The 72,089-nt window shown below is 43.5% G+C and overlaps 2 protein-coding genes across 12 annotated transcripts; one reads left to right on the top strand and one right to left on the bottom strand.

The window, feature by feature from the left end:
* The first annotated feature begins 26,679 nt into the window (after positions 1 to 26,679).
* Positions 26,680 to 52,238, top strand: LOC109903516 (mucin-17). 11 transcript variants are annotated; one of them, XM_031788723.1, is made up of 7 exons: positions 26,680 to 26,807; positions 26,918 to 26,976; positions 27,059 to 28,016; positions 28,512 to 28,921; positions 39,178 to 40,032; positions 50,295 to 50,880; positions 51,042 to 52,238. In XM_031788723.1, the coding sequence occupies exons 1-6, from the start codon at positions 26,785 to 26,787 to the stop codon at positions 50,849 to 50,851; spliced, it is 2,862 nt and encodes a 953-aa protein (XP_031644583.1). In that variant the 5' UTR covers positions 26,680 to 26,784; the 3' UTR covers positions 50,852 to 50,880; positions 51,042 to 52,238. The 11 variants fall into 11 exon arrangements, with proteins under 11 accessions (XP_031644583.1, XP_031644582.1, XP_031644579.1 ...); XM_031788722.1 differs by having other exon boundaries at positions 27,059 to 28,203; positions 28,528 to 28,921; XM_031788719.1 differs by having other exon boundaries at positions 27,059 to 28,511; positions 28,683 to 28,921.
* Positions 52,239 to 64,366: 12,128 nt separating this feature from the next.
* LOC109903112 (trophoblast glycoprotein) lies at positions 64,367 to 69,040 on the bottom strand. The gene is made up of 2 exons (XM_020499736.2): positions 67,099 to 69,040; positions 64,367 to 66,428 (listed from the first exon to the last, which is right to left on the bottom strand). The coding sequence occupies exons 1-2, from the start codon at positions 67,359 to 67,361 to the stop codon at positions 65,549 to 65,551; spliced, it is 1,143 nt and encodes a 380-aa protein (XP_020355325.1). The 5' UTR covers positions 67,362 to 69,040; the 3' UTR covers positions 64,367 to 65,548.
* Between the last annotated feature and the right edge of the window lie 3,049 nt (positions 69,041 to 72,089).

Genomic DNA, 72,089 nt, shown 5'->3' with positions numbered 1-72,089 from the left:
CGGACATCTTGGCTCGTTCAGTGTGATAGGGTCTAGGTCTGCTGTATAAGTACCACTATGTGTGGTCGTCGTAGGCTCCGATAAAGTTCTGGCAGTGTCATAAGTTTTTAGTCTATATCGTATAGTGTCGCTGGTGTTATGAGACGATCCCGGTGACTGACCAATAGGAACACGGCAGGCACTTGAGTATGCACACAATAATATTATTGTGAGTAGAGTGCTGAGGAGGAGGAGTCTACCATGTCCGGAAGCGACTTCACCATTCACTTTCTGTATTCAGGGTTCACTCAAACATAATTTTAAGCTTGGTTTTACTATTGACAGTTACAGCTGATTTCTAGATTGTATATATCGATTCGCTCTCCTTAAATATAAGTCATCTGATTTATTCGTTTCAGGCTCTGAAATTATTATAATTACTTTTTACACCTTTTCGTGATATCCAATTGGTAGTTACAGGCTTGTCCCATCGCGGCAATTCCCGTATGGACTCGGGAGAGGCGAAGGTCGAGAGCCAAGCATCCCCCAAAACACAATCCCGCAAAGTCACACTGCTCGCTCAACCCGCAAGCCAGCCGCACCAATGTATTGGAGGAAACACCGTACAGCTGGTGACCGATGTCAGCTTGCATGTGCCCAGCCTGCCACAAGCAGTTACTAGAGCGCAATGTGACAAGGACATCCTGGCCGGCCAAACCCTCCCCTTACCCGGACGATGCTGCACCAATTGTGCGCCACCTCATGGGTCTCCCGGCTACAGCCGGCTGCGACACATCCTGGGATCTAACCCAGGTCTGTAGTGACGCTTCTAGAACTGCGATGTGGTGCCTTAAACCGCTGCGCAACTCGGGGGGCTCGTCTCTGAATTGTTTACTCAAACTTTTTGCCGCCAGCTCCTGATATCAGGGCACAAAAACTACAATCTGGCTCCTGAAGTAGACTTGGCCCAAGCTTGTTTTCCCCATTCTTTTCCAGGTTAAACTAGCTGACTAGCTGAGCTATGCTAGTTTTCGTCTTCATTGCCAAAGTTCATAAATACTGCACCCTCAACTTCAAAACTAATTTGCTAGTAATACAATCATGTAACTCAGAAATTTGCTGAAAATACTATTTTGTTGAATAGTCATGACTGGTTTGAGATATCTGTTGTAAGACAACAGTGGCGAAGGATATCATTGCTATTTAAGGCAGACCAATTTAAATTTTGAGATCCACTGCCGTCATTGGTGTAGGATTAGCTGGACATTTTTGACTGGCCTTGGAACTGTGACAACAGCCAGCTTCTCCTCACTTGGCTCGATGGGATATGTTGTGATTTTGTCAACACAACCAGATACTGTATATACACAGTCTTGTACCCAGTGGCGACCCATCATTCAGGGTAGGTGGGCCAGAACCCCACCTGTGCTTTTTTGTATGCATGTTTTGTTTGTTATTTTGCCATTAATACATATTACATATACTTTTCCTAACAAATGAACAAATAAATCATTGAGTTAATAAGTCTGCATACAAACATGGTCTCCTTTTTACTTTCTTGAGTAAGGCAGCTCCAAAATGCAGGTATTTCAGCCTAGCTCAGTGATTTCTGTGGTGGTGGGGCAGCCAGAGGAAAATACAGAGCTTAGGTGTTAGGTAATATTCTCTAGTTGCGCCGTGATTGGCTCAGTGTTCTGTCTCTCATGGGGACACTACGTCATTGCAAAATGTACAGGGAGAGCTAGAAAGTTCAAGACCCTTGGGTGCTGCCATAGATTTACATTAGAAGTGCCCAGCCAAGAAAGCTCAAGGTCATTGGCCACAGATAAAATTACGTCAAATCACATTATATCTACCGTAGCTTTGATTGGACTGATCATGTCAACATCAAACTTATAAAATCTTAGCTAGCAGTCATCATCATGCATCAAGTTGACAATCTACCAGCAAATCCTTTTTAATCCTTGTCATATGAAGATACATAATAGGTACAATGTATTGGTGCTCATCAGCCATTGAACATAAACATTACACAACAAGTTAGAAATTGCAATTTGAGTGGTTTGGAAGGAATCAGTGACTAACCGCAAAATCAATCACTAGCCTGCTATTCGGTGGAGAGGGTGTGTGGTCCAAGTCTTGGTTTAAGGGTCTCTTTGCCAAGCTTAAAAGGATAAACATTCACATGCAACATCACGGGCAAGAAATGGTTGAATGAATTGGCCGTGCTGTCAATCCAGCATGACTTCTGCCTATCCAGCATGACTTCTGCCTCATTCAAAACTGGAAACTCTGATCTGGGAAATCAATGAGTTCAAGACAACTTGCAACTCTGAAAAAAATGAGCTCAGACTGGGAAAATAGGTTTTGAACTGTCATCCAACTCGGAATTCCAAGTCGGAAACTCGGGTGTCTTTCTAGAACTCCAACCTGAAGATCACCGACGTCATGATTCGACCTTGTTTTATTTCCCCACCATAAATCCAGAGAATGCCAGACTTTAATGACGAAATTTGCCCACAAGAAAGGACCACCACACCAGGTGAGCACAGGGTAAGTGGAAAAATGTCTTGCATGCTGCTGCATAAATTATGTAATTTGCCAGGGAGATATGTATACTGTAGCTAAGAAAGTAATACTAAGTGAATATTGTGTAGTAAGCTGTTAGTAGCCCATGTGCCTCACCCGAATCATTTGGTCCCTTCCCCCATCGCGAGACGTCCGGGAATGGTTGTGAAACAGACCAAACAGACCAGGCAGGGTTTTGGTATTTGAGAAGTCAATTAGAGAAGGGAAAAATGATTCCTTAGTTGTTAATTTTCTCAAAATATAAAGACACAACCTAGATTTGAGCCAATGTCTTAAGTAGTTATTTTGTGAATTTTTATTAGGATCCCCATTAGCTAAGGCCGTAACGTTAGTTAATCTTCCTGGGGTCCAACACCAATTAATAAGACATTACAAACAATTACAAATTAAAAATTAAAACATTTTACAAGTAGACAATACAGATCATTAAAATACCTGACAGGAAACACATTAGAGAGAATACAGTAGACGGCACGGGTCAAAATGATTGGTTGATGACCCTGCGTCATGATGACGTGTACATGTCTGAATATGGGCCTCTGGCCCGTCCCCCCCCTGTTCATGTGGTCACGTGTTAGAGGGTGTGTGTTATTTTATATCTATATGGTATGCTTTGAAGTAGTCATGGTGATTGATGTCTAGGGGGGCTGGTTGAACTGGGGAGGGTGGGGGTTGAGTGGTTGAACTTTTGGAACGTGTATGTCCCTCACCCCCCCCTTATGTTTGTTATCTGATGAAGCAGGAATGTCCTGGGGGTATAGGGCTGTGGCATCTGCATTATAAATGTCCAGAACAAGCCATTTTTTAAATAAAGACCTGAATATTAAACATCTAAAATATGTCTACAAGGCCAATTCTCAGAGTGCTTTGCAGCTCATGTCATGAATCCAACGACAAAAGCCTGGAGGATGTTTTGCGTGAGGCTCCAGAATGTTTTAAAGGATTTTTGTGTACGAGTGAGGGACATATTCTTACATATTCCACCCTGAGGAATCTACGGTTAAGATATTCACAGACAGGTTGTCCCAACCCTTTGCGTTGGAAGAACAAGTCTGTGGACGAAGTGATTTAATGGCCCTAAGAGTCGCTTCAATGGCGTATACCCCGGACTCCAGAGTGACAATTTTAGCATGTGATCAATTTGATAGTGCAAATGCATCGAAAACAGTCAGTTCATATGTATCTTCCAAAGCATGCAAGGATGTACATTTTTTTCAAATAATGTTCAGTTTTAAATGGCGCGATTACCATATTTTCCGAACACTGATGAATAAGCTGGACAGTCTTTTCGAAAATCGTGAACAATTACGAAGATGGCCGAGGTTATCGTTGAGACATATCCAGGACCAACAAGGTCGAAGGCGGCTCTTTCCCTGTAGTGAAAGCGGGCAGAGCATCGATGGAGCGGGCAAAAGACTTTGCGATGGGGAATTGGAAACGGATAATGGTCATGGCTAACAGGACCCTATATCTGTAAGAAATAGTAAAAAATGTTGAATTATAACGTGTGTTAAAATGTAGGTGTTAAATATTTTGAATTAAATCATTGGTTTTGAAAATGTATCGCACCCATTTAACTAAGGGGAAGCAGTCTTTTCTCTCACGCTAGGGTCTGGCGCAGACAACTGTAAGATCTGAAAAAACATGTATTATTTTATAGTCTTTTCCTACAATGGTGTGTTATGAACATTACGGTTTATTAAAGTTTGTAATAATGTACAACGGCAGGCCTCCAAGGTTTTTGACATAAAACACGTGTGATGCATGTTTAAATATTATTCAAATGTGTTACTTAATTCAAACATGTCTTAAAGGTTGTACGAAATATTTTGGAATTCAATAAAAGGAATTTAAAAAACTGTATCTCACCCGTAACTATGGCAAAGAGTATTTCACATCATCCCCCAGCTCTGTCTCGAAGAAAAAGACATGGGAAATCGGAGTGCGTGCATGAGTGGGCGTGTGACGGAGCAGCAGGAGTGTGTGTGTGTGTGCGTTTCAAAAACAAAAGGGTTTGTGTGTGTGTTCAACAAGGGTTCCCAGCGCTCTATCTGTAGAGAATCGTTTGAAACCAAGGTTTGCACTATCGGCCATATGGCATGTCAAGATATCGGCCGACCGCCCGGGGTTAAACACTGATATCTAATCAATGCACCAGGACCCCAACCAAACCATATGCAGACAGAATGGCTCTATGAATTCACAGCCTTTTGGTCTCTAAACCAAAACATACAGGGGGGGTTGCATATAGGATATCTCTCGGAACTCATTCCGTACTTTAACAAATTGGGGCCAGAACGGGGAGCATCTATTTTAACACGGTTAGCACTGCTTTAGCGCAAACCCAAAGGCCCGAATATTTAGCTGCCCGGACATATTAAAAAAATATATTCTGAATAAGTGAATCTCTCCTAATGGATATTTCTGGAGGTGAGTAAATGAAAAATATATTTTAAGATTTGTTTGAATATTATTGTAATATTAAACCCGAGTTATTTGTGTATTTCAGGCCAAAGGCCAATATACGTTAAAAAGTGTATATATATATATATAGCGTATAACGGTTAATATTGTCTAACGTTGGTTAGGATCCCAAACATTTACTCAGCTTTTACACGGTTTACCGGATCTGGAACAACATGAGGGCTCACAGTCTCAAAAGTCAGGCAGTCAGTCGCCATCAGCCTTTTTTCGTTGTAAGTCCTTATAATTAAACACATACCCAAGAATATTTATATATAAAAATAAAAAAATGGTGTGTACTATTTTAAAAACTATTTTATGTATTTACAGCCGACATACAGCCAGGAATGATAAAGGATTCGTTATGGACATCTGACACGGGTGACTTGGATGCAATTCTACCGTTCTGTACGAGCAATTTTTCAAACTCACCGCGAATCCAGGGAACGTCGACCCCCTCCCGACATATTCCAGACCCCAACAGGCAACGAACAACTGTGGCCCAAGTACATTGCTCAGATTCAACGCCACCCGAAAACTACTGTTGGGCAGGGAACTTGCTGCTTCACGAGCCGGCGCTCCAGGGACACGGTATGAGACCATTATACATTTTGTTATTAGTTATACGTCTTTTTATTAGTTATAGCTCTGTTGATAGCATATGTTAAAACAAGGACAAATAATGTTTTTTCAGACTGCCCGGAGACAGGCCCTGCAGAATCTGTATCCTCAATTCGTCAGAACAAGCGCCAAAAAAGAAGAGGTATTTTAAATATGTATTGTTAATATATATTATTATACCTGAAATGTATTTGACATTTTATGTATCTAACATATTTTTTATATTTAATAATGCAATTTTGTATGTATTATTTTCATTCAGACTCCGCCCCGGCGAAAAACGGCACAGACGGACACATACATCTAGAGCTGGGGGATTCCGGCGCACCGAACATTCCCGATGAAACAACCAAGAGACCTGTTTTTAATGACATGTCAGATGTTGACGACCAGCTATTCTGTGATGCGGCCAACATTATCGACCCAGTCAATTCTACGGCATCAGTACAGGCCGTAGAACAAGAAAGGTTTTTCACATTATTTTCCAGGGCTTTGAAATCGAGGAATGTTTTGCTATACAAACGACTGGGGGATTTAATTGAGAGACAGTACAGAGACGATATGTTATTCTGGCATAGAACAATTCCACGCATGTTAAACAGCAACCCCATTAAAAAACGCAAATACAGACGCTAAATTCATTCATGTAACACCAACCATTCCAGAAAGACCCAAAAAACGCACATCCTTAATTATCCAAATGGCAGAACTACAGCAAGTAGTTTTTTCGGACCAATACGAAATTTCACATTTTTCATTCTTGAGTCAAGACATTGCCTTGGTGCAATGGCGACGTAACAAGAAGTGGGTTCTACCCCCGGGTAATGTAAATGTGTTTCTTGCAGCATTTACCACAGCCTATGGCCGACTTGAACTGTACAAGCTCATGGAGCAGCTTCAGAGGCGGGTTCTTTACCATGACACAGACTCTGTGGTCAATGTAAGCAAACCGGGGGATTGGAGCCCCCCACTCAGCAACTACCTGGGTGGCTTAACGAGTGAACTCGCAGAGGGGGACCATATCACCGAATGGTCATCCTGTGGTCCCAAAAGCTATGCTTTTAGGACTCTAAAGAATCACGTGGTGTTGAAAGCCAAAGGCGTGACTCAAAACTATGAAAATGCCCAGCGTGTAAAACTAGGAATCAATCACACGCTTGGTCGAGGGGTTCCTAAATGACAGGAATAGTGACTTGGAGATTTTGGAGCTCCTACAAAAAAGATTGTTAGGGATAAAAAAGGGCTTCCATCTGAGGAAGGCCCCACTTACTAAAAGATTCAGGGTTGTCTATGACAAGAGACTGCTTTTGCCTGACTGGACCACATTGTCCCTTTGGCTACTGACTTATGCTACAAGCTACAGGGTGTCTTAAAGCTTAAGATATAATGACTGCTGTAGAAGGTTTTGACCCCCGGTTGCAACTACCATTTTCGGCCTTAATCGCAGGCCCATCCAATAGCGGTAAAACTTGTTTTGTAAAAAGTATTTTAGAGAATTCTGAACATGTATTATCTCAGAAACCTGACAATATTGTGTAGTGTTATTCTTGTTATCAACCTCTGTATGATGAATTGTTGAAGACAATAAAAATCAAGTTTGTTGAAGGAATACCTGATTCCCTGTCTGATGATGAACTTTTACCTCCTCATAAAAACAATCTGCTGGTTTTGGACGATATGCTATTTGCAGGTAGCGAACATCCCGAAATTGCCCGAGCGTTTACCCAATATACTCATCATAGAAACCTGTCCGTGCTTTACTTGGTGCAGAATGTGTTTCACCAAGGTAAAAATAGCCGCACCATCAGTTTGAACGCCAATTACATGGTTTTGTTCAAAAATCCTAGAGACAAACTACAAATTAACACTCTAGCTCAGCAGATGTACCCGGGAAGGAAATCCTACTTCATGGAGAGCTATGAGGACGCTACCAAAGCGCCATTTTCTTATTTAATCGTGGATTTAAAAGCAAATACTCCAGAACACCTGAGGCTACGAACAGGTCTGTTCCCGTGGGAGTGGCCGGCTGCGTACATTCCTAAAAAGTAACCGCTATGTCTCTGCATTTAAAAAGAAACCTGCCCCTCTTCAGAAGCCTAGTTGGGGCTACAGCTAATGAACGGAAGGCCATCTTGGGTCACTGTTCTTCAGATCTCATATTATCCCTATGTGAGATTGCTTTGAATCTTCTCAAAGGACGCATTCCACTCACCCTGACACAATTGAAAAAATTAAAGAGACAAAAGACCGCGATCAAGCTCTTTGCCAATAAAAGGGTCAGTCTTCAAAAGAAACGACATAGCATACAACAGTCTGGCGGTTTTATTCTACCTTTACTAAGTATAGCCGTACCCTTCATCACCAGCCTTATTGCAGCCCGACGTGGTGGTTGAACACATAGGGTGATGGCCAATAAAATGTATCTGGTGCCACAACAAGAGTTGGATAGACTTAAAAAACAAGTGCAGGGTCCCGAAAATATCAGACAAACAGCGGGAAATGATTTGGATACGGCCATGAAGGATATTTTGAATCAAAAAGGATTGAACCCCTATGATAAGGTCCAAAAATACACAAACCTCTTGCAAAGGTATTTGTCCTTGGTGAAACAAGGGGAGAGAGAGACAGGCCATTTAACTATTTCCTTACAGGACCCTTTAAAAGATGACGAGCCTAGCGAGAGCCACGCCCCTGTAATGCCTGTACCTGCGAGCTTACCGTCTGAAGATCAAATGCCTGTTGAAGATAAAGTTATGCATGACTTGTTAACCCATGTTCCGGCACGTAACAGGAAAAATGTTAGTTACATTATGAACAAGCTAAAAGACTCAAATGGGGCAGCTACTTGGAACGACAAAGGAGAGTTTATCCTTCAGGTTTCGGTTGTCAAGGGTTCACATATACTTGACTTGCTTAAAAGTACCACATCTGCCCACAAGGTTGCTGATGACAGAAGACCTTCAGGGTGGCTTCAGTTTCTTAAGGCCCTGGCCATCCTCAACATACCCCTTTCGGGTGTACCCAACTATAAGATTTGTCAACAGATTCACTCTTTAAAACACAAACCTTCAACGAGATACAGCACCCCTAAAGATGCCCTAAAACCCTCGCATCCTTATGAAATGAATGATGATAACCCATTTACCCCCCTGAACGCCTCCGGACCTTTCCCTAATCCCGATCTCTCTGGGTGGTTAGACTTTTGAATGACTTTTGAATGACTATGATTAAATTCAATAAATTTTATTTAAAAAAAATAAGCAATTTAACATTTGTGGCATTCTTGAAACATTTGGCGTGAGCATATGCCTTGATTACACGGTCTTAAAGGATACACATTTGAACACTTTTGATATTTTCTAACAAAACAAGCTACAACGTTATCATTACTTCTTAAATCATCCTTATAAAGAGACATAACATCTTCAAAAGAAACTCCCCGGGCTCTTTGGCATAGGTAGAATACACAGTGTTGACCGCATGTAGTTGAAAGGTTATCTTGCACCTGTTTGATGTTGTAGTATATCTTTGAGCAGTTTTTGGTCAGAAATTCTTTAATAGATTTGGGGAAATGTGAAAAACCGGGGGGAAAGCCATAGGAATCAAAAAAAGTTGAGATTTTTCTTCCTCCTTCCTCTTCTAATGTCACAGCTAGCCAATGTTCACCCGGCATGTGTTTAGGATGTGTATTGACAATAAACATGGCAGGCTGCACCATCCATTTCTCCATAGGTAATTCATCACAAAATTGTTTTCCAATCAGTCGTCTCATGAGCCCTTCCAACTCTTGGGTATTCATGTCTTTGCTCAACGATCCTCAATAATAATCTACTAAAACCTGTCTTCGGCTATTCACCTCCAAGATTGAATCAGAGCATGCATAAACAATCATGCTAACGGTACAGGCTAAAGGTGTACGGAAACGCATTTCCAGCCTGAGGTTACCTTGGGACACCACCGAAAGATTTCCTGAGGTGTCATCATCAGGGGATAAATTGAAAGCATACATTGTGTAACCCTCTGCAAAATCATTTCTGTCAATAGGTAAAGAGAGATCTTTTAGATGCCTCCCGGTAGCCAGGAATAGATTGTAAAATTCTCGCACAGATATGTTGTTATTAAATTGCGGTTGGAAAGCCTTAGCAGGGACCTGATGTCCGTCCTGACACAGAGCTACATACTCTGCATTGAAGTGTTGAAAATTAAATGGGTTTTTATTTAAGCTGCCCGTATTGGAGGCGTGATCAACCAAACCTATAACCACATATCGCGGTAAAGGGCCTAGAAATAGGTTTTCTTGACTGCAGATTCTGCTGCCCACAGGTATGCTAAAGGTTTTCATGGTAATTCTTTGGAGAGGGTAAAGGGCATTTCCTTTCAGCAAAGCCTGTGAGTGACCCAGACGAACTGCTGGAGATACCAACACTTTTTAAATAAAAAGCGTGGCCCCCAACACTTTTAAGCTAAAGTCCCCGTCCGTTGCAGACATTAGGCAAAACTCATCCTTGGCCCCGGTTAATTTTAGTCTTAAATCAACCGCATTTAAGAGTAAATGTTCTTGAAAGAAAATGTCAGAGTGTATAGGGCCTAGCAGATGAAACTCTCGAGATTCTGCACAGTAGCGAGCCCGTGCCTCCAGTCCTTTATTTGCACCGGTGGATGGGTCTGTCGATTCCATAGAGCCTCCTGCAGTATCCTTGCTAAAAAGCCCTGCGCTGAATTGGGTCTTGAGAGTGTCTTCAGAGTAGTTGAGTAAGCATTCCATGATGGCCCGGTATGGGTATGTGGCACTGCTTTGACTGATTAGACGTTCCCCCAAAGTCACATCCACTTGGGAGAAGATGGTGGCCACTGGGTAATTAATGAGACTCACTTTGGCATCGTTTGCAATATCAGTACCATCTCTTTTGGTCACTTTTAGACGCAAATGCACCAAGGTGTTATTGAGGTCCAGATAGTTGTCACCGTGGCCGGGTATGAAAAACTTTATGGGGCCGTTGTCTGTAATGGCAGAGAGTGGGGCTATCTCCACATAACTGGACCTCTCTACTGAATGTTGGGTTAAGGGGGCCGTGAAAAGATCGAGCTCTGTCTTTATAGCTTCAGAGGACATGCGGTGTAAAAGAGCCATGGTGCTTGTTCTTTTAGAAAATACTTCAGAGTATTCTTTTTACCGTTTTTGGTCCAGACCTCCTCACTTTACCCAATCTTTGACAAACTGAGTTTCTTTTAACCGTTACCCTCCGTTTTTTAGGCGCAAGCCTGCGCCTTATACCCGGAGGTCTCTTTTTCGGTCTTCGAGACAACATCATCAACCCTGAGCCTTCTTGACTCTCGACATCTGGTGACGCCCTTCTGGTCATAGCATTGGCTACAACCTCACTTGCTATATTTTTTGCTGCTGATTTTAAATGAGGTTTGGCTATGCTGAAGCCTCTCTTCATAAACGGTAAAACCATCCTAAAGAGGTTACGGAATATACCTCCTATCCCCGAACCATACATGGTGGGTGAACCATAATAGCCGGGTAACCCATTACCCACTTGATCAACATAGTATGAGACATACCGGTTAGGGTCGAGATGTCGGTGTTCCATAATTTGAATTTAGATGTATTATGTGTATAAAATATATAATACTAATATTATATATGTAGAGAGGTTTTGGCGGGTCTAAAGTGGAGTTTTACAATCGTTTTACCATATGTAAATTCAATGTTTTCGTTCTGATCCGTTTTAAGCTCAACAAGAATGTTTTCAATATATTTCTTGCTTACAGGTACGTAGTCTGGCTTGTCGTAGGTGACAGTGACTATGTCCCCATCCTTTCCGTCTATATGAACCGTTCTCAGGAGTGGCACACAGCTGTCTCCGACCCTTTGATAGGATATGATGTCGGTATACACAAATATGTTGTAAAATCCTGCATGTATATCCGCGGGGAATGGGAATAATTTATCTCTCACATACGTCCATTTATTGGGACCCATCCCCAACATGTATGCTAAATTACCGCCGGTCTTTATCCCCCCGAAAGCATCTCCTGAGATTTGTACCCTTTTATGTATAGGGTTGTACATCAGGAATATTTCCATACTGTTCTGTGATAGACGTTCATTCAACTCGGAGACGATCCTGTCGACGGTTCTATAGAACCCTTTTTTAACCTTAATAAATTTTGCAGGTTCCGATAACTTTTTGAAATAAAATTCCCGGACCTTATCTTTGATATTATACCAGCTATGGGGGTATGTAATCTCGCTGAGACCTACTTCCCAGGCCTCTGATAACTCTATAGACTTTGGAAAATTGGTTGTATAATTCAAACTCTGATTATTACGATATATATGTGCGGACGCATTACTGGGGAGAGTCAGGTAGAAGCCGCTGTGTTCCATTATGCACTCCGGTGTACACACGAATGAGGATGTATTTTATCATGCCTGGGGGTTTAAATTAACCCCCAGATGCCTCCACCACATCCTTCTCTAATACCCAGCTGTTGAATTTTTGGGGCCAGTTTTTCCAGCGGACCAGCACCCATTTTTGACCTTTCTCTCTCTTTTGATCTAGAATCTCCTCTACGTGAAACACTTTGTCTTTACCCACCTTTACCTTCTGTAATTCCTTCTCATAAAAAGATCCCTCTATAAGTTCCCCGTCATAATCTTTTAATATGTAGACCGGGGGTATGCGCGGCAGACATTCTGTAACCGTGAAAAGCTCGTCACTGTATCCTTGCACGTATTTTTTATCGAAAACACCCCTCAACTTGGATATACGAACCAAGTCCCCCACAATGAATTTAAAATGTATTTTTTTCTTACGGCGAAGGGGGAACAAACCATACAGATTTTTAAAGACTTGAAAAGAGTTTTCCGAAGAGACCTCGGAGGGTTTCATCCTTATACTCTTATGATAACTATTGTTATACACAATTACTAAATCTTGAACTATATCGATATATCTATGCGTGTTGTGAGCTGTAAAATAGAGCCACATCCGCTCCTTCAGAGTTCTGTTAAAGCGTTCAACAACTGCAGCTTTCAAATCTGAGCCTGTAGCAAAATGTACTATATTGTGCTTCTTCATGAGTTTCTGAAAAGTCTTATTAAAAAATTATTTTCCGCCATCAGTCTGCACTTTCTTGGGGGCGCCGCCTTCCTTCAAGATAGATTCAAAGACCTGGGTCACTTCTGCACCACTCTCATTTTTTAAGACCCGGACAAAAGCTATTTTAGAGAAAATATCTATAACCGTTAGCATGTAGCGATTTCCATCATTTTTATCTGCAAGGGCCTGCATGTCACATAGATCCACCTGAAATTGCGACAATGGTTGGGTAGAAAAAACTATATTTCTGGGAAAATGTTTTCTTACGGGCTTATGCAGAGTGTGCGCATCCTGCTCTGATAGCCACTCATTCACTTTAGCATCGCTTAACCGGCTACCTGTTTCTTCGGCTATAGCTCTCTGTAAACGTTCCTTGCCCCCATAAGACCCCGGAATAGAGGGATTATAATAAATGTTTTTCAAAATCTGCTCTGCCATCCTTCTTGCCTCTCTGAGGTACAATAATGTTAATGAGCCACTTTCAAATAACAACAACATTTCATTTTCATTTTTTGGGATTTTTATTTTCAAGAAAACATTATGTATTACGTATACAGACAATTCAGAATTCGTTGCAGGATACATGTCCCCCCTTTCTCAATGATAGAATCATGCAAAACCTTGTATATTTGGTTTAGATTAACAGGTTTGTTTCGCTGAATTTTTACAACACACATATCAGCTATAAAAGTATATAAACAACAAATATGATACATGTTACAATTAAATGGTGTTTCAAACAAATAAAGTAAAATCTTAGACAAGGTTGTTTCTAGTTCTTCAGAATCACCACCAAGCCGGGTTACCATTTGTGTCCATTGTAGACACTCGCCCGCATGTCGTACATGATTCATGATTTGTTCCATTTTCAACACACGCTCTACATTAGTCCCGGAATTGTGGGTTGTGTCGAACGATACATTGTTCACTTTATTTTCAATAATTTGATGCATAACACTTGTAAGATCTCTAAAAAGAAAAAAGGTATTTATTCTCTCTAACATCGTATACACATAGTTACCCATTGCTCTACAGGTAAATAACAAAAATATCACTCGGTCTCTTGGGGTTTATTGAGCCAGAAAGTCATCACATCAGCCACCACAGCCTCCCGATATTTGTTATCGTCCACCAGGGTGTGTCGGATTTCTTTGAGTTTCTCGTGGATGTGGATCGCCTCCTTCAGTTCATGTAGGAATGCCTCTGTTACCCCGTAAACTCTGGGGATAGACGGCACAAGGCCCATAGCCTCCAGGGCTCTGACCAGCGATGGTATAAACCGGCAGGACCAAAGTCTTTTCACCAGCGCCTCAAAATTGTTGAAGAAGTAGTATCTTGGGGGTTCGTATAGGCATGGATGCCTGTGCTGGCTGGGGTGATTAATCTCACAACCGATGCATTTTTCTCGTATATATTCTCCAATCACCACGTCTAAAAGCGTGGCTACTGAGGCCTTGATGGTGTCCACAAAAATAGTACTGACCACCCCATCAAACACGTCCTCAGGCTGTGTACATGTAGGGGGTGTCGAGGGTCTTGCCAGGGGGGAGTAGAATGTAGGGCTGCGAGGCATACAGTCCTTAGTGTCTGGCCCCCATGACGTTTCGGAGTTCTGGTATGCGTTAGGATTATCCATGGTTAATGCGTAGGTTAAGAACTGTAGGTTTTAAGGACCCTCCTTTTATTGTTGAACCAGCCCTCGGGGTATCTGGGCGTGGTTAACGCCGCAGCTTAATTAGTTTTCTTGGGGGGCTGCCCCTTCTGACGATGTACCTTCTTGGGGCTGCTCTGCGTTGTAATCTGCCGGATTCGTATATATTATGCACTTCTTTAGCCGAACAATGTTCTGGCGCTTTTGGCTCTCAGAGCGTCCAACAACTCCAACATTTTCAATTCCATTAAATCCCAACTTTTAAAAGGAATAAGCATTCAAAGCCTAAAATCACCGACCAAACCGCCATCCCTGATGTTTTGGCTGCGGATTTCCTCTGTGCTGATATAGAACTCCACGCAGCCACAGGGTCCATTCTTTCTCTGTATTTTCACCCGGTGAAATACTCTTCCGGAGGTGTCCGGGGTCCCTTCCCAACTGGTCTCATAGCCTGTGAACAAGTTGTAACCCTTGGTGATACGTCTCAGTTCGGGACACAAAACCTGTCCAGTCTTCAACCCCATAGGCCACTCCTAATGTCTGGTCGGTATATTCTTCTCCTTCGGCTACCGTATAGAGTTTCACTCTACAGGCCAAGTAATCAAACAGATACCCCCATTGCTGTCCGTTAGACATCGGCACTTCATCTTTCAGCGCAGTTGCGGGCGGTATCTGGGTTCTATACACATTTAGAAACCGCTTTTTTGGAGCATCGTATATTGCGGATGTATACTTTGCCCTTTCTCTATGTTTCAGACGCGGTCCTGCTTCAGTTGCTACAGTCATCACAGCTTTGCCACTGATCGCAAAATCCATGTTTAAAAATAGTGTTTACTGTTCTGGTTTCACAAGCCTTGTTCTGGACATTTATAATGCAGATGCCACAGCCCTATACCCCCAGGACATTCCTGCTTCATCAGATAACAAACATAAGGGGGGGTGGGGGACATACACGTTCCAAAAGTTCAACCACTCAACCCCCACCCTCCCCAGTTCAACCAGACCCCCTAGACATCAATCACCATGACTACTTCAAAGCATACCATATAGATATAAAATAACACACACCCTCTAACACGTGACCACATGAACAGGGGGGGGACGGGCCGGAGGCCCATATTCAGACATGTACACGTCATCATGACGCAGGGTCATCAACCAATCATTTTGACCCGTGCCGTCTACTGTATTCTCTCTCACATTTAACATTGAGTTGATGGTTTCTATTTCCTGTCCAGTCATATGGTCTACCGCATTAGATGTTCTTTTATTTTGTTCTTGAAGGTGGATTTACTTTTTACCTGAAAAACATGCATTGGTAAAGAGCCCCATTCAGCTATAAAACTGTAGATTTAAGGTGATTTGTCCTTCGCTTGGGTTGTCTTAGATGCCCTGAATTTACCTGTCTGGTTTGGTGGTTATGAGTGTTGCTAATATGTACTAACTGGCCTGAAAAATAGTGTTTTTAAAAATGTAAATATAACAATCAGAAGACTGGATAGTCATTTGTTTTCAATGTGAAGCCATGAGAGATTCTGATGCATTTGGATAATACTCATACGGATAGAGCAATGAAGAGATAATCAGGAAGCCCTGTTTAGAGCCATTTGGAGATGTTTTATATCTTTCGTTGATGCAGATGACCATATAACCAGACAGTATTCTAAGTGTGATAGGACCAGGGATTGATCATATAACTGGACAGTACTCTAAGTGTGATAGAACCAGGGATTGACCATATAACCAGACAGTACTCTAAATGTGATAGTACCAGGGATTGTCCATATAACTGGACGGTACTCTAAGTGTGATAGGACCAGGGATTGACCATATAACTGAACAGTACTCTAAGTGTGATAGGACCAGAGATTGACCATATAACCAGACAGTACTCTAAGTGTGATAGGACCATGGATTGACCATATAACCAGACAGTACTCTAAGTGTGATAGGACCAGGGATTGAGCATGTAACTGGACAGTACTCTAAGTGTGATAGGACCAGGGATTGACCATATAACTGGACAGTACCCTAAGTGTGATAGGACCAGGGATTGGGGCGGCAGGGTAGCCTAGTGGTTAAGAGCATTGGACTAGTAACCGGAAGGTTGCAAGTTCAAACCCCCGAGCTGACAAGGTACAAATCTGTTGTTCTGCCCCTGAACAGGCAGTTAACCCACTGTTCCTAGGCTGTCATTGAAAATAAGAATTTGTTCTTAACTGACTTGCCTAGTTAAATAAAGGTTTAAAAAATATATATATATAATTGGACAGTACTCTAAGTGTGATAGGACCAGGGATTGACCATATAACTGGACAGTACTCTAAATGTGATAGGACCAGGGATTGAATCACCTGATTCAGAATGCTAGATGTTACATACTCTGAACATTTTCTTGGAACAGCAATTACCTTACCAATATTGGCAATGTGTTCTGACCATGATAAAGCTGCATCCAACATGATGCCTTGTAGTTTCGTTTTTTTCACTTGCTCTACATGTCTTCTATTCATCGACAAATTCAATAAGGGATCATCAGCAAGCATATATCTTCAACCAAATACAATACATTTAGTTTTAGAAAAGTTCAACACAATTTGTTCATATCAACTCATTCAGACACCATTCTTAGGTCACTCCTCAGTACATCTGTTAGCTCATTACATTCTGATGCTGTGGTATACATCGTAGAGTCATCAGCATATATTACTACTCTTGCATTGTTCATTGCTGGAGGTAAATCATTAGTAAAGATAGAGAAGTGGGCCTAGGCAGCTTCCTTAAGGAACACCACAGTGTATATCTTTACTATTTGAAAAGCTGCCATTAAAGAACACCTTTTGCCTTCTCCTGGATAGATAGCTTTCCATCCAGGATAGAGCTGCAGACTTAAAAACATAACATTTGAGTTTACCTAGTAACAGTTCATGAGCAACTACATCAAAAGCAGCACTGAAATCTAGCGACACTGCATCAACTAACTTCTTGTCATCCATACTCTTTAACCAATCATCTGTCATTTGTGCTAAGGCCGTACTCGTAGAATACCCTTCTTTGTATGCATGTTGGAAACCTGTTATCAGACCATTACATGAGAAATAGTCCTTGATTTGTACAGATACCATTTTTTCAAATAATTGACTGGACACAGGCAGGAAGCTTATATGATGACTATTAGGACCAGTGAATGCAGATTTTTTTTATCCTTAGGTAGTGGAATAACCTTGGACTCTTCCAGACTACTGGGAACACCCCATACATCAAACACTAATTAAACATTTTAGAGATTAGGGTAGATATTTGGTTAGCTGTAACTCTAAGCAATTTGGCGTGAAGATTATCTGTACCAGGTGAATTGTCATCCGAAAGAGACAACAGCATCCTTTCTACTTCTTCCCTTTCTACTTGGTGAAATTTGAACATGCATTGCCTGATACAATCTTTTATAAGGGTATATGACATGGAGCCATCAGTTGGAATCATAGCATTCCTCACAACTTGTCCACTTTGCCTGTAAAATATTCATTGAAGTAATTTGCGATGTCGTGCGGTTTTGTAATAAACATACCCTCTGATTCAACAAAAGAGACAGACGTTTCGAATTCCTACCCATAATAGTGTTCAACGTTTCCCCCAGTTTTTTTCCCATCACCATTTACTTCATACATTTTGTGTTGATAGAATCCCTTCTTTCCTTTGTTTAGCTTGGTAACCAGATGTCTTCATTTACAATCATTTTGCTTATCAAACAGAGTACCATATTTATCTGCTGCTTTTTAAAAATCATTCAATTTCTCAGCTCATCATCAATCCATGGGCACTGATTGACTTCACAGTGCATTTTCTTTTAAAGGGGCATGCTTATCAGCTATACTCATAAATACTAACCTAGTGACATTTCAGGATCATCCTTAATGCACACTTCTGTAGCACCTTCTGTAGATTATTTTAGGGCCAGCCTTTGGTATTTTAGTTTTCCTAGAGTGCAACCAATTTATGATCACTACAACCTAGTACCACTGATACAGCTTTAGAACAATATTCTGCCATGTTGGTAAAAATGTGGTGGATACAAGTTGATGATGTGATACCGGACCTATTAGTGACGTTCTGGTTGGTAATGTCATAACTTGCGCCAGGTTACATACTGTTGAACATGTTATTACTCCAACTTCGTGAAAGCGACAAAACTGACACGTTTTTATTTTCGTCACAAACAACTTTATATCGAAGGAGTCCCTTTGAGTTCACGGCCAGCACATGCGCAGTTCGGCGCGAGACGACCTTTACACCCGATGACATGATTCTACACGTGAATTTAGCTAGCCAAAGCCACCATGACATCACCTAAAAGTGTGAGGTTTGCGCTGCTGGTGCTGGCACATGCGCAGATCAAATACACCGCTGCAGTCGACGTGGCCTGAAACCAATCTTAGATTGTACGATTTGCTTCAATTCTGTAATCACAATGTAGTCAAATTGGTATCAAGATTTTAAATTGGTGTACATCGCACAATGTGACGTGATAATCATAACAGACGTAATCATAGTGCTGACTGATTAGCCGAAATGTAGGTTATTTTTCAGTTAATTGACAGACATCTGTTCAATAGTTTTTTCTGTGAGCTCAATGTGCATACCAGATCAAGCCCGAACTGTGCGATGTAGTAAGGCGTTTCCAACAGGCCAATATTAAACACAGTTTAGCGCAAAAAAAACTAATTAACTACCATGATCATAATCCATTTTGCGCCTACTTGTCGGTTCTGTGTTTCTTTCAAGCCTGCTACATTAGGTTAGTGTAGGGAAGAGAAAGGGAGGGAGAGCAGAGACAGAAGCATGCGTGATCGAGAGGGACAGACAGCAGTTGCTTTGCGAGGTATCTACCTGAAAATACATGATCTATAGGCCTTATTTACTTTGAAGAACTACGAAAAATAAAGCAAATGTAACATACACAACAACTGAAATATTTTATAAAGGAATGTAATGTGAATAAATGATGGTTAATAAGTGATAAGCAGTCACTACCGTCAAGGGACTTTTATGAATTGTTTTATTCTGTGTTATTACAGCATTCAACCCACATAATGCATAGTGCATTTAATGTGGGCCAATTGTGCGCCGCCCTATGGGTCTCCCAATCACGGCCAGATGTGATACATCCTATTGCACTGAGATGCAGTGCCTTATATATGTATATATATATATATATATATATAATTATCTATTATGTTAATTTATTTTTGAGTACAGACTAGCTAAAAAAGTGAAAAGAATAAAGATAATTTTCTGGTAAAAAAAAAGTGAAGGCCCAAAATCATCACGAATATGTAGCGAGGGCCAGCCGACTAGAGCATACAAGTCGCAGTGGTGGGTGGTATAAGGTGCTTTAGTGACAAAACGGATGGCACTGTGATAAACTGCATCCAGTTTGCTGAGTAGAGTGTTGGAAGCCATTTTGTAGATGACATCGCCGAAGTCGAGGATCGGTAGGATAGTCAGTTTTACTGCAAGATTGGCCAAGATGGCTGCTTGAACAGACGCTTTTTTACCGAGCTCCGTACCAAACTTCAGAAAGATTGTGAAAATTGTCATTATTATTTTTATTTGTTCAAGATATAAGACCTTTCCTGTGACTGGAATGATAATTGGATAATTTATTTCAGCATGTCCATGCAAAGTCGTGACAAAAAAAGAAAGGAAAAAGTTAGCCGTTCTATTGCTAATCAACAAGAGAGAAACGTGCTTGTAGACAACTGCCATAACTACACTTGGCCTATGGATAGTATCATGCTTTCGAATGCTGAAGATGACGAATTCCCCTCTTTACCGGTTACTCCGTGCAAACCTCCACCCTCCAAAAAACCCAACATGAACTCTGACATCGTGGCTACCCTCTCCTTACTCATCAACTCCAGGTGTGACGCCATTGAGAAAATGGTAGGCGCGAACACCATGGTTATCGAAGGCTTGAAAAAGACTGTGGAGTTTGCATGTGGTGAAATTAATGATGTGAAAACGAGAGTGGCAAAAGTTGAAAAAAATGTGGAAAGGGTGGAAAAGAATAACAATGTCTACCATAGACGTCTCACTGATCTGGAACAATACACAAGAAAATGGAACCTGAGACTCTACGGCTTGCCAGAGGTGGAGAATGAAGATGTGCGAGGAGAGGCTATCCGTATCTGCCAAGAAGTTTTGCCTGCAGAGAAGAACAAAGTTGGTGATACCATCGACGTTGTACATCGCCTCGGCAAGAAGCAACAGCAAAGCGATTCAAGACCCAGGGGTATCATCATCCTATTCACTACCAGATTCTACAGGGATGCTGTCTGGAAAGCTGCTAGGAAGAACGCCTTCCTTCAGAGCCATGGTATGCGTTTCGCCGAGCATCTCAGCCCGGAAGACATAGAAAGAAGGAACAAGTTGTGGCCAACGATCAAGATAGCACGAAGTGAGGGGAAGGCTGCTTACTTCGTCGGAGGACGAGGTTTCATCAACGGTTCAGAAATCCATATTCCTCCCTAAAATCTCACCAGAAGGAACAGGTTGATGGTTTCAGCCATGGTATTCTCATTTTCCTTATGTGGTTTACCTAACAAGCATCAGGTGACTATTTTAAAGGAATACTCAGGTATTTCAATTCATTAATTTGTTCTTGTATGACCAGAAGTCCTATTTTGTTTATAAACTTACGAAGAAGATTGAAAGCTGAATTTATGTTTTATGTATACAGTAACTAAGATACTGTCCTAAATGGCATACAGGTCTGCTCTGACTTTACACGGTTATTGTTCTATTTAGTTATTAATACTTATTTCCAAAAAAGGTCTTAGGAACGTTTATATGTAAAACATTTTGTTATACAATTATTTTATGATCAGTTTTCATATGTACTTAAAATAGTAGGTACCCTTTTATTTAAATTATTATTTATTTTATTTCTCAAAATAGTTCCTGATTACACTAAAGAGGATTTTTAGTCTCTCTTACTACAAGAACCCTTGGTTTGGTCTTGAACATAATTTCCAGTTGAGTTGAATTTCAAAGGTTATGGAATAAGCTATTTTCACTTTAAATTGACTTAAATGGTGCAGATCTCGGTTCCTTATCGTTTACGTTCACTGCTCCTACGTCTTTGACTCATCCTACTACAGTTTATACTTTTATATAATCTTTGTTGTTTTGTCTTTGTCTATATTATCTCTTAATGCTAGGGGGTTACGAAACAGTGTGAAGCGCAAGGCCTTATTTCTATTTGCTAAACAATTTCGAACAGATTTTTGCTTTTTTCAAGAGTCTCACTCAATTTCTGCTGATGCCAACTTCTGGAGGTCACAGTGGGGCAACGATATTTGGCTTTCCCATGGATCTGAACGCTCTGCTGGTGTCACTACAATGAAAAATACCTTTGGTGGTAATATTCTACACTCGGAATGTGACCCCTTTGGTCACTTTATTTGTCTTGTGATCAGTTACAATGACATTACACTCATTACTGTAAACTTCTACGGGTACAACACCAAACATGAGAATGATGAGTTGCTTGAATCTATAGAGAAACATATACTTCATTGGTTATCTAAATTTCCCAATTCGTTATTATTGATAGGAGGGGACTTTAACATTACAATAGATAATTCAACTGATAGATGGCCCCCAGGTAGGCCAACCAATCAGAATTTGGGTTTAATACTTTTTATGGAAAAGTTTGATCTTACTGATATATGGAGAGAGAGGTTTCCGGCCAAAAGATCTTTCACTTGGAGTAACAAAACAGGCTCCAGACAATCCAGAATAGATTTTTGGCTTATATCCAAATGTATTGATAGTGAGTGTGTTACTATACATATTTGTACTACTCCCCTCACAGACCATAAGGCTATTTACATTGATATCAAAATATTTACCCCTGATACGAACCTTGGTAGAACATCCTACTGGAAGCTAAATGGCTCATTATTAAATAATGATATCGTTACATTTGAGGTTAAAGATCTGCTCTCACACTTTTGGAAATGGGCTTGTGAAGAAAAATCTTATTGCAAGAACTGGGAGCTCTTTAAATTTGAGGTGTCCAAATATCTTAGAAAATATGGTAGTAATCTTGCTAAGACCAGAAGAGCTGAGGAGGAAAAGGTGATCATTAAGATAACTTCCCTTTCTCAGAGGTCCCCAGCTGACCTCTTGGGGGAGGAGAAGATGGAACTAATTGAGTTACAAAATAAACTGGATAATATATATAAATTAAAAGCAGAAGGAGCCTTTATTAGATCTAGGAAAAAATGGATTGAGGAGGGAGAACAGAATTCATCCTATTTCTTTAGACTTGAGAAATTTCACTCTAAAAATAACACTATCCATAAGTTAAACATTGATGGTGTTATTACAGATGACCAAAAATTAATCGCTAAATACTGCAGCAATTTTTACAGAAAATTGTATAGCTCTACGTACTGTCAGGAATCCACAGATATGTTTTTTAACTCACTGAATAATGTTCACTCTATCAGTGATATAGAATCTAAACAGTGTGATGAACCCATCAAAGTTGAAGAGATTATAGAGTCTATCAAACATCTAAAGAACAATAAATCACCAGGTGTTGATGGAATTACATCAGAATTTTACAAATTATTTTCTGAACAAGTAGCTCCCTTCCTACTTGAAGTCTTTTTAGAGAGTATTAAAAACAATGTTCTCCCTCCTACAATGAGTCAGGGGTTAATAACACTGATACCTAAACCTAAAAAAGAAGTGCTGCTCATCGATAACTGGCGTCCAATTTGTCTTCTTAATAATGACTATAAGATATTAGCCTCACTACTTGCAAAAAGAATTAAAGAAGTTCTGGATGCAATTATTGATGAAACACAGTCTGGCTTCATGAGGAACAGACATATTTCTAACAATGTCAGACTAGTATTAGACGTACTTGACTACTCAGACCTAATAACTGAGGATAGCTTCATATTATTTTTAGATTTTTATAAAGCATTTGACACAGTAGAGCATCAGTTTCTCTTCCACTCCCTTGAGAGACTTGGCTTTGGGGATTTTTTCTGTAAGGCTATTAAGACTCTCTATGCAAATGGTAACAGCTCTATCAAATTGAAATATGGCACCTCACCTAGATTTGAGTTAAAGAGAGGAATTAGGCAAGGTTGTCCTATCTCTCCATACCTGTTTTTATTAATCACCCAACTTCTTGCAAATTCTTTAAATAATAGTCCTGTACAAGGTATTTCCATAGCTGGTAAAGAAATTATTATAAGCCAGCTGGCTGACGATACTACACTTTTTCTGAAAGACGCTAACCAAATTCCCATATCGATCAATGTGATACAATCCTTTTCCAAAGCGTCTGGTCTATATCTTAACATTAAGAAATGTGAACTCATGGCTGTCAAAGATTGTGTGACACCTTCATATTATGGTATTCCAGTAAAAGAAGAACTTACATATTTAGGCATAACCATTACAAAGGATCAGAAGTCTAGAGGCTTACTAAATTTTAACCCTCTTATTAAAAAAACCCAGAAGAAACTAAATCAATGGCTACAGAGGGACTTATCTTTAAAAGGTAGAGTCCTGATAACCAAGGCTGAAGGTATCTCTAGACTAACATATGGTGCTCTATCTTTATATCTTGACCGTAAAATAAGCAAGGAGATAGACCAGATGCTTTTCAACTTTCTTTGGAGAAACCGTACCCATTACATTAGGAAAACTGTTGTAATGAACACTTATGAGAATGGTGGACTGAATTTTCTGGATTTTACTACTTTAAATAATACTTTCAAGATCATTTGGATAAAACAATTCCTAAGAAGACCCACTTCTATCTGGAATTTTATTCCTCATCATGTCTTCTCTACTTTTGGTGGCCTTAACTTCATGTTGTTTTGCAATTATAATATTGACAAAGTTCCAGTGAAACTTTCTGCTTTTCATCGGCAGGTTTTCTTGTCATGGTCCTTAATTTATAAACACAATTTTTCTCCACACAGATATTATATATGGAATAATCGTGATATATTGTATAAAAATACCTCTCTGTTTTTAGAATATTGGTTCAGAAATAATATCCTATTGGTGAGCCAACTGGTAAATGCAGAGGGTTTTTTACTCAGTTATAAAGAATTCTTATCACTTTACAAGGTCCCTGTAACACCTAAAGATTTTGCAATTGTTTTAGATGCCATTCCCTCAAGTGTTGCTATGTTATTCAGGAACATGTCAAGACCTGACCCTCAGAGCCTACCTTCTATTGACCCTGTTGACTCATCAGTAGGAAAGATTTGTTTCTCTTTTGGTCCATTCAACAACAGAGCGATACGATCCTTGTTTCAGCAGGATGTTGTATCTATACCTTATGTCATGCCTTATTGGAATGGATTTATTGATAATATCTGTTGGAAAAAAGTTTGGATGTTGCCACAAACATACCTACTTGTTAACAAAATTAAGGAAATTTCCTTTAAAATTATTCATAAATATTATCCTGCCAACCACTATATGAAGAAGTTTAAGGAAAACATCAACTCAAATTGCTCCTTTTGTAATGACCACCCAGAAACAGTTGTGCATCTTTTTTGGCATTGTATGCATGTAAGAAAACTGTGGCAAGACATCAGTAGGTTTATAATTGAACACATTTATGAAGATTTTACACTATTGTGGAGAGATGTACTGTTTGGATTCTTTACATACAATAGAAATAAGCGGAATCATTTTTATGTAATTAATTTCATTATTCTTTTGGCCAAATTTCATATACACAAATGTAAATTTACAAACAGAAAACAACATTTTCGTACCCTACAAAAAGAAATTGAACTGTATTTTAAGACGGTTAAATGCTCTACTAACAAAAAAGCTGTTAGAATTGTAAGTATATGCATGTCCCTTAAGGTCCTTGTGTAATTGTAATGTGATATTGTACCCCCTAGCTCGATTGTCTATTATTTGGAATCTATGTATGCTTGTGTTCCCTCATGTGCTTTATGTATTGATTTGTTGTTAATAAAAAAATAAAAAAAAAATAAAAAATAAAATAAAATAAAATAGTCCGTTTTACTAGGGTAAGCTTGGCGGCGTGAGTGAAGGAGGCTTTGTTGCGGAATAGATGTGATACATCCTATTGCACTGAGATGCAGTGCCTTATATAAGTGTATATATATATATATATATATGTGTATATATATATATATAATTATCTATTATGTTAATTTATTTTTGAGTACAGACTAGCTAAAAAAGTGAAAAGAATAAAGATAATTTTCTGGTAAAAAAAAAAGTGAAGGTCCAAAATCATAAGTTTGTACACCCTATTTTAAATTGCTCCATGGAATAACTTTGCAGCTGTTTCTGATTAATAAACAATGCCATGCTGGTGGGTTGTAACATTCAAATAAAATCCAGAATTTCTGCTGGTGTGGGCATTTAAGTACTACAGCACGCACAGACTAAAAAATGCAATTGCTGCCAGCTAGCAAACTTAGGCCCGCTTGCGCTGTGACTTGGCCTGTGTTTAGACAGGCAGCCCAAATCAGATTTTCTTTTAATAAACTAATTGGTCTTTTGACCAATCTGATCAGCTCTGAGAAAGATCTGATGTGAAAAGATCCAATGTGATTGGTGGAAAGGCCGACTAGTGGTGGGAAAAAAAATCTAAATTGGGCTGCTTGTTGAAACACATCCTTTCTGCCTTGTGTAGTTGGTATATCAGTTGGGTGTATGTTTGGCTGTGTTTAGACACACAGTCCAATTCTGATTTTTTTTCTCACTAATTGGTCTTTTGACCATCAGATCAGCTCTGAAAAATAGTTCTGAAAAAGACCAACCAGCGTGGGAAAAAAATCTTAATTGGGTTGCCTGTATGAAAATGCAGTCGTCATCACTGTTTGCTTGATTGATCATGTTCAGCTGCATGTCATTGTGATGTCATAACGATAGCCCTCTTGTTTGGATGAATTTCTTAACTCTCTGATTGGGAAGATCTCAATTGCTTACTCTTCGAGTCCTCTCTCCTTGTCTCCTTCTCAAAACCCATTGGATGAGAATGCCGCCCCTCTGATCCGCTTCTTCAATGGGTTTTGAGAAGGAGGTGAGGAGAGAGGACGCAAGGAGTAAACAATTCTCCCCTTAACTTCTTCCTTCCTCCATCCTTGATTGATTTGTTCTCTCAACAAAGACAAAGCTGAACGTGATCAATCAATGAGCCAGTGATTGAATGGCAATTGCAGGTTCAGGCAATAAATATACTCCCAGCTAGTATGGCAACTGAGCAAGGCAGTAAATCACAGTGGGTTTAAGTGTTCCATTTGGAAACTATAGTGGTGGCTTGTCTGTTGGTACTTAGATATGGCTTTTGGAATTAATTTGTGGTAAGAGTCTTTGAACAATGTGTTGTTGATCTACTACATGGGTCCTGCTTGACCTTTTGATGTTAAATTTCACTTGTGTTGCACAGGCACTGAATTTCTTTTCTTTACAGGATCGTGTTGCTTTGCTCCATATTCTCAGAACATTTAAGATCTACTTGTGCTCCACATGGTAAGGCATAAACAATACATTGTGTTTTGTTGAAGACCAGCCTTAAAATTGCGGCGACTCATAATTCCCTTAATCTGTTTAGATGCCCAGAGATTAAGAGGCTACATGTATTCTGGCTCTTCCCAAGTGGAAGATGAACAGAAACAACCAGGTGACGGCTATCCTCAGGATCCAATCAAACCAACTTTTAGTACTTCAGGATCTGTCCAGAGTGATGCTACTCCCAGAGAGACTGGCCCCAACACCCATAACCAGGAACTATCCCGCAGAGGCTCTGCTTCAAGCTCTATCCAGCCTGCCCCAAGAATGTTAGGCCTCTCTGGATCTATAGCCAGTAGAACCTCTGTCAGCCACAACAAGCGTCACACCCGTGCCAGTATAACCTCAGGCCAAAGTGTCACCAACCCTAGTGCAGTGAAGATGGTTTCAAATTGGGAAGCAAAGGGAATCCAGCCCAAAACCTTTCCATTACAGCCTCATTCAAGCAACTCTGGATCTGTTCAGAATTTCCTGGGAAGCCATTTATTCAAAGCAAACCCCCAGAATTCTGTGGCACAAAGTGGAATCTACCAGTCCGTAAGGGAAATGGCTTCCACCCCTTACCTTCAAGCTCCCTCACGTGGTTCTTCAGGAACTTCACTTAGACCAGGTCCTCTGCATTTTGGGTCTACTGAAGGTGGGAGTGCAACAAATGTATACAAGCCCAGCTTCTCTCAATATGTCAAGCCATACCAGAGTAGATATGCCTCCGCCAGTAGTGGTTCAACTTCTAGTCAATATGCCCAGAGTATAGATGTTGCCTCCAAAAGCAGCAGTATCCCTATACTTAGCCTGGGGTCTAGCTCCAGTCTCTTTGCCCCGAGTTCTACGCCTAGTAAAAACTCCTATGGAACCTACAAGCCTGGCTCTACCCTTGGTGCAACACCACGCCAGAGCATGTTTACCGCTAACCAGGGTGGCAGTGCTTCAATCTACAGCCAGAATGCCCTTGCCGCCAACCAGAAGCCAGGTAGCACTACACCTGCCGACAGCAACCACAGGCAAGTCTCTGGTCAGGTGGGGGACTACCAGCCTAGTTATGTTGCCAGTAGTGGGCCAATCTCCATCCTTTCCAGTTCTAACCAGGGTGGCAGTGCTTCAATCTACAGCCAGAATGTCCTTGCCGCCAACCAGAAGCCAAGCAGCACTACACCTGCCGACAGCAACCACAGACAAGTCTCTGGTCAGGTGGGGGACTACCAGCCTAGTTATGTTGCCAGTAGTGGGCCAATCTCCATCCTTTCCAGTTCTAACCAGGGTGGCAGTGCTTCAATCTACAGCCAGAATGTCCTTGCCGCCAACCAGAAGCCAAGCAGCACTACACCTGCCGACAGCAACCACAGACAAGTCTCTGGTCAGGTGGGGGACTACCAGCCTAGTTATGTTGCCAGTAGTGGGCCAATCTCCATCCTTTCCAGTTCTAACCAGGGTGGCAGTGCTTCAATCTACAGCCAGAATGTCCTTGCCGCCAACCAGAAGCCAAGCAGCAACCACAGGCAAGTCTCTGGTCAGGTGGGGGACTACCAGCCTAGTTATGTTGCCAGTAGTGGGCCAATCTCCATCCTTTCCAGTTCTAACCAGGGTGGCAGTGCTTCAATCTACAGCCAGAATGTCCTTGCCGCCAACCAGAAGCCAAGCAGCACTACACCTGCCGACAGCAACCACAGGCAAGTCTCTGGTCAGGTGGGGGACTACCAGCCTAGTTATGTTGCCAGTAGTGGGCCAATCTCCATCCTTTCCAGTTCTAACCAGGGTGGCAGTGCTTCAATCTACAGCCAGAATGTCCTTGCCGCCAACCAGAAGCCAAGCAGCAACCACAGGCAAGTCTCTGGTCAGGTGGGGGACTACCAGCCTAGTTATGTTGCCAGTAGTGGGCCAATCTCCATCCTTTCCAGTTCTAACCAGGGTGGCAGTGCTTCAACCGATGTCCAGGAACCAAGCAACTCTAAACCTGCCCCCAGGCAAAGCTATCAGCGCAGCTATACTCCCAATGCTGTGAAGTCTATCCCTAGCTATGCCAGAGGACCTACCCAGAGCAGTACCACCACACCTCAAAGCGTTGTTTTGGTCTACAACATCCCAGCACGCTACGGTGGCACTCATATCCGTCGGCTCAAAGACCGTATTCATAGTGGGCGTAGTGCCTCCACTAGCCACTCCAAAACCAGCTCAAGTGTTAACAAGCCACAGCAAAACCACACTCTACCTGCCAAACAGGAGGGTCCCAGCACTCCCTACGTCCAAGTCTCACACTCTACTAGATGGGAGCCCAGAACATGACTAAGTGAGAGCTGTAACCACCAGTTGAGGTGATTGGTGTTTATTTTTATGCTACTTAGCCTGTTAGGTTTACACGGGCAGCTTATTGATCTTTTTGCCACTCTGCTCTTGAAAATTGGGGGGGTAGTAATCAGAATTGGGCAGCCTGTCTTCATGTTTGCTTGTTAATAATCTACTGTTTGTCTTCTAGGTGCTGAGACCATGAAGTGATGCCAGGTGCTGTACTTCAATGGTTTTAATAACTAACGTTGCATCTTATCCAAGTTCAGTCTCACTGTATCCATTAAGTTGTTTTTACTGACATGTCTGCTTGGTCCAGCAGTACTTTTTGAATGCTGGCATTTGTTAAGATGTTGCATGACTGGACCTCTACAATGAGCCTGAAGCTGTGTTGGGCTTAACATTTGATGTGTGATAGGACCAGGGATTGACCATATAATTGGACAGTACTCCAAGTGTGATAGGACCAGGGATTGCATCACCTGATTCAGAATGCTAGATGTTACATACTCTGAACATTTTCTTGGAACAGCAATTACCTTACAAATATTAGCAATGTGTTCTGACCATGATAAAGCTGCATCCAACATGATGCCTTGTAGTTTCGTTTTTTTCACTTGCTCTACATGACTTCTATTCATCGACAAATTCAATAAGGGATCATCAGCAAGCATAAATCTTCAACCAAATACGATACATCTAGTTTTAGAAGTTCAACACAATGTGTTCATATCAACTCACTCAGACACCATTCTTAGCTCACTCCTCAGTACATCTGTTAGCTCATTACATTCTGATGCTGTGGTATACATCGTAGGGTCATCCGCATATATTACTGCTCTTGCTTTGTTCATTACTGGAGGTAAATCATTAGTAAAGAGAAGTGGGCCTAGGCAGCTTCCTTGAGGAAGATCACCGCGTATCTTTACTATTTGAAAAGCTACCATTAAAGAACACCTTTTGCCTTCTCCTGGATAGATAGCTTTCCATCCAGGATAAAGCTGCAATTTGGTGTGAAGATTATCTGTACCAGGTGAATTGTCATCCGAAAGAGACAACAGCATGCTTTCTACTTCCCTTTCTACTTGGTGAAATTTGAACATGCATTGCCTGATACAATCTTTTATAAGGGTATATGACATGGAGCCATCAGTTGGAATCATAGCATTCCTCACAACTTGTCCACTTTGCCTGTAAAATATTCATTGAAGTAATTTGCGATGTCGTGCGGTTTTGTAATAAACATACCCTCTGATTCAACAAAAGAGACAGACGTTTCGAATTCCTACCCATAATAGTGTTCAACGTTTCCCCCAGTTTTTTTCCCATCACCATTTACTTCATACATTTTGTGTTGATAGAATCCCTTCTTTCCTTTGTTTAGCTTGGTAACCAGATGTCTTCATTTACAATCATTTTGCTTATCAGAGTACCATATTTATCTGCTGCTTTTTAAAAATCATTCAATTTCTCAGCTCATCATCAATCCATGGGCACTGATTGACTTCACAGTGCATTTTCTTTTAAAGGGGCATGCTTATCAGCTATACTCATAAATAATTTAATAAACTAACCTAGTGACATTTCAGGATCATCCTTAATGCACACTTCTGTAGCACCTTCTGTAGATTATTTTAGGGCCAGCCTTTGGTATTTTAGTTTTCCTAGAGTGCAACCAATTTATGATCACTACAACCTAGTACCACTGATACAGCTTTAGAACAATATTCTGCCATGTTGGTAAAAATGTGGTGGATACAAGTTGATGATGTGATACCGGACCTATTAGTGACGTTCTGGTTGGTGTTATATAAATAATCTAATATCAAACATTACTAGCAGGCCAACGCTCTGGTTAAACCGGATGTCCTCAGATAACTCTGGGCCCAGTGTCCTCAGTCAAGTTTAGAGCCTACGTGCAATAACATGATTATCCGAAGGACACACAGCTGCCATCGCGCAAATATACTCCCCTGTAAACTACAAAGAACATCCTGCAACACTAACGAGCTTAGAGTGCCAAACTATCTCACTGACATTGACCCTTGCATGTACTCCTGCAAAGACAGGAAACACCTGAGCCTAAAGCAGACACGACCAGTCCCTAAATCCACGCTTCCTTGACACACAAACATTTCATGAGCACTGTACACTCACCCCCCCCCCCCCTACTGGTCGGGTGCCAAGAGCAGAGGACTCTGTTGTGCACCAATGGGCAGGCCCGCCTCCAACTCTTCAGGACCAGTCAGAAGACCAACACGACGAGACTCCACCTACATTATTCTGTGTATACATTCTGCTGTAAACTCTGGCTGGGCAGCCTAATTATTCTGACTCCTCACAGAGTCATATTGCTTAGGTCCGTGCACGATGTAGGACAAGATATCTTTGACTCAATAAACTGCCTTTTTGCTACACCTGATTCCACTCTGTCCAGCGTCCATGATTTGGTCTCGCCCTCCTGTATTTGAACATTAACATTGGTAATGTCATAACTTGCGCCAGGTTACATACTGTTGAACATGTTATTACTCCAACTTCGTGAAAGCGACAAACTGACACGTTTTCATTTTCGTCACAAACAACTTTATATCGAAGGAGTCCCTTTGAGTTACTTTACTTCCGGCGCCGACAGAGATGGCCGCCTCGCTTCGCGTTCCTAGGAAACTATGCAGATTTTTGTTTTTTTACGTGTTATTTCTTACATTAGTACCCCAGGTCATCTTAGGTTTCATTACATACAGTCGAGAAGAACTACTGAATATAAGATCAGCGTCAACTCACCATCAGTATGACCAAGAATATGTTTTTCGCGACGCGGATCCTGTGTTCTGCCTTACAAACAGGACAACGGAGTGGATTCCATGCAGCGACCCAAAAAAACGACTCCGAAAGAGAGGGAAACGAGGCGGTCTTCTGGTCAGACTCCGGAGACGGGCACACCGTGCACCACTCCCTAGCATTCTTCTTGCCAATGTCCAGTCTCTTGACAACAAAGTTGATGAAATCCGAGCAAGGGTAGCATTCCAGAGGGACATCAGAGACTGTAACGTTCTCTGCTTCACGGAAACATGGCTCACCGGAGAGACGCTATCCGAAGCGGTGCAGCCAACGGGTTTCTCCACGCATCGCGCCGACAGAAACAAACATCTTTCTGGTAAGAAGAGGGGCGGGGGCGGGGGCGGGGGCGTATGCCTTATGGCCAACGTGACATGGTGTGATGAAAGAAACATACAGGAACTCAAATCCTTCTGTTCACCTGATTTAGAATTCCTCACAATCAAATGTAGACCGCATTATCTACCAAGAGAATTCTCTTCGATTATAATCACAGCCGTATATACCCCCCCCCAAGCAGACACATCGATGGCTCTGAACAAACTTTATTTAAATCTCTGCAAACTGGAAACTATTTATCCGGAGGCTGCATTCATTGTAGCTGGGGATTTTAACAAGGCTAATCTGAAAACAAGACTCCCTAAATTTTATCAGCATATCGATTGCGCAACCAGGGGTGGAAAGACCTTGGATCATTGTTACTCTAACTTCCGCAACGCATATAAGGCCCTGCCCCGCCCCCCTTTCGGAAAAGCTGACCACGACTCCATTTTGTTGATCCCTGCCTACAGACAGAAACTAAAACAAGAGGCTCCCACGCTGAGGTCTGTCCAACACTGGTCCGACCAAGCTGACTCCACACTCCAAGACTGCTTCCATCACGTCGACTGGGAGATGTTTCGTATTGCGTCTGATAACAACATTGACGAATACGCTGATTCGGTGTGTGAGTTCATTAGAACGTGCGTTGAAGATGTCGTTCCCATAGCAACGATTAAAACATTCCATAACCAGAAACCGTGGATTGATGGCAGCATTCGTGTGAAACTGAAAGCGCGAACCACTGCTTTTAATCAGGGCAAGGTGTCTGGTAACATGACCGAATACAAACAGTGCAGCTATTCCCTCCGCAAGGCTATCAAACAAGCTAAGCGCCAGTACAGAGACAAAGTAGAATCTCAATTCAACGGCTCAGACACAAGAGGCATGTGGCAGGGTCTACAGTCAATCACGGACTACAGGAAGAAATCCAGCCCAGTCACGGACCAGGATGTCTTGCTCCCAGGCAGACTAAATCACTTTTTTGCCCGCTTTGAGGACAATACAGTGCCACTGACACGGCCTGCAATGAAAACATGCGGTCTCTCCTTCACTGCAGCCGAGGTGAGTAAGACATTTAAACGTGTTAACCCTCGCAAGGCTGCAGGCCCAGACGGCATCCCCAGCCGCGCCCTCAGAGCATGCGCAGACCAGCTGGCCGGTGTGTTTACGGACATATTCAATCAATCCCTATACCAGTCTGCTGTTCCCACATGCTTCAAGAGGGCCACCATTGTTCCTGTTCCCAAGAAAGCTAAGGTAACTGAGCTAAACGACTACCGCCCCGTAGCACTCACATCCGTCATCATGAAGTGCTTTGAGAGACTAGTCAAGGACCATATCACCTCCACCCTACCTGACACCCTAGACCCACTCCAATTTGCTTACCGCCCAAATAGGTCCACAGACGATGCAATCTCAACCACACTGCACACTGCCCTAACCCATCTGGACAAGAGGAATACCTATGTGAGAATGCTGTTCATCGACTACAGCTCGGCATTCAACACCATAGTACCCTCCAAGCTCGTCATCAAGCTCGAGACCCTGGGTCTCGACCCCGCCCTGTGCAACTGGGTACTGGACTTCCTGACGGGCCACCCCCAGGTGGTGAGGGTAGGCAACAACATCTCCTCCCCGCTGATCCTCAACACTGGGGCCCCACAAGGGTGCGTTCTGAGCCCTCTCCTGTACTCCCTGTTCACCCACGACTGCGTGGCCACGCACGCCTCCAACTCAATCATCAAGTTTGCGGACGACACAACAGTGGTTACCAACAACGACGAGACGGCCTACAGGGAGGAGGTGAGGGCCCTCGGAGTGTGGTGTCAGGAAAATAACCTCACACTCAACGTCAACAAAACTAAGGAGATGATTGTGGACTTCAGGAAACAGCAGAGGGAACACCCCCCTATCCACATCGATGGAACAGTAATGGAGAGGGTAGCAAGTTTTAAGTTCCTCGGCATACACATCACAGACAAACTGAATTGGTCCACTCACACAGACAGCATCGTGAAGAAGGCGCAGCAGCGCCTCTTCAACCTCAGGAGGCTGAAGAAATTCGGCTTGTCACCAAAAGCACTCACAAACTTCTACAGATGCACAATCGAGAGCATCCTGGCGGGCTGTATCACCGCCTGGTATGGCAACTGCACTGCCCTCAACCGTAAGGCTCTCCAGAGGGTAGTGAGGTCTGCACAACGCATCACCGGGGGCAAACTACCTGCCCTCCAGGACACCTACACCACCCGATGTTACAGGAAGGCCATAAAGATCATCAAGGACATCAACCACCCGAGCCACTGCCTGTTCACCCCGCTGTCATCCAGAAGGCGATTGTTAGTTAGATTACTTGTTCGTTATTACTGCATTGTCGGAACTAGAAGCACAAGCATTTCGCTACACTCGCATTAACATCTGCTAACCATGTGTATGTGACAAATAAAATTTGATTTGATTTGATTCACGGCCAGCACATTCGCAGTTCGGCGCGAGACGACCTTTACACCCATGACATTTTTCTACACGTGAATTTAGCTAGCCAAAGCCACCATGACATCACCTAAAAGTGTGAGGTTTGCGCTGCTGGTGCTGGCACATGCGCAGATCAAATACACCGCTGCAGTCGACGTAGCCTGAAACCAATCTTAGATTGTACGATTTGCTTCAATTCTGTCATCACAATGTAGTCAAATTGGTATCAAGATTTTAAATAGGTGTACAATGCACAATGTGACGTGATAATCATAACAGACGTAATCCTAGTGCTAACTGATTAGCCGAAATGTAGGTTATTTTTCGGTTAATTGACAGACATCTGTTCAATAGTTTTTTTCTGTGAGCTCAATGTGCATACCAGATCAAGCCCGAACTGTGTGATGTAGTAGGGCGTTTCCAACAGGCCAATATTAAACACAGTTTAGCGCAAAAAACGTAATTAACTACCATGATCATAATCCATTTTACGCCTACTTGTCGGTTCTGTGTTTCTTTCAAGCCTGCTACATTAGGTTAGTGTAGGAAAGAGAAGGGGAGGGAGAGCAGAGACAGAAGCATGCGTGATCGAGAGGGATAGACAGCAGTTGCTTTGCGAGGTATCTACCTGAAAATACATGATCTATAGGCCTTATTTACTTTGAAGAACTACGAAAATTGTGATATTGTCAGACAGCATAGGCAGCAGCTCTACAGAGATGATGATTTGGTATTAAATAATAAAGTAATAAAATAAAGCAAATGCAACATACACAACAACTGAAATATTTTATAAAGGAATGTAATGTGAATAAATGATGGTTAATAAGTGATAAGCAGTCACTACCGTCAAGGGACTTTTATGAATTGTTTTATTCTGTGTTATTACAGCATTCAACCCACATAATGCATAGTGCATTTAATGTGGGCCAATTGTGCGCAGCCCTATGGGTCTCCCAATCACGGACAGATTTTTTTAATTATTTAAATTTTTTATTTAACCTTTATTTAACCAGGTAGGCTAGTTGAGAACAAGTTCTCATTTGCAACTGCGACCTGGCCAAGATAAAGCATAGCCGTGTGAGCAGACAACAAAGAGTTACACATGGAGTAAACAATTAACAAGTCAATAACACAGTAGAAAACAAAGGGGGAGTCTATATACAATGTGTGCAAAAGGCATGAGGAGGTAGGCAAATAATTACAATTTTGCAGATTAACACTGGAGTGATGAATGGTCTGATGGTCATGTACAGGTAGAGATATTGCTGTGCAAAAGAGCAGAAAAGTAAATAAATAAAAACAGTATGGGGATGAGGTAGGTGAAGAAGGGTGGGCTATTTACCAATAGACTATGTACAGCTGCAGCGATCGGTTAGCTGCTCAGATAGCTGATGTTTGAAGTTGGTGAGGGAGATAAAAGTCTCCAACTTCAGCGATTTTTGCAATTCGTTCCAGTCACAGGCAGCAGAGTACTGGAACGAAAGGCGGCCGAATGAGGTGTTGGCTTTAGGGATGATCAGTGAGATACACCTGCTGGAGCGCGTGCTACGGATGGGTGTTGCCATCGTGACCAGTGAGCTGAGATAAGGCGGAGCTTTACCTAGCATGGACTTGTAGATGACCTGGAGCCAGTGGGTCTGGCGACGAATATGTAGCGAGGGCCAGCCGACTAGAGCATACAAGTCGCAGTGGTGGGTGGTATAAGGTGCTTTAGTGACAAAACGGATGGCACTGTGATAAACTGCATCCAGTTTGCTGAGTAGAGTGTTGGAAGCCATTTTGTAGATGACATCGCCGAAGTCGAGGATCGGTAGGATAGTCAGTTTTACTAGGGTGGCGTGAGTGAAGGAGGCTTTGTTGCGGAATAGATGTGATACATCCTATTGCACTGAGATGCAGTGCCTTATATAAGTGTATATATATATATATGTGTATATATATATATAATTATCTATTATGTTAATTTATTTTTGAGTACAGACTAGCTAAAAAAGTGAAAAGAATAAAGATAATTTTCTGGTAAAAAAAAAAGTGAAGGTCCAAAATCATAAGTTTGTACACCCTATTTTAAATTGCTCCATGGAATAACTTTGCAGCTGTTTCTGATTAATAAACAATGCCATGCTGGTGGGTTGTAACATTCAAATAAAATCCAGAATTTCTGCTGGTGTGGGCATTTAAGTACTACAGCACGCACAGACTAAAAAATGCAATTGCTGCCAGCTAGCAAACTTAGGCCCGCTTGCGCTGTGACTTGGCCTGTGTTTAGACAGGCAGCCCAAATCAGATTTTCTTTTAATAAACTAATTGGTCTTTTGACCAATCTGATCAGCTCTGAGAAAGATCTGATGTGAAAAGATCCAATGTGATTGGTGGAAAGGCCGACTAGTGGTGGGAAAAAAAATCTAAATTGGGCTGCTTGTTGAAACACATCCTTTCTGCCTTGTGTAGTTGGTATATCAGTTGGGTGTATGTTTGGCTGTGTTTAGACACACAGTCCAATTCTGATTTTTTTTCTCACTAATTGGTCTTTTGACCATCAGATCAGCTCTGAAAAATAGTTCTGAAAAAGACCAACCAGCGTGGGAAAAAAATCTTAATTGGGTTGCCTGTATGAAAATGCAGTCGTCATCACTGTTTGCTTGATTGATCATGTTCAGCTGCATGTCATTGTGATGTCATAACGATAGCCCTCTTGTTTGGATGAATTTCTTAACTCTCTGATTGGGAAGATCTCAATTGCTTACTCTTCGAGTCCTCTCTCCTTGTCTCCTTCTCAAAACCCATTGGATGAGAATGCCGCCCCTCTGATCCGCTTCTTCAATGGGTTTTGAGAAGGAGGTGAGGAGAGAGGACGCAAGGAGTAAACAATTCTCCCCTTAACTTCTTCCTTCCTCCATCCTTGATTGATTTGTTCTCTCAACAAAGACAAAGCTGAACGTGATCAATCAATGAGCCAGTGATTGAATGGCAATTGCAGGTTCAGGCAATAAATATACTCCCAGCTAGTATGGCAACTGAGCAAGGCAGTAAATCACAGTGGGTTTAAGTGTTCCATTTGGAAACTATAGTGGTGGCTTGTCTGTTGGTACTTAGATATGGCTTTTGGAATTAATTTGTGGTAAGAGTCTTTGAACAATGTGTTGTTGATCTACTACATGGGTCCTGCTTGACCTTTTGATGTTAAATTTCACTTGTGTTGCACAGGCACTGAATTTCTTTTCTTTACAGGATCGTGTTGCTTTGCTCCATATTCTCAGAACATTTAAGATCTACTTGTGCTCCACATGGTAAGGCATAAACAATACATTGTGTTTTGTTGAAGACCAGCCTTAAAATTGCGGCGACTCATAATTCCCTTAATCTGTTTAGATGCCCAGAGATTAAGAGGCTACATGTATTCTGGCTCTTCCCAAGTGGAAGATGAACAGAAACAACCAGGTGACGGCTATCCTCAGGATCCAATCAAACCAACTTTTAGTACTTCAGGATCTGTCCAGAGTGATGCTACTCCCAGAGAGACTGGCCCCAACACCCATAACCAGGAACTATCCCGCAGAGGCTCTGCTTCAAGCTCTATCCAGCCTGCCCCAAGAATGTTAGGCCTCTCTGGATCTATAGCCAGTAGAACCTCTGTCAGCCACAACAAGCGTCACACCCGTGCCAGTATAACCTCAGGCCAAAGTGTCACCAACCCTAGTGCAGTGAAGATGGTTTCAAATTGGGAAGCAAAGGGAATCCAGCCCAAAACCTTTCCATTACAGCCTCATTCAAGCAACTCTGGATCTGTTCAGAATTTCCTGGGAAGCCATTTATTCAAAGCAAACCCCCAGAATTCTGTGGCACAAAGTGGAATCTACCAGTCCGTAAGGGAAATGGCTTCCACCCCTTACCTTCAAGCTCCCTCACGTGGTTCTTCAGGAACTTCACTTAGACCAGGTCCTCTGCATTTTGGGTCTACTGAAGGTGGGAGTGCAACAAATGCATACAAGCCCAGCTTCTCTCAATATGTCAAGCCATACCAGAGTAGATATGCCTCCGCCAGTAGTGGTTCAACTTCTAGTCAATATGCCCAGAGTATAGATGTTGCCTCCAAAAGCAGCAGTATCCCTATACTTAGCCTGGGGTCTAGCTCCAGTCTCTTTGCCCCGAGTTCTACGCCTAGTAAAAACTCCTATGGAACCTACAAGCCTGGCTCTACCCTTGGTGCAACACCACGCCAGAGCATGTTTACCGCTAACCAGGGTGGCAGTGCTTCAATCTACAGCCAGAATGCCCTTGCCGCCAACCAGAAGCCAGGTAGCACTACACCTGCCGACAGCAACCACAGGCAAGTCTCTGGTCAGGTGGGGGACTACCAGCCTAGTTATGTTGCCAGTAGTGGGCCAATCTCCATCCTTTCCAGTTCTAACCAGGGTGGCAGTGCTTCAATCTACAGCCAGAATGTCCTTGCCGCCAACCAGAAGCCAAGCAGCACTACACCTGCCGACAGCAACCACAGACAAGTCTCTGGTCAGGTGGGGGACTACCAGCCTAGTTATGTTGCCAGTAGTGGGCCAATCTCCATCCTTTCCAGTTCTAACCAGGGTGGCAGTGCTTCAATCTACAGCCAGAATGTCCTTGCCGCCAACCAGAAGCCAAGCAGCACTACACCTGCCGACAGCAACCACAGACAAGTCTCTGGTCAGGTGGGGGACTACCAGCCTAGTTATGTTGCCAGTAGTGGGCCAATCTCCATCCTTTCCAGTTCTAACCAGGGTGGCAGTGCTTCAATCTACAGCCAGAATGTCCTTGCCGCCAACCAGAAGCCAAGCAGCACTACACCTGCCGACAGCAACCACAGGCAAGTCTCTGGTCAGGTGGGGGACTACCAGCCTAGTTATGTTGTCAGTAGTGGGCCAATCTCTGTCCTTTCCAGTTCTAACCAGGGTGGCAGTGCTTCAATCTACAGCCAGAATGTCCTTGCCGCCAACCAGAAGCCAAGCAGCACTACACCTGCCGACAGCAACCACAGGCAAGTCTCTGGTCAGGTGGGGGACTACCAGCCTAGTTATGTTGCCAGTAGTGGGCCAATCTCCATCCTTTCCAGTTCTAACCAGGGTGGCAGTGCTTCAACCGATGTCCAGGAACCAAGCAACTCTAAACCTGCCCCCAGGCAAAGCTATCAGCGCAGCTATACTCCCAATGCTGTGAAGTCTATCCCTAGCTATGCCAGAGGACCTACCCAGAGCAGTACCACCACACCTCAAAGCGTTGTTTTGGTCTACAACATCCCAGCACGCTACGGTGGCACTCATATCCGTCGGCTCAAAGACCGTATTCATAGTGGGCGTAGTGCCTCCACTAGCCACTCCAAAACCAGCTCAAGTGTTAACAAGCCACAGCAAAACCACACTCTACCTGCCAAACAGGAGGGTCCCAGCACTCCCTACGTCCAAGTCTCACACTCTACTAGATGGGAGCCCAGAACATGACTAAGTGAGAGCTGTAACCACCAGTTGAGGTGATTGGTGTTTATTTTTATGCTACTTAGCCTGTTAGGTTTACACGGGCAGCTTATTGATCTTTTTGCCACTCTGCTCTTGAAAATTGGGGGGGTAGTAATCAGAATTGGGCAGCCTGTCTTCATGTTTGCTTGTTAATAATCTACTGTTTGTCTTCTAGGTGCTGAGACCATGAAGTGATGCCAGGTGCTGTACTTCAATGGTTTTAATAACTAACGTTGCATCTTATCCAAGTTCAGTCTCACTGTATCCATTAAGTTGTTTTTACTGACATGTCTGCTTGGTCCAGCAGTACTTTTTGAATGCTGGCATTTGTTAAGATGTTGCATGACTGGACCTCTACAATGAGCCTGAAGCTGTGTTGGGCTTAACATTTGATGTGTGATAGGACCAGGGATTGACCATATAATTGGACAGTACTCCAAGTGTGATAGGACCAGGGATTGCATCACCTGATTCAGAATGCTAGATGTTACATACTCTGAACATTTTCTTGGAACAGCAATTACCTTACAAATATTAGCAATGTGTTCTGACCATGATAAAGCTGCATCCAACATGATGCCTTGTAGTTTCGTTTTTTTCACTTGCTCTACATGACTTCTATTCATCGACAAATTCAATAAGGGATCATCAGCAAGCATAAATCTTCAACCAAATACGATACATCTAGTTTTAGAAGTTCAACACAATGTGTTCATATCAACTCACTCAGACACCATTCTTAGCTCACTCCTCAGTACATCTGTTAGCTCATTACATTCTGATGCTGTGGTATACATCGTAGGGTCATCCGCATATATTACTGCTCTTGCTTTGTTCATTACTGGAGGTAAATCATTAGTAAAGAGAAGTGGGCCTAGGCAGCTTCCTTGAGGAAGATCACCGCGTATCTTTACTATTTGAAAAGCTACCATTAAAGAACACCTTTTGCCTTCTCCTGGATAGATAGCTTTCCATCCAGGATAAAGCTGCAATTTGGTGTGAAGATTATCTGTACCAGGTGAATTGTCATCCGAAAGAGACAACAGCATGCTTTCTACTTCCCTTTCTACTTGGTGAAATTTGAACATGCATTGCCTGATACAATCTTTTATAAGGGTATATGACATGGAGCCATCAGTTGGAATCATAGCATTCCTCACAACTTGTCCACTTTGCCTGTAAAATATTCATTGAAGTAATTTGCGATGTCGTGCGGTTTTGTAATAAACATACCCTCTGATTCAACAAAAGAGACAGACGTTTCGAATTCCTACCCATAATAGTGTTCAACGTTTCCCCCAGTTTTTTTCCCATCACCATTTACTTCATACATTTTGTGTTGATAGAATCCCTTCTTTCCTTTGTTTAGCTTGGTAACCAGATGTCTTCATTTACAATCATTTTGCTTATCAGAGTACCATATTTATCTGCTGCTTTTTAAAAATCATTCAATTTCTCAGCTCATCATCAATCCATGGGCACTGATTGACTTCACAGTGCATTTTCTTTTAAAGGGGCATGCTTATCAGCTATACTCATAAATAATTTAATAAACTAACCTAGTGACATTTCAGGATCATCCTTAATGCACACTTCTGTAGCACCTTCTGTAGATTATTTTAGGGCCAGCCTTTGGTATTTTAGTTTTCCTAGAGTGCAACCAATTTATGATCACTACAACCTAGTACCACTGATACAGCTTTAGAACAATATTCTGCCATGTTGGTAAAAATGTGGTGGATACAAGTTGATGATGTGATACCGGACCTATTAGTGACGTTCTGGTTGGTGTTATATAAATAATCTAATATCAAACATTACTAGCAGGCCAACGCTCTGGTTAAACCGGATGTCCTCAGATAACTCTGGGCCCAGTGTCCTCAGTCAAGTTTAGAGCCTACGTGCAATAACATGATTATCCGAAGGACACACAGCTGCCATCGCGCAAATATACTCCCCTGTAAACTACAAAGAACATCCTGCAACACTAACGAGCTTAGAGTGCCAAACTATCTCACTGACATTGACCCTTGCATGTACTCCTGCAAAGACAGGAAACACCTGAGCCTAAAGCAGACACGACCAGTCCCTAAATCCACGCTTCCTTGACACACAAACATTTCATGAGCACTGTACACTCACCCCCCCCCCCCCCTACTGGTCGGGTGCCAAGAGCAGAGGACTCTGTTGTGCACCAATGGGCAGGCCCGCCTCCAACTCTTCAGGACCAGTCAGAAGACCAACACGACGAGACTCCACCTACATTATTCTGTGTATACATTCTGCTGTAAACTCTGGCTGGGCAGCCTAATTATTCTGACTCCTCACAGAGTCATATTGCTTAGGTCCGTGCACGATGTAGGACAAGATATCTTTGACTCAATAAACTGCCTTTTTGCTACACCTGATTCCACTCTGTCCAGCGTCCATGATTTGGTCTCGCCCTCCTGTATTTGAACATTAACATTGGTAATGTCATAACTTGCGCCAGGTTACATACTGTTGAACATGTTATTACTCCAACTTCGTGAAAGCGACAAACTGACACGTTTTCATTTTCGTCACAAACAACTTTATATCGAAGGAGTCCCTTTGAGTTACTTTACTTCCGGCGCCGACAGAGATGGCCGCCTCGCTTCGCGTTCCTAGGAAACTATGCAGATTTTTGTTTTTTTACGTGTTATTTCTTACATTAGTACCCCAGGTCATCTTAGGTTTCATTACATACAGTCGAGAAGAACTACTGAATATAAGATCAGCGTCAACTCACCATCAGTATGACCAAGAATATGTTTTTCGCGACGCGGATCCTGTGTTCTGCCTTACAAACAGGACAACGGAGTGGATTCCATGCAGCGACCCAAAAAAACGACTCCGAAAGAGAGGGAAACGAGGCGGTCTTCTGGTCAGACTCCGGAGACGGGCACACCGTGCACCACTCCCTAGCATTCTTCTTGCCAATGTCCAGTCTCTTGACAACAAAGTTGATGAAATCCGAGCAAGGGTAGCATTCCAGAGGGACATCAGAGACTGTAACGTTCTCTGCTTCACGGAAACATGGCTCACCGGAGAGACGCTATCCGAAGCGGTGCAGCCAACGGGTTTCTCCACGCATCGCGCCGACAGAAACAAACATCTTTCTGGTAAGAAGAGGGGCGGGGGCGGGGGCGTATGCCTTATGGCCAACGTGACATGGTGTGATGAAAGAAACATACAGGAACTCAAATCCTTCTGTTCACCTGATTTAGAATTCCTCACAATCAAATGTAGACCGCATTATCTACCAAGAGAATTCTCTTCGATTATAATCACAGCCGTATATATCCCCCCCCAAGCAGACACATCGATGGCTCTGAACAAACTTTATTTAAATCTCTGCAAACTGGAAACTATTTATCCGGAGGCTGCATTCATTGTAGCTGGGGATTTTAACAAGGCTATTCTGAAAACAAGACTCCCTAAATTTTATCAGCATATCGATTGCGCAACCAGGGGTGGAAAGACCTTGGATCATTGTTACTCTAACTTCCGCAACGCATATAAGGCCCTGCCCCGCCCCCCTTTCGGAAAAGCTGACCACGACTCCATTTTGTTGATCCCTGCCTACAGACAGAAACTAAAACAAGAGGCTCCCACGCTGAGGTCTGTCCAACACTGGTCCGACCAAGCTGACTCCACACTCCAAGACTGCTTCCATCACGTCGACTGGGAGATGTTTCGTATTGCGTCTGATAACAACATTGACGAATACGCTGATTCGGTGTGTGAGTTCATTAGAACGTGCGTTGAAGATGTCGTTCCCATAGCAACGATTAAAACATTCCATAACCAGAAACCGTGGATTGATGGCAGCATTCGTGTGAAACTGAAAGCGCGAACCACTGCTTTTAATCAGGGCAAGGTGTCTGGTAACATGACCGAATACAAACAGTGCAGCTATTCCCTCCGCAAGGCTATCAAACAAGCTAAGCGCCAGTACAGAGACAAAGTAGAATCTCAATTCAACGGCTCAGACACAAGAGGCATGTGGCAGGGTCTACAGTCAATCACGGACTACAGGAAGAAATCCAGCCCAGTCACGGACCAGGATGTCTTGCTCCCAGGCAGACTAAATAACTTTTTTGCCCGCTTTGAGGACAATACAGTGCCACTGACACGGCCTGCAATGAAAACATGCGGTCTCTCCTTCACTGCAGCCGAGGTGAGTAAGACATTTAAACGTGTTAACCCTCGCAAGGCTGCAGGCCCAGACGGCATCCCCAGCCGCGCTCTCAGAGCATGCGCAGACCAGCTGGCCGGTGTGTTTACGGACATATTCAATCAATCCCTATACCAGTCTGCTGTTCCCACATGCTTCAAGAGGGCCACCATTGTTCCTGTTCCCAAGAAAGCTAAGGTAACTGAGCTAAACGACTACCGCCCCGTAGCACTCACATCCGTCATCATGAAGTGCTTTGAGAGACTAGTCAAGGACCATATCACCTCCACCCTACCTGACACCCTAGACCCACTCCAATTTGCTTACCGCCCAAATAGGTCCACAGACGATGCAATCTCAACCACACTGCACACTGCCCTAACCCATCTGGACAAGAGGAATACCTATGTGAGAATGCTGTTCATCGACTACAGCTCGGCATTCAACACCATAGTACCCTCCAAGCTCGTCATCAAGCTCGAGACCCTGGGTCTCGACCCCGCCCTGTGCAACTGGGTACTGGACTTCCTGACGGGCCACCCCCAGGTGGTGAGGGTAGGCAACAACATCTCCTCCCCGCTGATCCTCAACACTGGGGCCCCACAAGGGTGCGTTCTGAGCCCTCTCCTGTACTCCCTGTTCACCCACGACTGCGTGGCCACGCACGCCTCCAACTCAATCATCAAGTTTGCGGACGACACAACAGTGGTAGGCTTGATTACCAACAACGACGAGACGGCCTACAGGGAGGAGGTGAGGGCCCTCGGAGTGTGGTGTCAGGAAAATAACCTCACACTCAACGTCAACAAAACTAAGGAGATGATTGTGGACTTCAGGAAACAGCAGAGGGAACACCCCCCTATCCACATCGATGGAACAGTAGTGGAGAGGGTAGCAAGTTTTAAGTTCCTCGGCATACACATCACAGACAAACTGAATTGGTCCACTCACACAGACAGCATCGTGAAGAAGGCGCAGCAGCGCCTCTTCAACCTCAGGAGGCTGAAGAAATTCGGCTTGTCACCAAAAGCACTCACAAACTTCTACAGATGCACAATCGAGAGCATCCTGGCGGGCTGTATCACCGCCTGGTATGGCAACTGCACCGCCCTCAACCGTAAGGCTCTCCAGAGGGTAGTGAGGTCTGCACAACGCATCACCGGGGGCAAACTACCTGCCCTCCAGGACACCTACACCACCCGATGTTACAGGAAGGCCATAAAGATCATCAAGGACATCAACCACCCGAGCCACTGCCTGTTCACCCCGCTGTCATCCAGAAGGCGATTGTTAGTTAGATTACTTGTTCGTTATTACTGCATTGTCGGAACTAGAAGCACAAGCATTTCGCTACACTCGCATTAACATCTGCTAACCATGTGTATGTGACAAATAACATTTGATTTGATTTGATTCACGGCCAGCACATTCGCAGTTCGGCGCGAGACGACCTTTACACCCGATGACATTTTTCTACACGTGAATTTAGCTAGCCAAAGCCACCATGACATCACCTAAAAGTGTGAGGTTTGCGCTGCTGGTGCTGGCACATGCGCAGATCAAATACACCGCTGCAGTCGACGTAGCCTGAAACCAATCTTAGATTGTACGATTTGCTTCAATTCTGTCATCACAATGTAGTCAAATTGGTATCAAGATTTTAAATAGGTGTACAATGCACAATGTGACGTGATAATCATAACAGACGTAATCCTAGTGCTAACTGATTAGCCGAAATGTAGGTTATTTTTCGGTTAATTGACAGACATCTGTTCAATTGTTTTTTCTGTGAGCTCAATGTGCATACCAGATCAAGCCCGAACTGTGTGATGTAGTAGGGCGTTTCCAACAGGCCAATATTAAACACAGTTTAGCGCAAAAAACGTAATTAACTACCATGATCATAATCCATTTTACGCCTACTTGTCGGTTCTGTGTTTCTTTCAAGCCTGCTACATTAGGTTAGTGTAGGAAAGAGAAGGGGAGGGAGAGCAGAGACAGAAGCATGCGTGATCGAGAGGGATAGACAGCAGTTGCTTTGCGAGGTATCTACCTGAAAATACATGATCTATAGGCCTTATTTACTTTGAAGAACTACGAAAATTGTGATATTGTCAGACAGCATAGGCAGCAGCTCTACAGAGATGATGATTTGGTATTAAATAATAAAGTAATAAAATAAAGCAAATGTAACATACACAACAACTGAAATATTTTATAAAGGAATGTAATGTGAATAAATGATGGTTAATAAGTGATAAGCAGTCACTACCGTCAAGGGACTTTTATGAATTGTTTTATTCTGTGTTATTACAGCATTCAACCCACATAATGCATAGTGCATTTAATGTGGGCCAATTGTGCGCAGCCCTATGGGTCTCCCAATCACGGACAGATTTTTTTATTTTTTTTATTTTTTTATTTAACCTTTATTTAACCAGGTAGGCTAGTTGAGAACAAGTTCTCATTTGCAACTGCGACCTGGCCAAGATAAAGCATAGCCGTGTGAGCAGACAACAAAGAGTTACACATGGAGCAAACAATTAACAAGTCAATAACACAGTAGAAAACAAAGGGGGAGTCTATATACAATGTGTGCAAAAGGCATGAGGAGGTAGGCAAATAATTACAATTTTGCAGATTAACACTGGAGTGATGAATGGTCTGATGGTCATGTACAGGTAGAGATATTGCTGTGCAAAAGAGCAGAAAAGTAAATAAATAAAAACAGTATGGGGATGAGGTAGGTGAAGAAGGGTGGGCTATTTACCAATAGACTATGTACAGCTGCAGCGATCGGTTAGCTGCTCAGATAGCTGATGTTTGAAGTTGGTGAGGGAGATAAAAGTCTCCAACTTCAGCGATTTTTGCAATTCGTTCCAGTCACAGGCAGCAGAGTACTGGAACGAAAGGCGGCCGAATGAGGTGTTGGCTTTAGGGATGATCAGTGAGATACACCTGCTGGAGCGCGTGCTACGGATGGGTGTTGCCATCGTGACCAGTGAGCTGAGATAAGGCGGAGCTTTACCTAGCATGGACTTGTAGATGACCTGGAGCCAGTGGGTCTGGCGACGAATATGTAGCGAGGGCCAGCCGACTAGAGCATACAAGTCGCAGTGGTGGGTGGTATAAGGTGCTTTAGTGACAAAACGGATGGCACTGTGATAAACTGCATCCAGTTTGCTGAGTAGAGTGTTGGAAGCCATTTTGTAGATGACATCGCCGAAGTCGAGGATCGGTAGGATAGTCAGTTTTACTAGGGTGGCGTGAGTGAAGGAGGCTTTGTTGCGGAATAGATGTGATACATCCTATTGCACTGAGATGCAGTGCCTTATATAAGTGTATATATATATATATGTGTATATATATATATATAATTATCTATTATGTTAATTTATTTTTGAGTACAGACTAGCTAAAAAAGTGAAAAGAATAAAGATAATTTTCTGGTAAAAAAAAAAGTGAAGGTCCAAAATCATAAGTTTGTACACCCTATTTTAAATTGCTCCATGGAATAACTTTGCAGCTGTTTCTGATTAATAAACAATGCCATGCTGGTGGGTTGTAACATTCAAATAAAATCCAGAATTTCTGCTGGTGTGGGCATTTAAGTACTACAGCACGCACAGACTAAAAAATGCAATTGCTGCCAGCTAGCAAATTTAGGCCCGCTTGCGCTGTGACTTGGCCTGTGTTTAGACAGGCAGCCCAAATCAGATTTTCTTTTAATAAACTAATTGGTCTTTTGACCAATCTGATCAGCTCTGAGAAAGATCTGATGTGAAAAGATCCAATGTGATTGGTGGAAAGGCCGACTAGTGGTGGGAAAAAAAATCTAAATTGGGCTGCTTGTTGAAACACATCCTTTCTGCCTTGTGTAGTTGGTATATCAGTTGGGTGTATGTTTGGCTGTGTTTAGACACACAGTCCAATTCTGATTTTTTTTCTCACTAATTGGTCTTTTGACCATCAGATCAGCTCTGAAAAATAGTTCTGAAAAAGACCAACCAGCGTGGGAAAAAAATCTTAATTGGGTTGCCTGTATGAAAATGCAGTCGTCATCACTGTTTGCTTGATTGATCATATTCAGCTGCATGTCATTGTGATGTCATAACGATAGCCCTCTTGTTTGGATGAATTTCTTAACTCTCTGATTGGGAAGATCTCAATTGCTTACTCTTCGAGTCCTCTCTCCTTGTCTCCTTCTCAAAACCCATTGGATGAGAATGCCGCCCCTCTGATCCGCTTCTTCAATGGGTTTTGAGAAGGAGGTGAGGAGAGAGGACGCAAGGAGTAAACAATTCTCCCCTTAACTTCTTCCTTCCTCCATCCTTGATTGATTTGTTCTCTCAACAAAGACAAAGCTGAACGTGATCAATCAATGAGCCAGTGATTGAATGGCAATTGCAGGTTCAGGCAATAAATATACTCCCAGCTAGTATGGCAACTGAGCAAGGCAGTAAATCACAGTGGGTTTAAGTGTTCCATTTGGAAACTATAGTGGTGGCTTGTCTGTTGGTACTTAGATATGGCTTTTGGAATTAATTTGTGGTAAGAGTCTTTGAACAATGTGTTGTTGATCTACTACATGGGTCCTGCTTGACCTTTTGATGTTAAATTTCACTTGTGTTGCACAGGCACTGAATTTCTTTTCTTTACAGGATCGTGTTGCTTTGCTCCATATTCTCAGAACATTTAAGATCTACTTGTGCTCCACATGGTAAGGCATAAACAATACATTGTGTTTTGTTTAAGACCAGCCTTAAAATTGCGGCGACTCATAATTCCCTTAATCTGTTTAGATGCCCAGAGATTAAGAGGCTACATGTATTCTGGCTCTTCCCAAGTGGAAGATGAACAGAAACAACCAGGTGACGGCTATCCTCAGGATCCAATCAAACCAACTTTTAGTACTTCAGGATCTGTCCAGAGTGATGCTACTCCCAGAGAGACTGGCCCCAACACCCATAACCAGGAACTATCCCGCAGAGGCTCTGCTTCAAGCTCTATCCAGCCTGCCCCAAGAATGTTAGGCCTCTCTGGATCTATAGCCAGTAGAACCTCTGTCAGCCACAACAAGCGTCACACCCGTGCCAGTATAACCTCAGGCCAAAGTGTCACCAACCCTAGTGCAGTGAAGATGGTTTCAAATTGGGAAGCAAAGGGAATCCAGCCCAAAACCTTTCCATTACAGCCTCATTCAAGCAACTCTGGATCTGTTCAGAATTTCCTGGGAAGCCATTTATTCAAAGCAAACCCCCAGAATTCTGTGGCACAAAGTGGAATCTACCAGTCCGTAAGGGAAATGGCTTCCACCCCTTACCTTCAAGCTCCCTCACGTGGTTCTTCAGGAACTTCACTTAGACCAGGTCCTCTGCATTTTGGGTCTACTGAAGGTGGGAGTGCAACAAATGCATACAAGCCCAGCTTCTCTCAATATGTCAAGCCATACCAGAGTAGATATGCCTCCGCCAGTAGTGGTTCAACTTCTAGTCAATATGCCCAGAGTATAGATGTTGCCTCCAAAAGCAGCAGTATCCCTATACTTAGCCTGGGGTCTAGCTCCAGTCTCTTTGCCCCGAGTTCTACGCCTAGTAAAAACTCCTATGGAACCTACAAGCCTGGCTCTACCCTTGGTGCAACACCACGCCAGAGCATGTTTACCGCTAACCAGGGTGGCAGTGCTTCAATCTACAGCCAGAATGCCCTTGCCGCCAACCAGAAGCCAGGTAGCACTACACCTGCCGACAGCAACCACAGGCAAGTCTCTGGTCAGGTGGGGGACTACCAGCCTAGTTATGTTGCCAGTAGTGGGCCAATCTCCATCCTTTCCAGTTCTAACCAGGGTGGCAGTGCTTCAACCTATGTCCAGAAACCAAGCAACTCTAAACCTGCCCCCAGGCAAAGCTATCAGCGCAGCTATACTCCCAATGCATTGAAGTCTATCCCTAGCTATGCCAGAGGACCTACCCAGAGCAGGACCAGCAGTACCACACCTCAAAGCGTTGTTCTGGTCTACATCTACAACATCCCAGCACGCTACGGTGGCACTCATATCCGTCGGCTCAAAGACCGTATTCATAGTGGGCGTAGTGCCTCCACTAGCCACTCCAAAACCAGCTCAAGTGTTAACAAGCCACAGCAAAACCACACTCCACCTGCCAAACAGGAGGGTCCCAGCACTCCCTACGTCCAAGTCTCACACTCTACTAGATGGGAGCCCAGAACATGACTAAGTGAGAGCTGTAACCACCAGTTGAGGTGATTGGTGTTTATTTTTATGCTACTTAGCCTGTTAGGTTTACACGGGCAGCTTATTGATCTTTTTGGCACTCTGCTCTTGAAAATTGGGGGGGTAGTAATCAGAATTGGGCAGCCTGTCTTCATGTTTGCTTGTTAATAATCTACTGTTTGTCTTCTAGGTGCTGAGACCATGAAGTGATGCCAGGTGCTGTACTTCAATGGTTTTAATAACTAACGTTGAATCTTATCCAAGTTCAGTCTCACTGTATCCATTAAGTTGTTTTTACTGACATGTCTGCTTGGTCCAGCAGTACTTTTTGAATGCTGGCATTTGTTAAGATGTTGCATGACTGGACCTCTACAATGAGTCTGAAGCTATGTTGGGCTTAACATGTGATGCTTCATTCACCCCCTGCAGCTGGGGAGACCCAGAGCACACTTCAGGTTCTAATGCAACTTGACTTAGTTTGTGTACATCACAACCATCAGTGGATTATATATTTTTTTTCCAGAAATTCAATCTCATATTTATTTGACCCCTGATACGTTTTCTTTTAATGCCAATGACCATGACATTTCTGCTCTTGATGTCCCCTTATGAGCCCTACATTTTGCCTTAATACCTACCATAAGCATGACAAATGTCTTATGACTAGGAGTCACACATGGTTAGATGGGCAACTCCTGGCCCTAATTATGAGACGACAGTAACAGAATGGCAGTGTTATTGAGGTAACCCAGAGTCTTGGTTTGTCGCACCTGGAATTTCACTTTGCAAACCTACCCTGAATGTCATTTTTATTTTTTATTTTTTTGTGCCTGCTTGACCAATTTGACTCAAGATAACTAGGTAGTATATTACATGTAATTACCCTTGCCACCAGCAATGTAGGACGCTTCTCTAACACATCTGTCTGGCGGGTGTCAATCTGTTAATGATAGGCTCATTAATGTCCGGTCCTGATTGAGCAGGAGGAGCCGGTTTGTCATGAGGCTGTCTGTCCCACTTTCACCCTCTTCTAATCAGACACATGGCATTGCTAAACAACCTAGGTTCAGATGGTATTCAGTCAATCCAAGTCTTCCTCTGTGCTTGGTTGACTGTGCCTGGCTCAGTGGAACCAATAGAATAATCCCTAGAGTACAAACCCATATCTGGCAGTCCAGCCAGGCTCAAGCGCAAAGTATTTGAAAGATATCAAATAGTTTGATCACAGGTCTGACTAGTTAGCCGTGGAGTCAAGATTCAGAATGTTTGCTTACATTTGAGATGTTAGGTTATTGATGACCTGTTTTACAGCGAGGTGTATGACGAGCCAGGAGTGGAACAACGATTTACCCCCGTCTGTCACAGTTAAATGGAGAGAGAGCGACACCTCGTATGCATTGACCAGCCATGTGTGGTGGTTCAGATAAAAGCTATGCTATTTCCTGCCAGAGGAAGTAGCGGAGGCACAGAGGGAACTCTTTTAGGAGCTGTTACGTTTCCTCTCTTTTTCCATCATGACTGGGAACATTCATAAAGAGAAACATGTGGAAGAAAAAATAGACATTTCTTCCTTCCACTGGCATCAGCAGAAACTATCTTTCTGACAGGACATTTAGATGGATTGTAGATTTGCATGAAGAGAAAGGTTTCATAAATCATACTGAAAATGAGATCTATTAATCAAGAGGACGTAGGTGACTGTTCTCTCTAATGGGATGATGACACTGTCAGGCCATTGAACAATCTGCTTCACCCATGATGTTTCATCATAATAGGCATACTGTACAACGTACATCTTGCGCTCTCTTTCCATCTATCTCTCGCTCTCTGGCTCTATGCCAAGTAGTAGAAGTGATAGTAGCATTAGTAGCAGTAGTAGAATTGGTAGCAGTAGTGGTGATAATAGTAGTAGTAGGGATTGTAGTGATAGTAATAGTGATATTTGCGATAGGTAGGCTTCATTGAATTGTTAGAGGTTGACAGATATATGCCTACATCACTGACTGTCCCTGTCTGTTACGTGTTTTAATGTCAGTAGTAGAATTCAGAGAGAGGTGCGACCGTCAGCACAACACCAGGCAGGTTGTGTCTCCTCTCATCTCCTCTCTGGACGAATTGACCCTTTGACCTTCAGAACGTACTTCTCCTCCCAGCCAATCAGGTGCTTCAGATCCCTGTCGGGCGCGCCAGGCCCCCTCTCGCTTCGGCATCTGGTCGTTGTGGTGAAGAAATGAAGGTAATAATAACCTGAGATATAACGAGCATAAGACTCCTCACCCTACAGGCGAGAGGTCAAGCTACCTATAGAGAGCCATGCCTACCGCTGTGACCACGCAGATCACAGATTCATCATTAGAAATGACAAGTGAAGCAGAGCACTGTCCAAGTCTGTCCCAGAGTTCTAGCATTACACAAGCATTTATTTTAGCCACTATAATATTAACTACAATAACAGCTGCCAACTCTACATCTAGATTTAGTTTTGACCACAATAACAATAATTTTACATATACATTTGTGTCATTTTATTTGTGCATTTAAAAGGTCCCAATTGCATACTGGTAAATTGATACCTATAATCACTTCACAAGACAGATATGTGCTGTGTGAGGAAACGCGATGCCATCTCAAATCGAGAAAAGGAGATGAATAGATCTGAGGGCTTGTTTCCGGGACATTAAGCCTTGTCCTGGAGAATCTCCATTGACCATGATTTTTAGTCTAGGGCTAGGCTTCATCTGTGTTCGGGAAAACCATCCCTAAAATTCTTCTTCTTGTTCACTGAGAGATATCCCCAAGTGGGCCTTTAACGAGAGAAATCACAGTGGGCCTTTAATGAGAGGGAAAGGGAACTGGTCCCTGATGTGTTGAGATGACTGCTGCTTCCAGATGAATTTATTGTTTTGGTCTTTGGCCCTTTGTCCTCACAGCTTAAATCAATAATAGATATCAGACCATTTATTTTATCATTTTTTATTTAACCTTTATTTAACTAGACAAGTCAGTTAAGAACAAATTCTTATTTACAATGACGGCCATTGATGCATGAATTAGATGAAGTCTAGGATAGTAAAACAGGAAGGAAAAAGGCTTTTAAAATTTTTATTTGGGGAGACCTAGTCAGTTGTACAACTGAATGCATTCAACTGAAATGTGTCTTCTGCATTTAACCCAATCCCTCTGAATCAGAGAGGTGCGGAGGGCTGCCTTAATCCAGTTTTTTTTAAGATTCAGGGTTACAATTCGAGTTAGAATTGATCCCCACAAGTGTGTGTGTGTGTGTGAGGGAAAACTGAATGTCTAATAACTGCCTAACCTCATCCCCTCTAAACAACCACAACCACAGCTACAACAGAACATAACTTCTTACAAGCCACATGGCCAGATAGACAGACAAAGGAACCATCACACACATACACACACATGCTTCCACACACACACTTCTCAGATGAATGGCTGTGTGAAGACTTCAGAGGGAAGCCACATTAGTGTGGTTTCAGTATTTCCCTCTGCTTCACATGGCTGTTTTTGTTTTGACCAAATGCCTACGTTTCTAACTCTCTGAGCGCTCAATCCCCTAGTCGACCAATCTGAAGTGAATGGAAGTCTTGTGATAAAAGAGGCATTGTTTTACGTTTAGATAGGTAGAGACCATTATGATGGAATGTACCACGCCATAAACCCCCAACAAGGCCAGTCTTAGGATAAAGCAGACCCCAACACTTCAGCACCAACCAGAGCCTGTGTGTGCGTCCATGCGCGCGCATGTGTGTATAAGGCTGTGTTTACACAGCCACCCTAAGAACCCAAATCAGATTTTCTTTCTATAACCAATCTTTTTTTCTGACTGTCCACACTCCATTTTGCATGTGAACAAAATATGATTAGAGTATTAACACTGAGAATATATAAATATTTGGATGAGCAATGTCGCAGCGGCACAGACTAAGATACAGTAGAATAGAAGATACAATATAATAGAATACAGTATATGCATATGAGATGAGTAATGCAAAATATGTAAACATTATTAAAGCAGCCAGTGATTTCAAGTCTATGTATATAGTGCAGCAACCTCTAAGTTGCAACTGCTGGTTATTTAACAGTCTGATGGCCTTGAGATAGAAGCTGTTCTTCAGTCTCTCGGTCCCAGCTTTGATGCACCTGTACTGACCTCACCTTCTGGATGGTAGCGGGGTGAACAGGCAGTGGCTCAGGTGGTTGTTGTCCTTGATGATCTTTTTGGCCTTCCTGTGACATCGGGTGCTGTAGGTGTCCTGGAGTGCAGGTAGTTTGCTCCCGGTGATGCGTTGTGCAGACCTCACTACCCTCTGGAGATTCCTGCGGTTGCGGGCGGTGCAGTTGCTGTACCAGGCAGTGATACAGCCTGACAGAATGCTCTCAATTGTGCATCTGTAAAAGTTTGTGAGGGTTTTAGGAGCCAAGACAAATTTATTCAGCCTCCTGAGGTTGAAGAGGCGCTGTTGAGCCTTATTCACCACACTGTATGTGTGGGTGGACCATTTCAGTTTGTCAGTAATGTGTACGCTGAGGAACTTGAAGCTTTCCACCTTCTCCACACCGGCCTCGTCGATGTGGATAGGGGGGTGCTCCCTGTGGATAGGGGGGTGCTGTTTCCCAAAGTCCAGAATCCTCTCCTTTGTTTTCTTGACGTTGAGTGAGAGGTTATTTTCCTGGCACCACACTCCAAGGGCACTCGCCTCCTCCCTGTAGGCTGTCTCATCATTGTTGGTGATCAGGCCAACAATGGCAAGTTTTGAAGAAAAGATAAATAATTCTGAGCAAAAAAATCTGAATCTGATCTGAGCATCCAGACAGAGGTCACATATGAAGGATCAGGTTTGTATCAGGATTCATATCGACATATGGAGGTGGAATAAATTTGAAGTCAAAAGATCCGATTCCATGTGTTTTTTAAATCAGATAGTGGCTGCCACTTGGCCTTTGTCATCATGCCACTGACTGTTGTGGTCTCCTTTTTTTTTTTACATGTTCAGTTTCAGGAGGCACTAGCCTGGTCCCACATCTGTTTGTGTGTAGAGCCTACTGTCACTGCACCAAGCTATAGAGATACAGATACGGCTGGGTCAATATGATAGGTCTATGGAGGGATGGTTAAATGAGCGAAGGGGAAGAGGAGAGCCTGCGCTTCAATTTCAATCAATTGATGGAACTATGGCCGTGGACATACTGTGATAAATACGAGAGCCACCAAATGTAAAGTACGGGAATCTTACAGTAACATATTGTATGTTATTTGTGTGCTGATTCTAACTGATTGTGGTTCCAATGAGGTGCTGGTCATGTAAATGGGGGTTGGGATTGACTCCTGTCGATAATGAGTGTTGCTTTGAAACCAATTGTGCTCCACTTCAACATGGCATGGGTTCGTTCTGGACAGAGTCAGAGGCTAGAGGGGCTACAGATCTGTCACAGAAAGGAACCACCGTGGATCAGAGAGAGAGACAGAGAGAGGAAGAGAGATGCTTCGATCAAAAATCAGACACTTTCTGTCCAAAAATGATGCAGAAAAATTAATCCATGCTTTTGTCACTTCTAGGTTAGACTACTGCAATGCTCTATTTTCCGGCTACCCGGATAAAGCACAAAATAAACTTCAGTTAGTGCTAAATACGGCTGCTAGAATCCTGACTAGAACCAAAAGATTTGATCATATTACTCCAGTGCTAGCCTCTCTACACTGGCTTCCTGTCAAAGCAAGGGCTGATTTCAAGGTTTTACTGCTAACCTACAAAGCATTACATGGGCTTGCTCCTACCTATCTCTCTGATTTGGTCCTGCCGTACATACCTACACGTACGCTACGGTCACAAGACGCAGGCCTCCTAATTGTCCCTAGAATTTCTAAGCAAACAGCTGGAGGCAGGGCTTTCTCCTATAGAGCTCCATTTTTATGGAACAGTCTGCCTACCCATGTCAGAGACGCAAACTCGGTCTCAACCTTTAAGTCTTTACTGAAGACTCATCTCTTCAGTGGGTCATATGATTGAGTGTAGTCTGGCCCAGGAGTGGGAAGGTGAACGGAAAGGCTCTGGAGCAACGAACCGCCCTTGCTGTCTCTGCCTGGCCGGTTCCCCTCTTTCCACTGGGATTCTCTGCCTCTAACCCTATTACAGGGGCTGAGTCACTGGCTTGCTGGGGCTCTCTCATGCCGTCCCTGGAGGGGGTGCGTCACCTGAGTGGGTTGATTCACTGTTGTGGTCATCCTGTCTGGGTTGGCGCCCCCCCCCCCTTGGGTTGTGCCGTGGCGGAGATCTTTGTGGGCTATACTCAGCCTTGTCTCAGGATGGTAAGTTGGTGGTTGGAGATATCCCTCTAGTGGTGTGGGGGCTGTGCTTTGGCAAAGTGGGTGGGGTTATATCCTTCCTGTTTGGCCCTGTCCGGGGGTGTCCTCGGATGGGGCCACAGTGTCTCCTGACCCCTCCTGTCTCAGCCTCCAGTATTTATGCTGCAGTAGTTTATGTGTCGGGGGCTGGGGTCAGTTTGTTATATCTGGAGTACTTCTCCTGTCCTATTCGGTGTCCTGTGTGAATCTAAGTGTGCGTTCTCTAATTCTCTCCTTCTCTCTTTCTTTCTCTCTCTCGGAGGACCTGAGCCCTAGGACCATGCCCCAGGACTACCTGACATGATGACTCCTTGCTGTCCCCAGTCCACCTGGCCATGCTGCTGTTCCAGTTTCAACTGACCTGAGCCCTAGGACCATGCCCCAGGACTACCTGACATGATGACTCCTTGCTGTCCCCAGTCCACCTGGCCATGCTGCTGCTCCAGTTTCAACTTCCACCTGACTGTGCTGCTGCTCCAGTTTCAACTGTTCTGCCTTATTATTATTCGACCATGCTGGTCATTTATGAACATTTGAACATCTTGGCCATGTTCTGTTATAATCTCCACCCGGCACAGCCAGAAGAGGACTGGCCACCCCACATAGCCTGGTTCCTCTCTAGGTTTCTTCCTAGGTATTGGCCTTTCTAGGGAGTTTTTCCTAGCCACCGTGCTTCTACACCTGCATTGCTTGCTGTTTGGTGTTTTAGGCTGGGTTTCTGTACAGCACTTTGAGATATCAGCTGATGTACGAAGGGCTATATAAATAAATTTGATTTGATTTGAGTGGAAGCAGGGGTGAAGAGAGGGGTAGAGAATGAGAAAATGTGAGGGAGGGAGGGAGGAAGAAAGGGAGAGAGGAGGAAGAGAGACAGAGAGAGAGGGACAGAAAGAGACAGCGAAAGACAAAGGAAGTTGCGACTCCTTCTCTAGAGCTCCGTCTGTCTGTTTGCCATTACATTACAAGTGGCTGCCACTTGGCCTTTGTCGTCATGCCACTGACTGTTGTGGTCTCTTTTTTTTTTTTACATGTTCAATTTCTCACAGATGTGGGATTCACTTTTAAGCCATATTCTCTATCATAGCGATTAAACCCAGTTAATGGTGCCAAGATGTTCCCCAACAGAAAGGACTCATATAAATGGCTAATTGCCTGAGAGGAACGTTTTCAAAAGTAACTTAGAAACATAAAAATATTTTTTTCCCTTATTTCTCTCTCTATTTAATAGCCAAACCGCAGAGCAGAGATTAGTGAAAATAATAAAATATCAAAGAATGAAAGTTGCCTCTTCAAAAGCTGCCCAGTGGTCTTGCAAAAGTTTTGTATCATTCAAGTCGTTAAAAAAACCCGGCTTGTTGCTTGAAGCGGAAAAGAAGAAATTAAAGCAAATTATAAACCAGGGATTTTCTCTGTCAAACAGGAACTTCCCATGTGGGAGAGAGAGACATGGAAGTATTTTGATTGCCACGTTCTAGAAGAGACAGTGCTATCATTGTGGCAATCATTTCTATTTGGGGGATGTAAACACGATTTTTCATCATCATACAACACAAAACAACAACAACAAAAAACAACAGCTAATTGGTTTAATTGGTCTTGTGGTTTTAACTAGCGAGGCTGTATTCCTCTGATGTATAGAAAGCGATGGAGAGAGACCGGGCCAGTTTATGTTGAATCTATTTCTCTCTTTATCTCCCCATCTCTATTTCTCTTCTGTCTGTTTGTCTGTTTGTCTCTCTCTGTCTGTCTCTCTCTAGCTCTCTGACAATCTCTCTGCTCTTCCTTCCCTGCCGTGACAACCTTGCAGCCCAGCCTATTGAAAACTGACACCATTGATTTTTCAAGACAACAGTTGTGGCCAAAACCAGACATCATAAGTCCGTTAATCGAACCCAGTCACAGATCCACCCAATAATAACCTGAGGGGCAAGTAATGACCAACAGTCACCAATCTCTGTTTGTCTGTCTGCATCCCAAATTGCACCCTATTGTCTTTATAGTGCACTACTACATTAATCCTCATGCTTTGCTCTTGTCATGACACATTGCATCAAGGCAAATGGAAATAGGCCTACTTCTCATGGATTTCCTTCCCAGTGGCAGTTATTAGGAATGATGACACTTTACTGATAATGGCTGCTGTATCCGACTGCCAGACATAGGCTGTACCTGAAATGGCACCCTATTCCCTATACAGTGCATTACTGTCCATCGTCAAATGTAGTGCACTATATAGGGAATGGGCATTGAAATCAAGTCAAATTCTATTTGTCATATGCACCGAATACTTACAAGCCCTTAACCAACAATGCAGTTTTAAGAAAATACAAAAAAAAAGTAAGAGATAAGAATAACAAATAATTAAAGAGCAACAGTAAATAACAATAGCGGGGCTATATACAGGGGTACCGGTACATGTATTGGCACCGGTGTTGAGATAATTGAGGTAATATGTACATGTAGGTAGAGTTATTAATGTGACTATGCATAGATATGCATAGAAGCCTCTTGGACCTAGACGTGACGCTCCGGTACCGCTTGCCGTGTGGTAGCAGAGAGAAGTCTATGACTAGGCTGCCTGGAGTAGTATACTGAATGGTACAGGGTGCCATTTCAGACGCACCCTTTTCATGATTGTGGGAGAAGCTAGCTGCTGTCACATCACAAAGCACCTTAGCATGGGAGGACAATGCACAGTTCACAGAACATGCCATTAGCTAGAGGCTGTCTTTGTTTTGTTGTTGTAGTAGCCTCAATTGCTTTCTCTTCTCAGTGTAAATGGCCACATAGATTGGGTTCTGCAACTTGGGAAATGTATATTTGATACACAATTCACGTGTTTGACCTGAACACTTGCCCAATTTCACAGTACCATCCATGAACATAAATGAATAGACAGACTTTAAAAAAATACTGTACTTTTCAATAATACTTTATTTTCTCATTTTTAGCATGCAGCACAATTGGCTGACTCTGTGTAACCAATGCTGTATTATTACTACCAGAGAGATTTGAATAACATTTCAATATGATAAAGGATAGGCACACCCCCCCCCCCCATCTCTCTCTCTCTAGCTCCTCCCCATCTCTCTCTCTAGCTCCCTCCCCCACTCTCACAAGTTATTTTCTTTCTCTCTCAGCACTCCCTGCAATTAGCAGTGGAGGGTTGCTCGTCATTAGGTCTTTCTCTGTGACACAGAGGGAGTGTCCTACATCACCACGGCCACAGAGGCCACAGAGGGAGTGAGTCAGCTTTTGTGCAGGAGGATAATGAGGAACAACACTGTGATGAGAGCCAGCAGAGTCAGAAAGGAATGTCAAACTCTGTTCAATTCAACCACAGCAGAGTAGAGCACCTTCTTGTTTTAGGAAGTTATTGTGTCTGTTTGAACTGGTACCCTATTCCCTACATGGTGCGCTATCTTTGACCAGGGCTATGGCAAAACCAGGCGGACACTTATAGGCGTTTATCTGAAGTATATATATAAAAAGGAAAACCTCATTCAAATATACCTAGAGAACTTCAAGTTTGGTGAAAAGGGTTTGACACAATGTGCAGGCTTTCTGATTCAACTAAAAAACATGCAATCAAAACGAAAACATCAAATGGAGTTAGAAATCGATAAGAAATGTGTTCTTTGTTGTTTAATTCTCCCTCTAGTTTCCCCACACCAGACTGAGCATTAACCTGGGACCAATTATCATGACAGAAACATCACAGATCATGACAAAGAGCACATCTCAAAGAGACCCAGACCCCCTTCATGTGTACGCCCAACCCATTTCAGTCAACTATCACTTCACAAATGAGTCAAAAACACTGTTTACAGTAGAGGAATTAAATATAATTGAAGTGTAAAACAAATAGTATATTTCTGTTGTAGGAAGACAACAGTTCCTCCACTGCACTGGTTAATAAGAGCAGAACAGGCTTTGGCCTCTCAATGAAACTACTGCTGCCTGCTCTGCTGCTGGCATTCCAGAATCATCTGTATCTTATCACTGAAAAATGTCCCTTAAACAGAAAAAGCTGCAGCTCCAGCCAGGCTTTCCTTCCTTTAAAGAGAATGCCTTGTTGTCTTCAAGGAGGAGGGATTGCTTTTGGCTCAGCCACATGCACCCCAGTTACAGCCCGAAAGCCCCAGCCTCAGTTACAGCCCTATAGCCCCAGCCTCAGCCCTATAGCCCCAGCCCTATAGCCCCAGTTACAGCCCTATAGCCCCAGCCTCAGTTACAGCCCTATAGCCCCAGCCCTATAGCCCCAGCCTCAGCCCTATAGCCCCAGCCTTATAGCCCCAGTTACAGCCCTATAGCCCCAGCCTCAGCCCTATAGCCCCAGCCTCAGTTACAGCCCTATAGCTCCAGCCTCAGTTACAGCCCTATAGCTCCAGCCTCAGTTACAGCCCTATAGCCCAGCCTCAGTTACAGCCCTATAACCCCAGCCCCAGTTACAGCCATATAACCCCAGCCCCAGTTACAGCCCTATAACCCCAGCCTCAGTTACAGCCCTATAGCCCCAGCCTCAGCCCTATAGCCCCAGCCCTATAGCCCCAGACTCATTTACAGCCCCAGCCCTATAGCCCCAGCTACAGCCCTATCGCTCCAGCCTCAGTTACAGCCCTATAGCCCCAGTCTCAGTTACAGCCCTATAGCTCCAGCCTCAGTTACAGCCCTATAGCCCCAGCCTTATAGCCCCAGTTACAGCCCTATAGCCCCAGCCTCAGCCCTATAGCCCCAGCCTCAGTTACAGCCCTATAGCTCCAGCCTCAGTTACAGCCCTATAGCTCCAGCCTCAGTTACAGCCCTATAGCCCAGCCTCAGTTACAGCCCTATAGCCCAGCCTCAGTTACAGCCCTATAGCTCCAGCCTCAGTTACAGCCCTATAGCCCAGCCTCAGTTACAGCCCTATAACCCCAGCCCCAGTTACAGCCATATAACCCCAGCCCCAGTTACAGCCCTATAGCCCCAGCCTCATAGCCCTAGCCCTATAGCCCCAGACTCATTTACAGCCCCAGCCCTATAGCCCCAGCTACAGCCCTATCGCTCCAGCCTCAGTTACAGCCCTATAGCTCCAGCCTCAGTTACAGCCCTATAGCCCCAGTCTCAGTTACAGCCCTAAAACCCCCTGTTACAGCCCTATAGCTCCAGCCTCAGTTACAGCCCTATAGCCCCAGCCTCAGTTACAGCCCTATAGCTCCAGCCTCAGTTACAGCCCTAAAACCCCCTGTTACAGCCCTAAAACCCCCTGTTACAGCCCTATAGCCCCAGCCTCAGTTACAGCCCTAAAACCCCCTGTTACAGCCCTAAAACCCCCTGTTACAGCCCTATAGCTCCAGCCTCAGTTACAGCCCTATAGCCCCAGCCTCAGTTACAGCCCTATAGCCCCAGCCTCAGTTACAGCCCTATAGCTCCAGCCTCAGTTACAGCCCTATAGCCCCAGTCTCACTTACAGCCCTAAAACCCCCTGTTACAGCCCTATAGCTCCAGCCTCAGTTACAGCCCTATAGCCCCAGCCTCAGTTACAGCCCTATAGCTCCAGCCTCAGTTACAGCCCTATAGCTCCAGCCTCAGTTACAGCCCTAAACCCCCCTGTTACAGCCCTATAGCTCCAGCCTCAGTTACAGCCCTATAGCCCCAGCCTCAGTTACAGCCCTATAGCTCCAGCCTCAGTTACAGCCCTAAAACCCCCTGTTACAGCCCTATAGCTCCAGCCTCAGTTACAGCCCTATAGCCCCAGCCTCAGTTACAGCCCTAAAACCCCCTGTTACAGCCCTATAGCCCCAGCCTCAGTTACAGCCCTAAAACCCCCTGTTACAGCCCTATAGCTCCAGCCTCAGTTACAGCCCTATAGCCCCAGCCTCAGTTACAGCCCTATAGCCCCAGCCTCAGTTACAGCCCTAAAACCCCCTGTTACAGCCCTATAGCTCCAGCCTCAGCCCTATAGCCCCAGCCTCAGTTACAGCCCTATAGCTCCAGTCTCAGTTACAGCCCTATAGCCCCAGCCTCAGTTACAGCCCTAAAACCCCCTGTTACAGCCCTATAGCTCCAGCCTCAGTTACAGCCCTATAGCCCCAGCCTCAGTTACAGCCCTATAGCCCCAGCCTCAGTTACAGCCCTATAGCTCCAGCCTCAGTTACAGCCCTATAGCCCCAGCCTCAGTTACAGCCCTATAGCCCCAGCCTCAGTTACAGCCCTAAAAACCCCTGTTACAGCCCTATAGCTCCAGCCTCAGTTACAGCCCTATAGCCCCAGCCTCAGTTACAGCCCTATAGCCCCAGCCTCAGTTACAGCCCTAAAGCCCCCTGTTACAGCCCTATAGCCCCAGCCTCAGTTACAGCCCTAAAACCCCCTGTTACAGCCCTATAGCCCCAGCCTCAGTTACAGCCCTAAAACCCCCTGTTACAGCCCTATAGCCCCAGCCTCAGTTACAGCCCTAAAACCCCCTGTTACAGCCCTATAGCCCCAGCCTCAGTTACAGCCCGAAAACCCCCTGTTACAGCCCTATAGCTCCAGCCTCAGTTACAGCCCTAAAACCCCCTGTTACAGCCCTATAGCTCCAGCCTCAGTTACAGCCCTATAGCCCCAGCCTCAGTTACAGCCCTAAAACCCCCCGTTACAGCCCTATAGCCCCAGCCTCAGTTACAGCCCTAAAACCCTGTTACAGCCCTAAAACCCTGTTACAGCCCTATAGCCCCAGCCTCAGTTACAGCCCTAAAACTCCCTGTTACAGCCCTATAGCTCCAGCCTCAGTTACAGCCCTAAAACCCCCTGTTACAGCCCTATAGCTCCAGTCTCAGTTACAGCCCTAAAACCCCCTGTTACAGCCCTATAGCTCCAGTTACAGCCCTAAAACCCCCTGTTACAGCCCTATAGCTCCAGCCTCATCCTGGTTCTCATCATCTTGACAATAAAACTAGAGAACTTAAAACAAAGCACATTTTCATGAAGGACTGTTTTGAGATTTCCGTTGCTGGATGACTTTGGCTGTGCAGTGTGAACTGAATGAACAGTCCTTTTTCTTCTCATCTCATATAACTCATATATCTATTAGGTGAAATACCAGTGTGATATCACAGCATTAAGATTTGTGACCTGTTGCCACAAGAAAAGGGCAACCAGTGTAGTGCAAACACCATTGTAAATGCAACCCATATTCTGATTATTTATTTTTTCCCTTAACTATTTACACATCGTTAAAATACTGTACATAGCAATAATATGACATTTGAAATGTCTCTATTCCTTTGAAACATTTGTGAGTAATGTTTACTGTTCATTTCTGATTTGTTTATTTTCACTTTTGTTTATTATGTATTTCACTTGCTTTGGCAATGTAAACGTATGTTTCCCATGCCAGTACAGCCCTTTGAATTGAGAGAGAGAAAGAGTTGCTTTTAGGAGAGATTCGAGGAGAGGTTCTCCTCCCTTTGGAATGCTATGGAGACTAATCTGCTGGGATTCCTTTCAGGCCCCCTGGGGCAGAGGGATAGAAGACCAAATAAATTCTCCTCAGTCCTGGGGTGAGCTGGCCCTCAGACAATCTCTCATTGAACTCTGCGTCCCAATGGCACCCTATTCCCTTTATAAGCACTACTTTTGCCCAGGGCAAATACAGGGAATATGGTGCAATATCAGACATGGCCATTGTGCATAAGCTTCACTGGGGTTGGTGTCACACAACTTGCAACTCATGAGCTGATTAATTATGCTGTATGTGAGCTTGGTAGCGATAGTATATACATTTACAAGACCTCTCAAAGAACAATAATTAAGTAAAGTCATAGCAAGTGAAATGTATAGGAACAGCCTTCAGTTTCATTACTTCAGCTTCATGAATTAAGTATATTCATCCATATCTGTTCTCAGTTCCAAGAATCATAACATACATATATACAAATTATATTGCCCAAATGTAGTTTCACTCCTTCACATGACACTTCATTCTAGGACAGACAGAGAAGCCCCACTTTTAAGAGGGGGAAATATATGTAGAAGAACAGTCAGTCAGTCCCCCATCCATACAACAGTTCTCTTTCACAGTCAATGCCCATTTGTTAGCCATGGGTAATCCCCAGTCTCAGACGATGTGTAGACTGAAAGTGAGGACTGGTTGTGAAGGACTACAGATCAGACAGTGCATGCTTTAATCATGGACAAGGCTACTAGGAACAATAATAATACTCAGTCATATACTTATTGTATGTTTATATTTACATACAATTCACATGTACAGTTTTTAAATGATCTTATCTACTTATAAATGCAATAGAAAAAACGTTTTTGATTATGAAAAAAGGATCATGGAAGCCCCTGGGAGTGTCCTCCTATCATCAAATGTCTGCTGTGGTGGAGACCTGTGAGAGCCTGGGGTCGGCGTCGTGCTCGTAGCGGTAGTGGTATCCCTCCAACACCTCCGTGCACGCTTCCCGCATGTCATTGATCCTCTTCTTGATGCCCTGCCGGTTGAGGTAGAGGACCAAGAGGAAGACGAGTCCCACGAAGCCCAGGACAATCCCAAGGAACACGTAGGAAGTCTGGAGGGCCAGGTCCGCCCCCTCACCCACCCTGTGGCATCCCAGCGCCACCCCATCCCCGCCCACCCCAGACTGTCCAGCCGCCAACCTCAGCAGAGAGGTGTTTCTCATGTCTGAGGGGAAGGCACACACCAGGCCCTCTGCGTCTCCCACATGTCCCTGGGAGGAGTTGAGCCAGGCAGCGAAGGGCTCCATGCCACAGATACAGGTCCAGGGGTTCTCCCCTAGAAGGAGTCTCACCCCGGGGGGCAGAGAGGCCAGCTCAGCCAGGCCCTCCTCCTGGACAGTCCGCAGAGCGTTAAGGGTCAGATCCAGCTGCTCCAGAGAGTCCAGCCCAGAGAAGGTGCCATTGTAGAGGGCCACCAGGGAGTTGTTGGCCAGGATGAGCCTCCGCAGGCCCCCCAGGTAGGAGAAGGTGTGAGAGGGCAGGTAGATTAGCCTGTTCCCTGACAGGTCCAGGGTCCGGAGCTCAACCAGGGTGGACCAGCGAAGAGACATAGCCAGGTTTATGAGAGAGGAGTGGTTGTAGAGAGCTCGGCTGAGGTTGAGCTCCCTGAGAGTGTGGCCCGGAACAGTGAAGGCCTCTGGGTTGATGACAGCCAGCTGGTTGGAGCTCAGGTCCAGAGAGCGGAGGGAACGCAGCCCAGAGAAAGTCTGAGACTCTACCTCTGTTATCCTGCAGTGAGGTAGGGATACAGAAGAAGCAGAGGATGCATAGTCACTCATAGTCTATAATAACAGTGGCGCAGTGGTCTAAGTCACTGCATCTCAGTGCTTGAGACGTCACTACAGACACCCTGGTTTGAGTCCAGGCTGTATCACAACCGGCTGTGATTGGGAGTCCCATAGGAGAGCGCACAATTGGCCCAGTGTCATCTGGGTTTGGCCGGTGTAGGCCGTCGTTGTAAATAAGAATTTCTTCTTAACTGACTTGCCTAGTTAAATAAAGGTTAAATAAAATTAAAAAGGCACTGCATCTCAGTGCTAGAGGCGTCACCTCAGACCCTGGTTCGATTCCAGGCTGTATCACAACCGGAGTAGGTCGTCCTTGTAAATAAGAATTTGTTCTTAACTGACTTACCTAGTTAAATAAATAAAATAAAAAACAATAGTAAGCACAAGGTTTATTCAAGTTTACCCAACATAACAGGATGCCATTCATCAAAGGCTTCATGTTAAGATGCATTCAAAAGTGTGCGAAAATATAGACAGACAAGCTCTATGATATTTTTGCTATAATAATACATTGACACTTGAAATCATGAGGCATATATAAACTTGGGCAAATAAAAGTAGGCCAAACTAGAAAACAGTCTTTTTTTCCCGCTAGGCAATGTTTCTCTTACCTATTGTTACTCAGTGACAGCGTTGTTATATTGTCCAGCCCTTTGAACGATTCCGGTCCAATTCTGCTGATCTGGTTTCCAGTTATGAACAGATTCCTCGTGTACCCTGGTATCCCAGGCGGGACACTCCGCAAGTCTTTGGAAACACACTTCACCGTGTGAGCAGCTTCCGAGCATTCGCAACGAAGAGGGCACCCGGATGCGCGCGCAGAAATAGAACAGAGCAGCGCACAGAAAACCATCCGTAGAACCAAATCCAGCATTTTTGAAAAACAGGCTACGCGATACCAGAACAGTGATAAATATAGTTTCTATACATTGAAAACAAAAAAGTATTATATACAGAGCGAATTACATTGACCGAAAATGACTTGCCATTTCAGAAGAATAACAAACTCAACCTTCTTGCCTACTTCTAAGCGCGACAAAAAAAATGCATATGCGTTGCATATGCTGTAGACTACAGCGCATTGACTGTGCACATTAGCTATATATAAATATATATATCCTACTGCCGATGAGAGTGAAACGTGGAGAGAGAGTCCTATCGTACACACTGGTCAGATTGTCCTCGCCATCTCCTTGACCCGTTCTATTCTGTATTACAAGTCCTGGCTTGGATGTTCAACTTCTTAGCATTTCTGAAGCCCACGTGTGACAGAGTCAGGGTCTGATTTCCATGACAAAAGGGGATCTCTCTTTCGGGGCTGTTTGATCCCAGCAGATGCACACCGAGCGTCGCTCCTCTCAAACAATGAAATTAAAGCACCATCGTAGGCTACAATCTGCGGGGAGGGGCTTTTCAGCTTCCCTCTCACCCCGTCCGGAGCCTTTCTGTCCTCCCACTTTAATTAACAGCATGCAGGCCAGGTCTACACCGGGCGGGAAAGAGAAATGCAACTATTGAATTGGACAAAGACCTTAACAAGTGTAGAAGTTGGTAGTGTCTTCTTAGATTTTAAACATGGATCAATGTTTGCAACCTATGCCTTCAAATGATTAGTTTGTTAGGATATATCTCATACGACCCTATTAATAGGCGATTACCGAATAATTATGAAATAAGTCATTTATCTTCAAGCTATTCGATAGACAGGTAGTCTAGGCTAAAGATTCTACCAATATGTATTAATAACCAGAAGCGCAAAATGCCCAGAATTATAGGCGTAAGCACCAAGATGATTAAGAACTGGCACATTCCCAGATCCTTGTGGAATGACACTTCATTATAACAATTGGGGCACTGAATAAGCACTCATAGGGTCCACATCAGCAAGATGTAAAATGTAAAGTCCCTAATTAATTGTATATTTTGAGCCATCAAGTGTAATACATCTGAATACGCGCCAAAGTCATTGACAATGTTATAACAATGAATAACACAGGCTATGCGTAGATCTTTTTCATGTTCCACAAGAGAAAAGTTAATGTATCTAAATCAATAAAGACGGTAGCACCTTCGAGCATTTGCAGATCAAAAGCTGCGCTACAGAAAATGCGGATACAATGGTGAGAGGTAGACGCGCCTTCCTCTCTCACTCTAGGTGATATTAGATCAACAATGCTTTTTAGAGGGAGGGGAAGCGGAGCCTCTGATGTCTGCCCATCCCGTCCTCCCCTAATACTCTACAGAAAAAGAGGGAAAGAGCATAGATAGTTTGTTTGCAGGATGATGACAAATGGCAATTGAATCCGAGGTTGTCCTTTTGATAGCCAAGTGTCAACTCTGAAAGACGCTACGAGTGGTTGGATCAGAAGTGAAATTCACTTGAAATTGAGCGTTGATTTTTTTCAATTAGCCTTTTCTCCATGACACAAACTATAATGTTGAGTGCATGTAGTAATTAATAAGTCTGCTGTATGAGTAGGCGTAAGTCATGTGATATGATCTAGAAATAGTAGCCTAATGTATACACCATTTCTTCACAAATTATCTACAATAAATAAACGTCTTTATTGGTTTCATAGTTACATGTCATTTAAATACATTCGTAGTTCACTCAGTCCCTTGCAGATTCTTTCATGGGAAAACAGAACTCCTAATCTTACGCAGCATAGTGACATTTCAAGGGATTTAAAGAACAAAATAAGTTTATTGGTGTTAGGATTTGTATGACTTTATATGATTATTGGCCCTCAGTCATAATAGCATCCCAACTGTCTTTGTTAGCACTGAATGTGTGAAACCACAGGTGTCCACATTCCACAACCCAGCACCTAGTTACAACTGGAGGAAAGAACATTAATATCGATTCAACTACACTCTAAAGAGTATTACTAATTCTAGAACAGATTCTTGAACAGAACAGAATTTGAGAACAAACCGGTGAACCTTGGTACAAGTTTAAATAGGAGTGGTTCCATTGCACAAAAAAAACATGCTTTCTTCTTTGTTTTCTATTAGAGGAAAGGAGTAAGGCTTCAGAATGGAATCAAGGCCACAATTTACATCCAATCTTGCCTCTAAATTCTCATTCTCAAATTTCCCACCAATCAGAACTAAATCAATTCCACTTAAAGATTCACTCTGGGCCTCCAGAGTGGCACAATAGTCTAAGGCACTGCATCACAGTGCTAGCTGTGCCACTAGAGATTCTGGGTTCGGGTCCAGGCTCTGTCGCAGCCGACCGCAACCGGGAGACCCATGGGGAGGCGCACAATTGGCTTAGTGTCACCTGGGTTAGGGGAGGGTTTGCCGGCAGTGATATCCTTGTCCCATCGTGCACTAGCGACTCCTGTGGCAGGCTGGGTGCAGTACATACTGACACAGTTGCCAGGTTTACAGTGTTTCCTCCGACACATTGGTGCGGCTGGCTTCCGAGTTAAGTGGGCATTGTGTCAAGAAGCAGCGCGGCATGGTTGGGTTTCAGAGGACGCACGGTTCTCGACCTTCACCTCTCCCAAGTCTGTACGGGAGTTGCAGCGATGAGACAAGACTACCTACTAATTGGGGAGAAAATGGGGTAAAAATAAATAATTTGAAAATAAAGGCGCACACTAGGATCTAAGCAGAACAAATAGGTAACATAGTTAAATTGGATTTGTAACATGTCATCCATTTCGTATCATATGTTACGTTTTTTGTTGTTGCAGGACATAACATACACTACATGACCAAAAGTATGTGGACACCTGCTTGTCGAACATTTCATTCCAAAATCATGGGAATTAATATGGAGTTGGTCCCCGCTTTGGGAGCATTAGTGAGGATTAGTGAGGTCGGGCACTGATGTTGGGCGATTAGGCCTGGCTCGCAGTCGGTGTTCCAATTCATCCCAAAGATGTTTGATGGGGTTGAGGTCAGAGCTCTGTGCACGCCAGACAAGTTCTTCCACACCGGTCTCAACAAACCATCTCTGTATGGACCTCGCTTTGTGCAGAGGGGGCATTGTTATGCTGAAATAGGAAAGGGCCTTCCCCAAACTGTTGCCACAAAGTTGGAATCACAGAATCGTCTAGAAAGTCATTGTATGTTGTATAGATCAGATTTCCCTTCACTGGAACTAAGGGGCCTATCCCGAACCAGTTACAGGTCATTTAAAGAGCCCCAGACCATTATTCCTCCTCCAAACTTTACAGCGGGCACTATGCATTCGGGTAGGTAGCATCCGCCAAACCCAGATTCGTCTGTCGGACTGCCAGATGGTGAAGCGTGATTCATCACTCCAGAGAATGTGTTTCCACTGCTCCAGAGTTCAATGGCGGCAAGCTTTTCACCACTCCAGCCGAAGATTGGCATTGCGCATGGTGATCTTAGGCTTGTGTGTGGCTGCTCGGCTATGTGAACACAATTCTTGAAGCGCCCGGCGAAACAGTTCTTGTGCATGGCAGACGTTGCTTCCAGAGGAAGTTTGGAACTCGGTAGTGAGTGTTGCAACCAAGGACAGACGATTTTTACACGCTACGCACTTCAGCACCCGGCGGTCACGTTCTGTGAGCTTGTGTGGCCTACCACTTTATGGCTGAGCCGTTGTTGCTTTTCACTTCACAATGACAGAATTTACAGTTTACCGGGGCAGCTCTAGCAGGGCATGATTTTGACGAACAGACTCTTTGGCAAGGTGGCATTCTATGACTATGCCAAGTTGAAAGTCACTGAGCTCTTTTTTTATTTTTCTTATCGCTGCAACTACCCAGGCTCGGGAGAGGTGATGGTTGAGTCATGCGTCCTCTGAAACATGACTCGCCAAGCCACGCTTGTTAACACCCGCTCACTTAACCCGGAAGCCAGCTGCACCAATGTGTCGGAGGAAACACCATTCAACTGACGACCGAAGTCAGCCTGCAGGCACCCGGCCCGCCACAAGGAGTCGCTAGGGATCGAACCCCAGGCTTTAGTTGTCGCCGCAACACTGCGATGCAGTGCCTTAGATGGCTGCGCTACTCGGGAGGCCGTCACTGAGCTCTTCAGTCAGGCCATTGTAGTGCCAATGTTTGTCTATGGAGATTGTATGTCTGTGTGCTCAATTTTATACACCTGTCAGCAGTGGGTGTGGCTGAAATAGCCAAATCCACTAATTTGAAGAGGTGTGCACATACTTTTGTATACAGTGCATGCTTTGTCATTATGGGGTATTGTGTGTAGATTGATGAGGGGAGAAAAACTATTTAATCAATTTTAGAATAAGGCTGTAACTCAACGAAAATGTAGAAAAAAAGAAAGCGGTCCGAATACTTTCAGAATGCACTCTTTACAGTGTATCATACAAAATGGATGACATAGTACACAATTTGATGACGGTACATAAAAAACAGGGACCACTTTTGGTACTTAAGCACTGTTTTCAAGCCCCAGTCGGTTTGTTAACACTGAGCAGAGCTATTCTCCTGCATCTCAGGTGATGCTCATCACTCAACGACAATATCAGTCACCAATGACGTCAGAAAGGAGGTGCAATCCTTCTGCTGTTAGTTTTAATCTACTTTTCTATTACATGGCACCTCCTACACTCTTTGAAAAAAAGAGCTACTGTAGAACCTAAAAGGGTTCT

The sequence above is a fragment of the Oncorhynchus kisutch genome, linkage group LG14 (genome assembly GCF_002021735.2).
Source record: "Oncorhynchus kisutch isolate 150728-3 linkage group LG14, Okis_V2, whole genome shotgun sequence".
Taxonomy (NCBI): Eukaryota; Metazoa; Chordata; class Actinopteri; order Salmoniformes; family Salmonidae; genus Oncorhynchus; species Oncorhynchus kisutch.
This window is presented reverse-complemented; position numbering and strand designations above follow the sequence as displayed.

Coding starts and splice junctions, on each gene's coding strand:
- LOC109903516 (XM_031788714.1), top strand. CDS start 26,785: ATGGCTTTTGGAATTAATTTGTG. Junction 26,808..26,917: donor GCTTTTGGAATTAATTTGTG/GTAAGAGTCTTT, acceptor TTTTCTTTACAG/GATCGTGTTGCTTTGCTCCA. Junction 28,922..39,177: donor CCTTTCCAGTTCTAACCAGG/GTGGCAGTGCTT, acceptor CCGCTAACCAGG/GTGGCAGTGCTTCAATCTAC.
- LOC109903112 (XM_020499736.2), bottom strand. CDS start 67,361: ATGCTGGATTTGGTTCTACGGATGGTTTTCTGTGCGCTGCTCTGTTCT. Junction 66,429..67,098: donor CTGTCACTGAGTAACAATAG/GTAAGAGAAACA, acceptor ACCTCACTGCAG/GATAACAGAGGTAGAGTCTC.